This window comes from Equus asinus, chromosome 20 (assembly GCF_041296235.1).
Source record: "Equus asinus isolate D_3611 breed Donkey chromosome 20, EquAss-T2T_v2, whole genome shotgun sequence".
NCBI classification, from domain to species: Eukaryota; Metazoa; Chordata; class Mammalia; order Perissodactyla; family Equidae; genus Equus; species Equus asinus.
This window is the reverse complement of record NC_091809.1, coordinates 32,952,055-33,024,143: the sequence shown is the minus strand read 5'-3', so window position 1 is coordinate 33,024,143 and position 72,089 is coordinate 32,952,055. Positions and strand designations below refer to the sequence as shown.

The following is a 72,089-nucleotide window of genomic DNA, read 5'->3' as shown; positions in this document are numbered from 1 at the left end:
AAGGAGAAAGAGTCAAACTAAAGACCAAGGTTTCTAACTCTTCAACAAGCAAACCATGAGCAGGGAGAATGTTGTCAACAGAGCTTCCCTTTTTAGACCAACAGTTTTTATAACAATTTTCCCAGGATCCCGGTGCCTTCTTGACTCCGCAACACTGTGGTGCCCTCACGAAGCTTCCGTTTTCCAGGAAACAGCAGGTATTCCCATTTTCCTATTCCTTATTTATTCAGTAAAGATTTGGGGAGAGAGTAGATAAAAGTTATGAGTTCTAGCATCAAATACACTTCGGTTCCACTCCTGGCTCTGTCACTTACTAGCTGTGTAATCTTGGGAAAATTGTTTAATAACTAACTCAGAGCCTCTTCTTTATCTGTAAAATAATGACAACATAGACTACCTCAAAAGAGTACTACACAGAAACTGGGGGCTTGGGGGGTCCTCTGTTCATCACAGCCACTCAGGAACCAGGCGGAGGGAGCAGCTACCACCTCCAAGGTTGCCAGTTGGCTGAGACAAAAGGAAAAGAGAGCTCTGAAGGGTCTCTCATTAGCACTTTAAATGGGCAACAGGCCCACTTACATCTGACTGGCTAGAACTGGTCACATAGTGCCACCCACAACAAAGGGTCTGGGAAGTATAATTCCCATGGATGACAGGAAGGCAGGGAGCTGGAAATATCTGGCAATTAGTGCAATGGATAAAGCACCAAGCACTAGGTACCTAGCATGTCCTAAGTGCTGCATCCATGTTACTTGGATTTTGGATCTGTTATATATAAAATATTGTACATGTATTGTTTTAGTATATTCAGAAGTGTTAATGGCTGATAGTTAATTAATGTATTATGTTTTCCTTTTTGGAAGTAACTACAGTTTAATAGAAGATTCTCGGAGACATGATGTTAAATCTCAAGGAAGGAATCTTGCCAGTAACTCATGGTAGAAAGATTCCGAAGGTTTCCCGGAGGAGGCAGGCTCTGGCCTGGCTCTGGACATTGGGGAGGATCTCAGTAACATGCAGGCACGGTGATGGCTTTCGGCACATGGCAGAGAGCACTGCGCTCTTTCCTTCGGGCCTGGGAATTTATTTACCATTTGCTCATTTATTGATTTATTCATTTACTTATTCGTCAAACGTTTACTGAATGCTTATATGTGCCAGGTAATGGCGAGGTGTCATTGAAGAAAGCAAAGACGCTGCCTTCGTGGACTTGGCATTTTAGTAGAGCAGACACTAAACCACCACAACCAGAATGAGCACATGTATAGCAAGGAGACGGTGGCAACTGTCATCTGTGCATGAAGCAGAGGGAGGGGCTGCCGAGCGGGGAGGGTGTTGCTACTTTATTTGGGTGTCAGAAAAGGAACTGAGGGGACAGGCTCTGTGGACATCTAGGAGAAAACATTCCAGACAGAGGGGCCAGCAAGGGCCCAGGCTCTGAGGGGAGAACCTTCCGGGCCTCCGTGAGGAAAGAGCAAGATGGTGGGGGGAATGGGCGCTAGGAACTGGGTATTGGGGCTTCAGTTCTGGTTCTGGCACTGATTTGTGCTGACTCTTGGAGCTGGCAAGACAGCAACATGGTTGTGAGGATGGGTTGGAGCTAGACTGCCTGGGTTTGAGCCCTAGCTCTACCCCTTACTAACTAGATGAGCTGGGAAAACTACTTGACCTCTTGAAGAGTCCATGCCCCTCTCTGAAAATCCCTCTTTGGGAGATTAAATAAGTTTGGAGCACCAAAGTCAGGCCCTGACACGCTGTGAGCCCAATTTGATGTTAGCTATTTCTATTAAAGCAAGTTGTTTCCCTCTGTGGGGTTCAGTACCATCATCCACAGATTGTGAACTTCGGAGAGATGGTCTCTAGGCTCTCAACTCAAAGATTCTTTGGAAATCTGATGCTAATTTACATGTTATTCTGCGGACCATTTGCATGTCCTTGGTTCCATTCTCAGGAACTGCTAATTTTTTTTAATAGCCTGCCTCCATCACAGTCCTCTTGCTGCATTTAGCTTCTTTCCAGAGATGTCAAGTATGAGGTCCTTCATTTGTCTTTGCTAGACTTCCACTTCTCCCCGCTCCACTAGTGGCTTTATTCTTTCTGGGAACTTTGTGCAGCACTTCAGGACACTTAGTTGATTAAAAACATTCTCTCCATAAGCTTCAGTACTCTGGCGAGGGATCTCTGCAGCAGGAACTTTAAAAAATGAAACTTCAGGCTTTTTTCTGTTTGGAGACCAAGTCTCTGGGAAGGATGCCATTTTAACTAAGGGTACACCAAGTCACAGACACTCACAGATGGCCCTCCCTGCAACATCACCCCGGATGCCAACAAAGCATCGTATGGCCCACCGAATTACTGCCCTGGCCATGCTGCCCCGTACAGTAGGACATGTGAAAACCTCTCTGATTTCTCTAGAACTCATGGCGCACTGTATGCTCCATCAATGTCAATGCTGGTGACCAACTGGTACTCATATTGGAAGGTCAGGGGGTTTTAGAACAGAAATTGAAACCAGCAATTGGGTGTCTCTCTTTCTGTCGATGACCGCCTTCTGTGTGAGACATTCACCCCTATCTTTAGGCCTTCTGGGTCACCGAGTGGGTGAACGCACTGAGTACCAACGATGCTGGACTTGCCTTCCAAGCCCGGCGGCCAGGCCCGTAAGGACCCAGAGTGAAGTCACCTGGTGAGGAGGAGAGATCAGAAAGCCCAGACGGGAGTGCCAGTGTCACTGCTTATGAACCGTGTGACCTGTCTCATGTTTCTCACCTATAAAATGTGATGTTTTGATGAATAAATGACAATACATACTTTTATAAATCCATTATTAGTTATTTTACATAAATAATGTGCATAAATATCTCTCTAAATATATGGTTGTTCTTCAATTTTAGATCTTAACAAGTCCATATCCTAATGAGTTTATTGTATTTCTTGCTCAGGGAGGAAAAGAGAGAACAACAGTGCCTGGGGACCACTCCTTGTCAAGGCGAAGCCCAGCCTAGGGTGGATATCGTTCCAGCATCTCCCCAGTTCTTCTTCGCCCTCACGGACTACTTTATTTAGCTCCAAGTGAGTGCAGATTTATGTACCTATAAATAAATACACACGTTAAGGACACCAGTGTTTTTGTAATGCTCCCTTTTTTAGAGCATGTTGACTACAAAGCCTGGAGAGGGACATCTGGACAAGGTCTGCAAACCCCACCCACTGGGCCCCTGTGTCTTCATCCAGGTCTGTTCTTACCACTGCACCCTCACAGGAGAGCCTCACTCACCCACCACGCTGTGTCTTACCTCGCTGCGCTTCTGCCTAGACTGCCCTTTCCCAACCTTCTTTACCAACGTGACTCCTCCTCAGTTCTGAGACTCTGCCTAGACTCACCAAAAACCCCCATCAGACTGGGGGAAATCTCCTCGCCTGTGCATCTGAATGTGCCTGTCTCTACATATCCCTCTTCACTGTGACTTTCTGATCATGCGTCTGTCCCTCCCTATCCTGCAGACAATGAGTTTGTCCAGGACTGAAGTTTTGTCTTTTTTATTCCTGAGTCCTAAGCCCACCTAGCACTACAAAATATGTTCTTAATTTATGTCGGTTGAGCACATGGAAGGTCAAAGGAGCTGTGGGGTAGAAAGAATAGGTGATTTCCTTGCAAAGTAGCAGTCCCAGAAAGAGAACTCAGGAATTCTGGTTCCTCGCCTAGAGTTTTTCCATAGAAGAAGGCTAGCTGGAGCTTGATTTTGCTTCTCGGGGTGGGGAAGCGATGTTTGGCTGGGACAGCGAAGCATCCTCTCCAGCGATCACCCTCTGCACGCAGCGGCGCTATCTGCCGCCCAGCGGGATGGTCACAGCCCACCCTAAGCCGGAGCCACTCCCTTCTTGATGGTTAAGGCAACAGCGCCACCTCCTGGCCTCGATGCCACCTGTTGTAGCTTGACTTGGGAGGTCTTCGGCGCCCTCTTGTGGACTTTCAAAAGACCCAGCGCAAAAGCGACTTGGTTATAGCAATGTCACAGCCAACAATGATGCCCCCAGGGACATTTCCACCTTTGATGTTTGAGTCATATTGTGGACCTGTGCACTGGAACCAAATCTAGGCTTTATAACAACTTAGGATGCAGATGATCAGAGGCATATGATGTAATAAGTTGCCAGGCATAGGTGACATGGCATGCTCCCTGGTGACAAAAATGTCCAGAGAGCCCCTCTAAGTGGCACATACAGCAGTGAAAACGGTGGTAGGTGGTGAAGAAAGAATTGTGGAGAACGATGGAAAGGAATTGGGTAGCGAAAAGAAGTGGAAGGAAAGGAGGGGGATGCTCTTCTGACCCACACGCCCCTCCTCCAGAACTGAAGTCAACAACAAGGCCATTTAGGAACAGCAGGCAGGAGTGTAAAAAGCCCTTCCCCCAAAGGAGTCCTATGGCATTTCCAGTTACCCCTGTTTGAACTGTTCAGCGACATACCAGGCTCCTGACTCTTCCCTTGGCTCTGTCGTGTTATCGACAGTCATTGACAGCCCTCCAGGGCGCTCGCCCTCGGCTCCTGTGTCAGTCGTACAAGAATCTCAGTGTCTTGGGAATGCGAGAGCCCAACTTGAAATACACTTCCCTGAAAGGCTTATTTTGTTTGGGAAAAGTCTCATGCCAATCTGTCCTGCCAAGAAATTATTGCTGTTGAACTATTGGTTTTCATGGCTGTCAAACACAATCTTACAAAGAGAGCAAAGGGGCAGTCACTCTCAAGGGCCAACTCATAGAGAAGACTGTGACTGGGTGGGGTGGGACTTTCTTAGAACTCTCTGGAGAATTTTTTTTAAAAAGAGGATCATCTAGAATGGCTGTTTGATGAACACTGACATCCACAGTGCAGCTGACCCATTCGCAGCAGCACGGAGTGGGGTCCACCCCATTTTCAATGACCCACAGTCAGTATTTCACAGGTACCCAGGGAGAAGGCCAAATGAAGACCTGGAGCCCTGGCTACAGCTTAGTTTTGGGCATATGTTTGGATTTCCTCTTTATTCCAAATGCAGACAGTCCTGCTGGGTCCTGCCTAACACACAAAGGTTGGGAAGAATGAAGAAACAATGTCCCAATATTTGTACACGTCTAGGCTACTGAAGGGATACTGGACAAAAGCAGAAAAGGCTTCCTCTTCAGTAATGATGCTCAAAACACATGAGGCACAAAGAATTGAAATTTTATGCTACTGGCCTTTTCTCTTGTTTGTTTTGCTTTTGATTTTAATAAAAATTATTCTAATGCAAAACCAGTAGAAAATTGATAGCTCAGAGTCTGTTCAGATTAATTGTCACATCAGACCTTCTAGGAAGATTAGATCTTCTAGGAAGAAACTATTAGAAGTCGGAGATACTGATTTTCCAAGTGTTCATTCCATTCATTTTCTCTCTCTGGGACTCCGTTTCCTTCTCTGTACAATTGGGGGTCAACCTACTTTCGAGGACCTTCATGGTTCTACTGCTCTTCAGTTCTTTGGAAGGAAGCCTAGTATCATCCCATAGTTGACTGCATGTCACATTACCGCCCATCATGGTCCTTACTTTACAGAGGAATGTTCATTTGCTCATTCATTTTCCCATGCCTTCATTCAACCAGTGGTGAGCACCCCCAATACTCCTGACACTGCTGGAGACACCAGGACAAGCTGGGAATAAAGCAAGGTCTTTGTCCTCATGGAGCTTGCATTCTTATAGGGTTCACACAGAATAAAAAGTATAAATACATAGTGTAATGTGATCTAGTATAATATCAGTTAGTAATAACTGCTAGGATGAAAAATAAAGCAGGATATGGATTATAGGATAAGGAATGCTATTTTTTAGATAGGACAGTCACCTGAGAAGGTGGCATTTGGGCAGAGACAATGGAGTGAGAGAGTGAGCCACTGGATATTCAGGAAAGGACCATGCCAGGCAGAGGAAAGAGCAAGAGCAAAGGCCTGATGCACCATGCTCAGTGTGTTGGAAGGAGACTAGGAGACCGGGGACTTAGGGAATGAGGCTGTACCACTGGATTCCATCCTAAGTTTTGATGCTAAGTGTGATGGGAAGCCATTGCAGAGTCAGTATGTTGTTAACAGTCAGTGTTGTGAGCACGCTGCTAGGCACTGGGCGTACCCAGAGATAAAGTACAGCCTCTGCACTGAAGGACCCTTTAACCGAACGTGTGCTAATCCACATGTGTGATGGTGATGGTGGAAGGAGTCGTGTGCCAAGGATCAAGCGCCCGGTGCAGACTTGTCCTGGAGGAGCTCCAGAGACTGGAGGCTGGGGCCTCAGACACCTCGCCCAGCAGGAGGATTCAAATCTGGACCTTGAAGAAAGGGCAAACTGAGCAGAGGAAGACTCCGCAGTCAAGGAAGGAGTGAGCAGAGGGGAAGATAGCAGTGGTCAGGACCTATTTGGAAAATGGCTTGGTTGTAACAAGTGTCTTATAGCAGAGCCCTAGGAAACACGTGGTAGAAACAGGCTAACCAAGGAGGCAAGGATGAGGCATGACCTCTCTTTCTAAGGCCGGATGAGAAAGTGCTTCTCTTCGTCCCCAAGATATTGCGTGAGCAGAATGTTTAGGACTCTGATGCTCTCTATTCCTCTATGAAATGGCTAATGGTTTCTCCTTGGGACCTCATCCTCTCCAAGTGCCGAAAGGGATGGTTACCTCACAGGCCACCAGGCCCTCACCTGTGCTGTTGGTAAAGCCATCCTGCCCACAGGGGCCCAGCAAAGGAAGGATGGCAGCCTAGCACTACATTGAGCATGTCTTTTGTGGTGTGAATGGCTGCTCTGCATTCTGACCGAGCCCTCTAGATGCTCAAAGGCCTGTCCACCAGGGATCACCTGTCTGCAAACCAACATGACTTGTCCAAAAATGAGCCTGTCTCCATCTCAGCCTGTGTTTTCCTGTGTCTACTCCTGGGCAGGAAGATTTGCAAGACCTTAATTTACTAGGGCAGTGATTGGAGTCTGGGGCCTCAGACCGTCTGTCCACTGAGAAGTGTGGATGTGGAATACTCTCAGGGCCGGATTTTGAGCTGTGCCTGCCAGCAACACACTGGTGCCCGCCTGCTGCCACTGTCTATGAGATAATGTCTCTCCATTTTGGGATTGTGACATAGTTACAACAGACCTCAACGGCCAGTGCTCACATTCCAGGCCTGAGACCAGTGTGACAGCAGAGAAACCTGAGCTCGGAGGGGACATTCTCAGGCTCAAAAATCACAAACCCGACAGGGAAAGGCATTTGATCAGAAAACGACACCATTTGGGTTATTTTAATGTCCTGGATTTGAGCTGCCCTTTAAGTGGAGCCCCTTCTGTTGCAGGACTTTGGTGCCAAGTGACCCTGGCAGATGCCTTTCACTTGTTTTTTACTGTAGAACAAGGTCATGTCTGGTTTGAGGGCACTACAAAGGGTACAGACGGTGGGCAAGCGGGCAAGCCCCAGCTCAGGACTGTGTTTTCCATGCACACGATGTGAGGTCAGACAGTGGCACAGACCAGGTTCGGAGGCTTTGTGGCAGACGGCCTGGTGGGGGTGCAGGATGAACTTTCTCCCTCCCCAGTCCCTGTTCCTCCCCGCACAGATAGCTCCTGAAACTTCTACCCTTCTTCAGGCACTATGGTGTTGAACGCCATCCAGGCAAGTTCTTTGATCATCCTGAACTTGCACCTAAGAAGTAGGGACAATGTCAACCACTTGGAGAGCCCACTATATCAGCCCATTAAACAATCAATCAATTCATGAATCAAGAACCATTTATGAACCTACCATTTACTGAGCATTTTGCTATGTGCAATGGAGAATACAAACCTACACACAACAAAGTCTGTCCTCTGAAGGAGTGCGTAATGAAGGTGCAAAAAACAAGGCTTATACTCAGGGACCCATAAACAAATGGCCAGATATTGAGTGGTTTGGCACTGATGATAATTGCAATAGGAAGGAAAAGAAGAGAGACTATTCCAGCAGACAAATAGCATGAGAAAATGCCTCAAAGTAGTAAGAAGCATGCATCATCCTCAGCATTTTTCCCTCTGAAAACTGAAGGTAGAAGACCCTTTCCCCAGAAGAGTGGGAGAATCTGCCTTTAGGCTGTCTGTCATATTGGATGAGAGTGCTTGGTTTATAAATTTTAAAACTTAAAATGGATCAACTTAAGGTTGATACCCTGCTCAGAGCAATGGCAGCATGGTTTAATGGTGAAAGGACTACGCAGAGTTCCGGGACACCTTAGTTCTAGGCCTAATGAACAGAAAGACTTTGGATGAGTTTTTCACTTAAACGTTGAAGGTTAACACTGAAGACTCAGGTTCTAGTCTTGACTTGACTTTGTGAATGATAATGACCAACATTTATTATGCATTTTGTGCTACAGCTTGTTCTAAGGATCCTAAAGATATTAACTCATTTAGCCCCTTCTCCCACACAATCTCTATGAGGAGAGTACCATTATCATTCCCATTTAATGGATGAGGAAACTAAGGCACAGAGATTTGAAATCACTTACCCAAGGACAAGGAACTGACCAATGGCAGAGCTGGGATTCTAACCTGGTTGGCGCAGAGCCAATTTCTTTTTTCTTTTTTTTGAGGAAGATTAGCCCTGAGCTAACATCTGCTGCCAATTCTGCTCTTTTTGCTGAGGAAGACTGGCCCTGAGCTAACATCCATGCCCATGTTCCTCTACTTATATGTGGGACGCCTACCACAGCATGACTTGACAAGCGGTGCCATGTCTGCACCCGGGATCCTAACCAGCAAACCCAGGGCCACCAACGCGGAATGTGTGAACTTGACCGCTGCACCACTGGGCCAGCCCCCAGAGCCAATTTCTTAATCCTGTGCTGTTGCCCCTTGAAAAAGTGGGCAAGTGATCTTGGGCAAGACGCACACTCTCTGCATTTCAGTTTCCTCTTCAGTAAAATGAGGATACTAATAACGTCCCAAATTACCTTAAAAAGTGATTGTCAAGATCTAAATAAGATATTGGATATGAAATACTTTGTAACTTAGAAAGTCCTATGCTTTTGTAAAGTATTACATTCCTCAAGGGAATGATGGAAAGATAAAATGAGATGGTTGATGGAAAATACTCTGGAAAATAAAAAATAAAAGTATATACTTTGATTATCAATACTACTATCATCCTGAGAAAGGCTAATTGGAGGTGAAAAGGTCTTTGAACTCCATGAAAATTTGGAGATGTGGCTTATTCTTCAAATCTGTATGGCACGCTTAATCAATTTGATTTTGGCAGGCTTAAAGAAGGAAAATGTAGGATAGGAACTTTTTGTCCTAGGCACTCAGAGAAAGTCAAGACACTCTCTCAGCAAGAGTATCTCAAAGCTTCTTTCCTTCCTCATTTTCATAGGCTTCCTTCCTTCCTCAAATTCAGATCCAAATGAGGTAGAAGAAAATTTGTACTGAGATAAAAGTCAAGATGAAATATAATCATTTTCATGGCAAACATTCAGAGAGCATCATCACAGGTCTGGAAACTGGCCAAGAACTGGAAGGCACAGCTTTTGCTCTCTGATGTTATGGAGCTGACCAGGTCTCATCTGTTATCCAGTGCAGCCTCTCTGTACGGAAGGAAAGAAACCAAGTTCAGGGAGGTGAGGAGATTTGTCCAAGATCACTGTGACCCATGACTGGAAGCTGGCTCTTCTGATGCCCAGGCAAATGTGTGCTCCTCCCCATTTCAGTGCTCCCCTTCTGGCTGAGTTCGGGGTGAGTGGAAAGTTGTTAAAGATCCATATCACGCCCCTGTGACAATTACAAAGAATGTCAGGTGATTTTTTTAAAGCTCATCTTTGAAATGGTCTTTCTCTGCCTTTATGTGCCTAAAGAGTTAAATAGGTACACTCTATATGGGTCTCATGGATACTATTAATCATCTGCTTTCCTGTGGCAAGGCCTACCTTCCTTTAAGACTGAAATTAGCACCCATGTATGGTGCTGTGTGTCCCTGTGAGCTGAAACAATCAATTACAGCCACCAACTCCTAACAAGCCCCCACGAAGCTGACTTCCTGCTCCCCTCCCTCCCTGCCTTCCCGGTTCACATACTGGTGGCAGAGATCCTCCCCTCCTGACAGGAAGATAATCCAAATTCTTCAGTGTCCTTGCTCCCTTTCACTTTAGCTTATCATTATAAACAACACAAAATGTAATAAAAAGGGGAAAAAACACCTCTCACCAGGGTTTGGGTTGGGGATTGGAGAGTATGTCTGCTGAGGAGAAAAATCAGCACCATTTTTTGAACCCAGAATTCATCAGATTTCCCCTGTGGTGTTAAAGAGGCCCTTTCACCCCAGCAACCAAGAGGTTCCAGCTGGATATGTGCTTACGACATGGGTCATAGTTAAGAGCTGCCAGCCTGGGGTGTGCTTCTGGGGACATTTCCACCTCAGATTAGACAGTCTCAAAAGGCATTAGAGTCAGGAGCTAGCTGGTTACTGTGGCAACAGGTCCATCAGAGCTTCACCATTTCAGATGAAGGCTGCTGTAGCGAGGAAACTCGCTCAAGATACAAATTGAGAAGTTGGTCTATTTTCACAGCACAGGTATGGTCTGGGGAAGAAAAAAGCCTAAAGATTCACCTTTGCTCACATGGAACTTGGTGGTGTTGCTGTCATCTGGTTTAGGCTAGGGGATTATGAGGGGTGTGGGCTCTGTTGTGCGTGTGTGAAGATGGAAAGAAAATTGCCAGATGGCAATGAGGATTCCAAGCTCACCAGGAGGAAAGAAAAACGTTACTCACTGACACAAGGCAGCTGCCAACTTCATTTATGGATCAAGCAACTGTGTACAGGCAAAGTCCGTCATGAGCCTATGTGGAGAGGACAGAGGAACCAGCCAAGGCTTCCAAGAATTTGTGAGATGATAGAATATATAAGGCGAAAATAGTGAGGTGCCACGGTGTGGTACTTAATGCTGGAGAAACTATCATAAACAAGACAATCTGCCTTCAAGAGGCTTACAGCCCAGCAGGGCAGACAGACAGGCATTCTGTGAGGGGCAAGTTAGGACAGACTCTTGACCACTGGAGGCGCTTCTCAGGGAAGACAGCTGGGTATGTTTCAAGCAACTTGTGCTAAGTCCAGCCAATTTAAGATAAACTTGTTTAATTATGTTTTATTTTTTAAAAAGGAACTTATTACATATTGTTTACCAGTGCAAACAGGCAAAAGGCATAGATCTGTGAATGGATGCAGTTAGCAACAGTTTTTTGCTTTTACACATCATCTTTCTCATTTGAGCATTCATTATTCAGCATTTTCTAGCCAGTTTTCAGTAAGTTTCTCTAGGAGGCGGAACTTGGAGAGGTGATTTGAGGGAGAGGAAAGCTTTAGCAATATCTCCAGAAGCTATCTTACATTTTTTAGTCTGAACTGCTTTTACAACAGTTTTTCCATGGAAAGCTTACCAAGTTACTAAACTCTCTGAGTCTCAGAACCTGGACTTAAAATCAGGGGAAGAGATTTACATGGGTAAACTCTCTAGTTGGATGCTTTAGTCAGCTTGGGCCGCCATAACAAAATACCATAGATCAGGAGGCTTAGATGACAGAAATTTATTTCTCACAGTTCTGGAGGCTGAGAAGTCCAATACCAAGGTGCTGGCAAGGCAGGCTTCATCCTAAGGCCTCTTCTCTGGGTTTGTAGGTGGCCGCCTTCTCACCATGTGCTCACGTGAGCTCTTCTTCATGCACGCGAGGAAAGCAGCTGCTCTGGTGCGCCTCCCTTTGCACACAAGGGCACTAATCCCCTCAGGAGGCACCACCCCTGGGACCTCATCTAAACCGAATTACCTCCCAAAGGCTCACCTCCTCATGCCATCACATTTGCGGCTAGGGCTTCAACATACGAATTTTCGTGGGGGGGGGGGGGGGCGGGGTGGCTACAAACATTTAGTCCATAACATTGTGTGAATAGTTTGGGACATGTAAAGAATTTATCAAAATGTTTAATCTTAGGGTTGGTGCTTATTCCGATTTCACACAAAGCAATACTAGAGCAATCTTCCTCATAGAATACTGAATGTGGAGTCAAGCACAAGAAATATTTAACCTTTCCATGTAATCTTAAGTTGATGTCCATATTAATTTATCAAAAAGACAGACGATTGCAGCAGTCAGGTCAACCCTCAAATATTGGTAAGCTGATATAGGAGAAAAATTTAGGGATAAAGAGAAAGCAATTTTGGAGCTGAAAAAGAAAAAGGAGAAATGACAGACATATGAAGTTTAAAAAAAATTGTTTTTTCTGTTCTTGTTTATTTAGTTTTGTTTTTAAGAAAAGGGTTTCAGAAATAAACACAGAGAGGGAATTGGGTGAGGCAAACTATTGGTCCAAGGCTGCCTGCTATGAAAGAGACTAGATGAGAAAGAGGCTAGATGAGGAAAATTTCTATCACTTGGGAAAAATCCACAGAAACTCTAATCTTATAAAGAACTCAGGTCACTCCACCCGAAGAGTGGGCATTCTTCCACACCCAAACCTCAGTGTGCAGAGCTTGCTGAAACATACATTTTTGCCTCAGTCTTCTCCAGATGGCTAAAAGGAGGTGCACAGCCCTGCTCTTTGAGCATTAAGGTCACAGATATTACCGCTGTCCACACATGCACACATCTCTCCCCTCTTATCTGTGCAGACAAGCTCTTGTCTTGTAAAGGCCATATGCCACTCACAAACCCACATCTGTACACGGTACACACCTGTACATGGGGAGGACTTCTGTTTCAAACATTAGAGCAACAGCTTTCTCTATCTCCTCGAAACGGATCACCGAAAAGGAAACTTTTTGGGTCCTCACCATAGGCAGGATGTACAAAGCTGTCTGGAACAGATCTGGTCTTAATTATTCAGTGCTCTACACTGGAATAAGTGGTTAATCCCAAGGAGGTTTACACTGGAGACTGACCAACCTGCCCTAGGGTGGATACACAGCCACTCTTGGCTCTGGAGACTATTCCCCATCACGTGTTGTGCAAATGTGCACTGGCACAAGAAATGGGCTCCAGCCCACAGCAGCCGGGGTCCTTCTTATGCAGGCCTGCTCTAAGACAATATATGACTCAAGCACTAAACTGTCTAGAGTTTCCTTCTTTTCATGAAATGCAGCAATTGTTTCAATTCTCAGACTAAACTTCTTCCTCCTTTGCTCCTTTATCTGCTCTTGCCCTCTTTCAAATCACGGCCTGAAGGCTCGTTCTGGGACCCAGAAACAGCAGGTGATTTTATCCCCACAGGGCCAACACGCTGACCTGCAGCTAACCCAGATATCTTAGATTCATTAGTTTTCATTCTTATAGCAGCTGCCTAGTTTTGATCTGTTGTTTGGGCAAATAGTTGCAGCAGCAAATGTGGTGGAGAAGATTGCAAACACCTGTAAGAGCGAGGAGACATTTATGCTATCCTTTCTCTCCTTCAAGGTTATTACTTTGTCTTTGAAGTGTTTTCCTTGTAGTATCTTAGACATTGCTTAGATAAGCTGTTAGAGAAAGTGTGAAATGAAGAATTTTAAATCTGACACCAAAGGATTTCCAAGATAACTTTAAAGGAGTCAGGCAGCAAAACGGAAGAGAAAGTTGTCTTTCCCTTCACGGTAATTGCATTCCTTACAAATTTCTGTCTGGGGCAGGAAGTAGTTGAGAATATTTCCTGCAGGCAGATTATTTTTGTTTTCTGACTGCAGTGAGAGAAAGAGTAGGTGAAGGTGGGGACCAGGGAGCAGACAGGGTATGCTGGGTAATTTTGTGCCTGGATGATTTTAAAAACCATTTTCAAATCAAGACCAATTTTCTTTAAAAAGCATACAGTTTTAAAACCTTAGGCCCACATACTTAGACTGCAAACAGTACTGTTATAAAACCATGTGGATTTTGGCATAGGAAATACAAAAACAAACTTCTTCACTCGTTATTTGCTGCTGAATAAAGATATAGAGTCCTAAAAATGAAAATTTGCCTCCCCCTCATCCCTCTCGCCATCTTTTGTCTCCAGCAAATTCTTCTTTCATTGAATTTATTCACATATTTTACCTCCTAAAAGTCAATAAGAATAATCTTCTTTAATTAAATGAGCTTCAGTATTTATTTTGTACCTACTATGCACTAGGTATATACATGGGAAGGTTGAGGAGGCGTAGGTATAGAAGGAGACTAAAACAGATAGAAGATATGCTCCTTGCCCTTGAAGAATTCTATTAGTGAAGTCCCCGTATATATGCACATTGATCTGACAGGCAGTGTAAATAATTCAGAGGAAGGAGAGAGAGTTTTGGCTGGCACAATCAGATAAAGCTTCATGGCGAAAGTGGAACTTGAATTGGCCCTGACAGATAGAGGGTGCCCACCTGTGTCCAGCTGGAGAAAAGAAGGCAATCTACGTGGTGGAAGAAGAGCACGGGCCAAAGGACAGAAGCAGGAGAGCAGGATGCAAGCCCCAAGATTTCTGTGAAAACTTCTCATCCAACCTCCTGCCTAAACCATCTCCATAATACATTCTTCCCTATGTAAGAGTCCTACTGCCAACCAAGCCCACGTGATTCTCCTACAGACATACGAAGCCTTAATGAAGGGTGCCCTCACTATTCTTGAAAGAGTTATTTGTAGTCATAGATAATAGAAGGTAAACTTCTGATACAACCACATGAAGTTGGAAAGGAACTGGCCTGCCATCACTGTTGAATTTGGACTCCATCTGAGTATTTGTAAACTCCAAAAGGGTTTTTGTTTTTTTTCTTAATAAGGCCCATCCTCCCTAATGGCAAGATATGAAAGGCAGACATCTTGCTAAATCATGGTTAACCTTTTAGCTAACTACGGGGACAGGACGATTCTTCAAGGGGCACGAGCAAAAGTGCTGCTTACCGGGCCTTACAGATCACTGAATCCAATTCAACCAGCACAGATAAGTCAAAGCTTCTGAAGACACGTTAGCGCCTTTATCTGCAACTGCAGACTTTCATGTTTATCTAGCCTGGCCTTTACCCTCATTGATTAATCCAAGCGTCTGGAAGTAATTACAGCCAACTCTCCGTTGCTTGTAATAACAGCGTGCAACAACTGCATGGAACATAAAGGGAAGGAAAAAACGCCAGCGTGGATTATTTACACATAAGCCACAGACTTACCTGCTTAATCATTATAATACTGTAATATTAAAATTAGCTTGCATTTCCTAAACACACTGGTGACAAAAAAGTCTATTTTGGGTTAAAACAAATAGATAATGTCACTTCAAGATATGTTTTTTTAAGTTTGGTTCTTGATACTGTTTACTTTTTTCTTTCATCTTTCCCTCCCAACTTTCCAGATCCCAGAAACAGTGCACTAGGGACTTAGACAGATGCACTGTAGGTAAGGTTTGAAGAATCAAGATATGTGGAGAAACCAGATTCTGTCATGTTGGTAAAGAGACATCAAAGCCAGGAGTAGTTCTCTGCATTCCCTCACATGCTTATTTTCAGTTCCAAGAAAGCAGAGTTCAAATGTCCTTTCAGACCAGAGACAAGTGAGAAGGGACAGGGAGGATGGCAAGGAGGCTCAGCAAGTCTGAGAATAGCACAGTATATCTGCCAAGGTGACCTGGTGCCCAAATTTCCTCCACCACTTCAGAGCTGCCTCAGTTTCAAACTCTGTTGTTATCAGGTCACAGCAGGAAAAAGGTTCTGATGAGTTCACTTGTTTCTTGCTTGACACATTCTTCTGGGTTTGCCTTTTTTTTTTTTTTAAAAAAAAAGCCAGCCAGTGCTGTTTTCATGTAATAAGAAATATCAGACAAGTCTTAGGATGTGGAAGCAATGACTGGGTTAGTCTCCCGTCACTGGCTCTCTCCTGAGAAATACTCTTTTGTGTAGCAGCATCTCCCATCCTTTATACCACAAAAGAATGGTGGAGGTTCGCTAGCTGGAATTCACCCTTCTATGCTTTCATTCTCTTGTCCATAAAGGCAGTGCGAGCAACTACTGCCCTAGGATTTCTGGCACTCCCAGTGGAAAGGAAACAGAAGAGCCAAGTTATGGCAGACCTTGCCCAGTTGGGCCTTCAACTACAAGAGCATCATGGTTTCCCTTCCTCCCCAGTTACCACTCCCTCCCTGGTTCCCATTCCCATTTGTATCCAGCAGGGTTAGCTAACCTTCATGTCCTCAACCCAGAAAAACACATCTTTCTCCAGCACAAAGGAAGACTAGGATAAACAGCAGGTTCGGAAGGGGCTGTGGAACCTGAGGCTTGCCAGAGGACAGCTTGGCTGGATGTGTTCCTGAAGTAATGCAACTCCAATGGTCCCTCACACAGCAGAGGAATGGGGGAATAATGTCACCAACATTCTCATAGCACAGCACTCGTACTTCATAAAGCTTCTTCTTTATGATCTTGTTCAGTTCTCAAAATGGTTGTAATGTATTTGTCCCTTTTTCTAAGAGAAATTTAAGTCTCAAGGAAGCTAAGTCACCTGACCACATCCTCACAGCTGATTAAGTGGCAGAGCTAGGATTTCTTTATCGCCTTTAGGTTATTATACTCTATAGACCCCTGAAGCTATCTCGTATACACAAAATGGCGGGTACAGATTTGAAGAAATTAAAGAGGTCAGAAAGTGACTGAGACAGGAGTCCAATCCACAGGAGTAGGACTAAGAAGCGCTGTTTACGTGCCTTATCAAACCCCTTTGTATGCCATGAGCAGGAACTGTCAACCTTGATGAAAAATACTCCTCAGAAAGATTCTTCAGTGAGTCCCCATGGTGGAGAAGGCAAACAATCTCCTTAGCACACCGAGCCAGGCAGGCCCTCGCCCTTACAACTCCGCGCAGCTTTCAAGCCTCATCTCACCACTCCCTTCCTGCATGCTGTGCTCCTACTAAGCTGCGCCACTTGCAGCTCTCCATGTTTTATGTTTTCGTTTAATTTTTTGTTTGATTGTAGTAAAGTACACTTAAAATTTACCATCTTAACCACTTTTAAATGTATAGTTCAGATCTTCAAAACTTTTTCATTTTGCAAAATTGAAACTCTGTACCCATTACACAACTCCTCATCCCCTCAAGCGCCTATGACCACCAAACTACTCTGAGCTTGACTCCTGTAGGTACCTCAGAGAAGTGGAACCACACAGTTATCTTTTTGTGACTACTCTGTCTTTACACACATTGTTCATTGTTCCCTCCATCTGGGCACCCTCCCCATGCTTTCACTGGCTAATTCTTATTAATCCTTCCAGAGTCAGTTCAGATACACCCCAGGCTTTCCATGGTCCCTCATTCTCAATTAAGTGGCCTTCCTATATATTTAGTAGTGTATTGATCACACCCAATTGGAGTTGTCCGTGTTCTAACCCCTTGATACTCAAAGTGTGCTTGAAGATGTGCATTCTCATTGGCATACACATCTGGCAGCTTGTTAAAATGCAGCATACTAGGCCTTTAACAAAATCCCAGGTTAATCACAATCACACTAAAGTTTGATAAGCACTGTTCTAACTCACTAGGTAGAAAAGGGGTCTGCAAAGTACTCTTGAGCCAAATCTGGCCAGCTGCCTTGTTTTGTAAATAAAGTTGATTGGAGCGCAGCCACAGTCATTTGTATATGTATTGTCTATGGCTGCTTTCATGCTACAATGGAAGAGCTGAGTAGGTGCAACAGAGACCACCATATGGCCACAAGGCCTAAAACATTTATTCTATGACCCTTTACCAAAAAAGTCTGCTGACTCTTCTACTGGACTATAGGCTCCTTAAAAGTGAGAACTTGGTCTCATTTGGTTTTGTAAGAAGGAAGGCAGAGATAATATGCATGTAGGCTTGAGAGCAGACTGAGAAGATTTGTATCTAGGCTGTGCCATTTCCTCACAAGTGACTGTGGCAAGTCATGACCTCTCTGTGCCTCATGTTCCTTATCTATAAAATGGGGATATATAATAGAACCTACCTTACAGGGTTGATGTGCGGGTTAAAGAAGAATGCATGTGAAGTGCTTTAAGTGGCGCCTTCAGCAAATGTTGCCTCTTAGCTAGTACCACAACCCATATAACAGACATTGCCTATCAACACCCATTCTCTGCTTCTTCCTTGCTAACATCTAATGATTTTTTCTTAGGTACTTAACCTTCCTGAAGGGTGACTCCTCGCTGAGGGGGTAAATACCATTGCAGGCCAATCCTACTAACGCTGTTCTCAAGGTCAGTGGATTGGCTTGGGGGAGACAGTTCTGACCAATGAGTCACAAGAAGAGGATTCTTGAAGGGCTTCTGGGAAACAGTTTCTTTAAAAGAAAACATGGAAGAGATGCCTGTTCTTTCCCAGATATTGTTATGTATGAATATGATGCCCCAAACTGCAGCAACCATGAAGGGAGGTAGTCTGAGAACAGAGCTAACATGTTTAGAATGGCAGAGCAGAAAGATGGGAAGAATCTGGGCCCTTTATGAGGTCAGAAGTGCTGAATCCATCAATGCCTGGGGCTTACCTACTCAGGTACTGATTTAATGGAAGAAAATCAATTTTCCTAGTGTTTAACTTCAGTCAAAAGCATCCTACTCATATAGTCAGGGACCATGTTTACACATACCTTTACTTCACCCAGGACCTAACGACTGCTGTTAGGTGTTATGAGCAAAGAAAGAGTGGTAGTTGGAAATGAATGGGCTGGGTAGAGCAAAAGAATCAAGAATGTTCTGGGTTAGTGCGAGTCTAATTCTTCACCGTCTGTAATCACTCTCTCAGCTGGGAGTATCTCTTCCTGATACCTGTGGCTTTCTCCCAAATGCTTATCTTCCTTGTTGCCCGAACCTGCTACCCAAACTTGCCAGGTCATTTCAAAGCCAAATGGGTTTTGATTATTTCTTTAGCGATATCCATTATTTCCCTTCTGGGCAGAAGGAAAGTCTGAGGACAGCTTATCTTTGGGGGCAGAGGGAGTAGAGGTGGGGTCTCTTACAAAGCATACAAAGAAGTTTTCTTTGGGTTGGAAGCATCAAAAGATTCTTTAGAATTTATAAGCACAGGGATTTTATGGTGTGTCAGCTTACGTACTGGTTTTATGTCACATCTGAGCCAGAACTAGCAGCAGAGATGCACAGTGATATAGGTGGCTAAGTACATATGAGAGTAAAGTACGGGGGGAGAAGGGCACAGCAAACAAGCTGGCCACCTCCACCTATCCTGAAGAGTATCTTGGCCCCAGCTGAAGGAGGTGAAAGATCAGCTCCAGTAAGTCAGGCTGGACTGATTGCCCGCGATTCCACACCCCTGCAAACACTCACCAAAGGCAGACACGCTGAGCTGCTTCTGCCTGTGAGCGTCTAGGGTGGGAGATGCTTTGAGAACCTTGGAGCCATGAAGTCACTGAAACAATCAACATTTAAGGCTAGAGGGTGACATGAGACATTATCTCATTTCACCTCCTTGCCTTTAGGCACTAATAGCATACCTAAAGCCTCCCAATTACAGCAGAGCACATTTTAGGGTTAAAAGCCTGTAGAGGGGGAAAAAAGAAGTAAAAAGATTTCACAACTTTCTTCCATCAACCACTTTAATTGTATCCACACCACCTACTTCAGGGTTGAAGAGAACTTTGACGCTTGTTCCAGACCCACTCTGTTCTTGTCAATCTAACTCCAAGGGCCTCCTCCGAACAGGAGGATCCATAACTCAGTGAAAGCAGGGCGCTCACAGGCAAGTGTGGAGCTCAAGGTATGAGGGGTGAGCAAAGGTCTCCCAGTGATAGTCCTTAAACCTCTGTTGTCAGCTAGTCACAAGTATTTAACATGTAGCACTTTCCTCACAACTTCCTGTCTCCTTTCCTACCAACAATTTCCGCTGATGGCTCCATTTTTCTAACAGACTCTGCAGCCTGACAGAGCTCCTTTGCCTTCATCACTGGTGTTCTTAAAGACTAACTAGATCCTTAAGGAACAGGAAGCAAAGAGCTTTTTGTGGGTAATCAACTCCCTGTAAGTTTGCTCATCTTATTGGTGCAGATTAAGTTCCCTGCCAGACTTGTGAAGAGAGAACCCCTCAGTCCCTGGGGTTTCCTTCTCTTTGGGCTTTCTCACCCACGTAGCAAGTGTCTCTCTTCCCTTCAGAAGCACTAGGCTGAATATGCAACTTGCCATGCAATTTTGTTGAAGGAAGACAGAGAGAAGGTCACAAAGGAAAGAACTCAATTGTTCTTGAGGGTGTTAGGAGTAAAGCTAATAAATAAAATCTGTAGTGCAACTCTCTTTCAGGAAAGGGTGTGGAGGATGGGGTGGATCTACCAAAAGCTCTGGCAGTCTGCTTTGAAGTCTTCTGGACAGGAAAAGTGTAGCCACCCAGGGCAGCAGCCTTCAACGGCATCCTCCATAGGGCTGATGTGTAGGAAAACAGCCAACGAGCAAGGAGTCCCTTGAGAAACGTTTTCCCTCCCTCTTTTGGAATTGTTGGGAAACTAGGTAAGACCCAGGGGTCTGGCTTTCAAGAATGGTCCTGAAGGAATGTGGAGTTTCCTGGTGGGAACAGAGAGCTCAGAAGATTGTCTTCTCCTTCAAGGAAGAGTGGCCGTTGTTTTTTCTTGGTCTATCTAGAGCCTGTGTGTTGGTGGATTAGGCACACGGATGCACAAGACCAGGCTATCAGCAAACAATCTTAAGGAGGAGGGGAAAAGCAGGGGCAAAAGGGGCTCATTTCTCTACCTCACAGATTCCTTTTCCAAAGGAAACAACATCTACCCACTAGCAACAATCCAAACACCACAAAAAAGGTATGGAAATTGATATGCATGCAGTTGGTACAGATATCCCCCTGCCACCTGCTACAAATGGAGAAGAACTGGGGGAAGAACTGTGCCACTGAGACCCCCACGCCTTCCGAGCAACAGCCAGTTCCAGAGGACACAGGCTTCCTGACTGGTCTCTCGGCGGCAGAGTAACGCCCCTTTCCCAACCTTCGAAGACTGGGTGAATAACCTATGGCTAAGGGGAGACACCCATTCTCTTGAGGTTGCCTGGGGTATTGGAGGCAGAGACGGTTACAGTAGACTCCTCAAGGGAGGCACTGAGATCCAAGAATTCCAGGATGATGTCCCAAAGGCAGTAAATCAAATGCCTGAAATAAATGAACAAAACAACTTAGAGGAGGGTCTGGCTCAGTCAAAACACATCAGATCCTCTGTATGACATTTATTTTCCCTTCCCTCCTCATCCATTACTGATACCCTTAGTGGACTCTGAACTTCAATAGCTTGATGAAGATTCTGCCATGAAATAAAATTCCATTGAACTAATAAAGGCTGTGATCCCAATATTCTGAAGAACTATCAGAGAGGAAAAATCCCTGTGATATCAACTTATTAAGAATTTTCAGAGCGTCTGATTACTGTTGTTTCTCATAATTAATCATTATAGATTTACAGCTTACCTTATAGGTAATGAGGCAAAAGCCAGGTTCCTTGAGGACTGGGAGTTAATAGATGCAGTCTGCTTTGGGACAGACTCTGAGAGAGGTGGAGAAGTGCTCCATACTTTTCAGAAGCATTCTATCCCAAGGTCCCAAGGTACCAGCCAGGGAAATACCTACATCTTCCAGATTGTTCTAGGAGTGTTCACTCAGCATTTCATTTCTGGTCCCTTTAAGGGAATCCAACCTCATTATCTTGTTTATCTTGTCTACCTTACATTAAGCAAAAACAATTCCTGATCCCAATACTAATCATAGCTTTGCTATGAGGTCATGAACCTATGGCTGGAAATCACTAGACATCCTGTAATGCACAGGCCAGGGGATGTTCTCACAGTGTTTACAGGGCCTGGTAGATATTAGCAAGAACCATTAAGCACACTGAGAAGCCTGGAGGCTGACAGGGCATTTTCTGTGGTTCATGCCGGGGCCTGCATCGAGTTTTTCTAAACGCAAACAGTGGGGGGCCCCAACACTAGCTTACAACCAGATGACAACCTGCTCAGAAGCTGGCAGGGAGGATTTTACTTAGTGTGCACGGACCTGGACATCGCAGTCTGCAGTCAGAGCCCAGGGCAAGGAAAGACTGCAGTCCCACTCTTCTCACTGTGGGTGGTTCACTTAGAAACCTTGGACATGGGGCCGGCCCGGTGGCGCAGCGGTTAAGTACACACGTTCCGCTTCAGCGGCCCAGGGTTCGCCGGTTCGGATCTAGGGTGCAGACATGGCACTACTTGGCACGCCATGCTGTGGTAGGTGTCCCACATATAAAGTAGAGGAAGATGGGCATGGATGTTAGCTCAGGGCCAGTCTTCCTCAGCAAAAAGAGGAGGATTGGTTGCAGTTAGCTCAGGGCTAATCTTCCTCAAAAAAAAAAGAAAGAAACCTCGGACGCCTGAGATCAGAGACAGCTTCAGCTGTGCTGATGTTGGGTACACATTTTCAGCCTACCTGTTGATGACGGGTTGCTGTACTGACTCCAAGACTAGACTCCAGCTCAGCCGGCATTTGTTCACCCCAAGGATTTCTACTACAATATCTGAAGAGAGAAAAACAGATGCCGTTTTAGCGTTACCACTGAAACGTTAGATTCTACGAAGATGATCTCCTCATGGTATCTGCTACCTCTTTTCAAATTGGGTATTTCAGGCGTACCTCTGAACTACGTAGCCAAACTAAACTCCTCAGAAAACAGGGAAAAGCTATGAAATGCTTCTTAAGTTAGGTATCTAAATAAGAATGGGCCTCAAGAAATAATTTTTGTAATGTGCTACGAAAGTTCAGGTACTTCTGATGTAACAGTTTAGGTTGGCGAACAGAGGTTAGTAAGAGTAAATAACATTGTCCAGAGCTAAGACTTCACCGCTGTTCCCTGCTTCCCACAGCACGGCCACAGAAAACAAACTGCCTTTCCTGCCCTCTAAAAACTAGACGGAGCAAAGGGAAAAAACCCTCTTCAGACTATTTTTAGCTATTGCTAAAGACCATGTACCTTACTCAATAGCTCTAATTTATCAAGGCTGAGCTCCTGTGGGATCTATTTTCTTCCCTGGTCCAAAATGCCATGAGCTCTCAGAGAACCTGAAGTCCTCGCCTGGTGGGAATGGCTCTGAGACCTGCTCCTGTGGTGTACGAAGAGCTTCCCCGGGCTGGCCCCCAAGTTAGTACCCCAAATATCTGCAGGATTCTCACCCACTACTTACAGCGTGGTCATAGTAATCCCTTCCATTCTCTCAACATCACTTGGGTGAGGCGTAAAAGAATTAGCCTGAGAAATGGTGGGTCAACAGGTTTCTGAGTCTAGCCACATTCAAGGTCCTTTTACAAATGGGGAAGAGTGTGGGGTAATGGTGGCAAAACAGGACGGAGAGGGAATGGTTCTCAGTATAATCAATCTCATTGTCCAATTACCTGGCAGGATTCCCATCAGGCTCTGCAAAGCCTGTTTCTCAGTAGCCACCTTCTGCTCCTGGGTTCTTACAGGCCGTGGATACTTAGGCAAAACTCCACCGGGCCAGATGGCTTCCTGAAGAAGCCGGAGGCACTGCACCCAGCGCTGTGGACATGTGAGATTAGCTACTTGCACCTCTAGCCACCTGTGGTGGGAGAGAGAAGAAAGGTCAGACAGACCCAAAGGAAAGTGCGTAGTAAGGTGTGAATCATGTGAGCAGTCAGACCAGGGCAAAGCAAAGTTAGCACCAGCTCTCACAGATGAAACCAAGCCAGTTCAACAACTTGGGGTCAAGAATTTGAAGATGAGTAATAACAACAATAATAATGTTATTTACTGAGTGTCCACTCTGAGCCACATATTGCAGCAGGAGTTTTATAGAACAGAACACCACAGGGCCTCTGTCTCTTGGGCGAGGATGCACCTTTCAACTCTTTTCCAGTGGGAAGCATTGTAACTTCCCAGTAACATGTGCACATAGCCTTTATGGTTAAGGGTTTGGTGATTTTACACAAATCCAGTTGGTCTTCAAGTCCCCATGACCTGTCTTGAGGATTTCCTACATGTGCCCTTTGCTCATAACAGTCCTCTCAGCGACAAGGCCCTCTCCTCTCCAGCAGCAGAAATCTGCCCTTCTGGCAAGCCCTGTTTAAAGCCCCTTTCCTCACGAAGCCTTCTTGACCATTCCACCTAGAAGTGCTCTCTCTTCCCTTGGACTTCCTTTGGCACTTAGTTTTACAGCACAGCTTTGGAACTGGTGTTTACTTTGAAATATGAATTATTTTCTCATGTGTTTATAGCTTTACTTTTCCAACTAAATTATAAGCGACACAAGAGTTCTATGTCTTATACTTTAAAAAAAATTCCCACAGTGCTTGGTGCTCAAGAAATGTTTGTTGATTGACTGACAATTGTTCTTATTACAACAAAAAATTTCCCATTTGTCTTACTTTCAAAAATGAGTCAATAACTCTGAGGGGGCAGATACAGTGAATCTGCAGTTCTTGCAAGGCATTTCAACCTTATTCTTTATTTGTCCCTGCATGTTTTCAGTGATATGGTTACTGGCTGAGGTTCAGGACTGCTGAGGCCTCCTTAGTATGTACCCCAGTTGACACTGGCATGGCTGTGACTATAAAGGACAGACGTCAACCACTTCTGCACATGCATGGAAGACTCTGTTTGGTCCTACACCACATGGAAGCTCATGCCATTGCTCCTATAACGGAGTTACTTGTCGCCCATCCAAGAGCAGAGGGAGCTGCCAAGGCAAACTTTATTTAACCTCCACTCTGCCAGACAGTCTGCATTCCACTCAAGCTAAGCATTCCAGCCTTGGGGGCTGCAATCCCCCAAGCCCAGGGCTCACAAATGATTCTAAGAATAGGAAGTCTGAAAGGTAATGGCAGGGCAAGAATGGCAGACATCGATGGAGATCAAGAGCGGCACAAAGCTGCTCTTGCCCAAAATAGCCATCACGATCGTATTTGTTATTATTAGCGCTGCATCTCCTTTTTATAGGGCTTTTCATTCAGCGAGCCTGAGACGCCTGATGAAAGGGATCCAGTAGCAAGAATTCCTGTTCCTGTTTATAGAAGAGGGTCACCAAAGGAGGTGGATGCAATGACCTGATCAAGTTCTCTGCAGGGAATCAAGTGACCTCACTCTCTTAACCCAAGTTTTCTCTTCTACACCTCAAGTCACATATGCTTGTGTGACTTCTGCTAAGGTGAATGATGCATGCCTGGGTCTCATCTAAGTGATCTGAGGGAGAGGGGCAAGGTCTTGAAAACCAAAATCTTTAAGTCCCCCAAGGAGCCAGGAGACTCCTAAACAAGAATGCCAGCTAGAATTAGTTCTAGCTCACTTTCTCATTTACATACGCATATAATAAGCCAGTATGCCCTTACTTTTGTCCTCTGGAGCCAATTAATGCCTGCGACTCAACTTTTCAAAGGTATTTCAGTGTCCTCTCAACCATTCCTAGTCTAAGCATAAGATAGAACAGCAAATCTGGGTACCCTGGTCATCTTCTGGGCATGTCTTATGATAAAAGAGTCTAAGTGTTTTGAATTAATGTTAATTCACTCCAAGAGAACAAGATCTAACACTGCATTATGGTAAGGACATCTTCTTTGTTCTCTCCATGGTGACTTAGTGACACAAGCACACAAGCTGGGTCCAAAACAAATTTTAGCATGTGGCAAAATATGAATTTATAAATTTATACAAATCCACAGGATTACAACTTATCAAGCACTAAATGGGAAAGTTGGGAAGAAAAATCAAAGTTTAAAAATATAAAAATAAGCCCTTGACGATGATGATGTGAGAGTGAGTCCAATCAAGTTGTGGGAGCTAAGCAGAACTAATTGACAAAGAGGACTGAAATCTCCGAGTAAAATATCAGCTGCTGATAAAACAAAGACACTGTCAAGCACTGTAAACCTTGAGGCACAGAAGTGATCACCAGAAGAACCTAGAAATAAGAAACAGGACTTGTGGAAACTGGCAGAAATAAAACAAATTTCACGTCTAAAGAGAAGAAATAGTTCAGAAAGGGGCTTCTGCTTGCTAGGTACTGCAGTTTCACTCTCTTTGGTCTGTTTCATACCCCAAGGTAAAAGATGCCACACACACTTGTTCCACGCCGATTTAAACAGTCACTCTCTTCGGGATTCTCCTCCTGCCCAAAAAGCCTGTGCCTAAGAAAACACAGGCTTTCTCCTGGACATTTGGGATTAGCCTGCTTTCATTTCCCAGCCCCTGGCAGCCTGTGGAGAAGACTAAGGGCAGCAAATCTTTGTGGTTCACAGAACTTTTGGGGTATGGTATCTCGTCATGAGTGATGAACATCCTAATCTGGAAGGAAAAGATGATAGAGCCCAAACCAAGAAAACCACCACCACTACCTCTATGGCCCAAACTGCCCTGCCCTTCATATAACATAACAAAACTCTAAAGCATGCTTTACTATTACACACAATGCCTTTTTTAAGCAGCAAATGGCCAGATTTGGGGATTTTGTATAATTTGCCTTGCCTATCACCTAGCATAGAACCAATGACTGGTAACAATGAAGAGAGTGGGGATGTCTTCATCCAATGATCTCTTCTCTCCTTTCCATCTCCATTTTCTCTTCCTTTTATTCTATCATCCTCTAGAGTGAAGCTTCATACACACTACCAGCACTTTATCTAACATTATTAACTCTCTTAGTACTGCTCGATTTATTCTGAAACTGAGCTAGAGCAGAGAAAGCAAAGAGATTAGGCACTGGACTGTTAAAAGAGAGACTGATGCTTTGACTTCTCCTTATTAGTTCCCTTCATCTCTCTATCCCACATGTTGTCTTTCTATTCTTAACCCAGGAGTGGGAAGGTTAAAAAGAAATCTGCATCCCTATAGCTCTCTTGAAGCAAAAGGAATGGAATTTATGTATCTCAAGTCCAATGTATCACAGGAAGTTTTCCAGCATCAGTTTCTGGAATCTGTTGGTACCACTACTTTTAAGCTAATAGAACTCTAAAGTTTCAAGGTGGATACACACACATATCCCTCTATTTATTATAAATTATTTATAAGAAATTATTTACTAAATACAAACGCTAATGTTTATGTAATACAAGACACATGAGGTAAATATGCTAAAATAAATGTGGTAGAGAACAGCCTCAAATAGCATTGGCTTTATTTTCTACTACTATTCTAGTTCTGATATTTGATTTAGAGATATCGCCGTCTACCATCCTACCTTTTTCCCAAAGAAAAGAAGAAGAAGAAAAAAAGCCAAACCAGGTCTGTTCTGTCAGGCTGTCCCTGAATGACTCAGAGGACATGGGAGCTTTTCCAGGGGGCTCAGAAACAGCCAATAAAATGAGAAAAGAGCAACAGCAGATTGACACTGAGACATTCAAGAGCTTCTCTGATGCCAGACACGGAAGGAGGGAGGATACGGAGATTAGAGCTTTCCACTACAGAGGGAGTACATGTCTAGTCCATGTTCAAAGGAACCTGGTCTGAAATAGCTACAGATAGAGGAATGAAGCAGTGGCTAAAAAGGAGACAGTTTAATACTAGGGCTTAAGACGGCACTTCAAGGTTAGTAGAAGGTCATTTCCCATCCAAACAGCAGAATGAAATCTCACGAGTAAGGGGAGAAAGGTTTAGGGACCATGTCAAATCTAGTTAGCCCAATTCCCTTCGTTGTCTTCTAAGAAAGCTGCTACGGCTGAGGAGGAAGAGTCCTGAATGGCTTAATGGGGAGGATCAGGGAGGAGGATAGTGAAATCATAATACAGAAAATATTCATAAGAGCAATAAAGAATATTATAAAAAAAATGTCTGGTGCAGTCTAAATGGAAGAAAAGAACAGACTCATTTCTTATACCCTTCTTAACCACTGGGCTGTACCTCTGCAGACCACTCAAGGGTGATTATGCTCCAACCTCATCTTACCACACAAATACAGTTCAAAGGAAAAGAGAGAGAAAAGGAAGACCAGGTTCAAGCTTCTATCATTCTAAATAGATTTACAGTAGACCGGAAGTGTCAACACATTTTATTAACCTTAGAGCAGGGTTTTCCAATCTTGGCACTACTGACGTTTTGCACTAATTTTTTGTTGTGGAGGGCTGTCCTGTGCATTGTAAAATGTTTAGCAGCATTCCTTATCCCCCTAGATACCAGCTGTGACTATCAAAAATGTCTCCAGACATTGCCACACGTCCTCTGAGGGACAAAATTGCTCCCAGTTGAGAATCACTACCTTAGACTTAGGGTCTTTTGGATACAATGTGTCAGGCCACTTTCACTATCATTTTAAAACTGGTAGACGCAGCACAGTATTTTTCAAATTGTGGGCTGAACAGCATCAGAGGCCATGTAATCAGCTTTGTGGCTTGCGACAATATTTAAAAACATCTAAACAGAAAACAGATTAGAATAGAAAATATAAAAATGCACCTTATGGTTTGGGACCCTTCTGTCTCATATGTGTATGTATATATGGATATATCAGAAGTGTATTTGGGCACGTGTGTATGTGTGCCTGTGTGTGTTCATAGTGGGTCATGATATAAAATGTATTTCTTACTGTGGATTAAAGTTTTTCAGAAGTTTGAAAAATGGTAATATAGTATAAAGAATTAGGAGTTCTAAGAGAAGCGGGGAAAAGCCAAAGCCACATTTTTAGCCGCCTGGAAACATCCCTACCTCCACCCACCCCCAAGCACCCAGTAAAATGTTTATAATGGCATAAACCATGAACACTGTGTTCTGTACCTACAGTCCTAGCACATTACTATGAGCATTTGTTCGTTCAATCAGTCGTCCCAATCTACAGGCTGAAGAGAAAGGAGATCTCAACAGTGATGGTGGATCCAGGGCATTTCCCATTAAACAAGAGCTTTTGCCAATTTCACACCTGATAAATGTAATACTTCTCTTCCCTCTGATTCCTTTCCCAGGCCTCCGCCTTCCTGCCATGGCCCCTTCATGTGTTTACAGACAGTTCCTCCCTGTCAGCTCTCAGCTCTAGGCTTCTCAGTCCTAAAACTAGCTAGACCCAGGATAGTCAGCGGTGTCTGAGAAAGTTCAGCATTGTTGCCCTCTGACTGTGTATCTGGGTCACCATCCTTTCCTGTCCCGTGTTGGGAAAAGAATGTGGAGGAAATGAACCTCAAGGGCAAGAAACTCCTGTCTCTTTCTCCCAATGACTATTGTGAAATCTAAAACGGCTTACAGAGTCTACACAATTTCTTCTTTGATTTTTGCTTTCATATTTTAAATCATGGATCCACATCTTTAAAACATGTGCTTCAAGGGAAAACTAAACACTATACACCACAACTTAAGAATCTGAGTTCCATATTTTTATATCAGCCACAAACAGTTCTTGTTTTTCATTAGGGGTGGACAAGTTACAGAGATAAAATTAATATGCATTAAGAGTTGAAGCATTCTTACTCAAGGAAAGGAGTTAAAGAAATCATCTGTTGAACCTTAGAGGTTATCTATTCCAATCTCAGCAATTCACACATGGGAACACTGGGAACCAGAAAGGGGCACTTCATAGTGAGAGGCTTATAGGAACACACAACTTCAGAGTTGGAAGGAAAGCTGGTACGCCTGTCTAACCTCCTCCCAATCCTTGGGTAATGTCATGGCATAGCCAAGGGTTCTGGCCTGTGAATCCAGAAAGTGGGGCTTTTATCTTAGGTCTGCCACCAATTAGGAATGTGACATTGGGAAAGTTGCTTAATTCCTGAAAAGGCTAATTTCAATTCATTAGACATGCTTCTTAAATATTGGCACTGAAAATCTGTCTCCTTGTACTTCTAATCATTGCTCCTACTTCTTCCTCTGGAGTTAACAGAAGGTATTAAAGTTACTAAGTCAAATCTCTCTCCCCAAAGACAACACTTTGCATTTTTAAATTCAACTACTACGTCTCCCCTAAGTCTCTTCTACAAGCTCTACATCCTTGATTCTACCAACCTCAAAGTGGAGCCCACAGAATACACTCAATAAATGCCTGATGAATGGAGAGAAATGAACCATTCCTCATCCTGGTTCCATCTTCTACTTGTGTGCTGCTTTGTTATTCTCTCTCAAAATGGAGTGCTCAGAACCAAACACAACCTCCAGATGTGCCCTGATCAGCAAAGAATGCAGAGGATTAGTACCTTCCTTGATCCAGACACTATACTTCTATTAATGTAGTTGAAGACTGTGTTGGCTTTTTGGGTACGCACATCAAAGCACTGACTCATATTGAATTTGCAGTCAACTAGAACCCTAAGTCCACATATGGACTTCAACAAAAAATCACACGCCCCTCTGTTAAGTCCAGTATTACCCTTCTATACCTGTGCAATATTTTAAAAATCTGAATTCTGAGGCTAGCCTGGTGGTGCAGCAGTTAAGTTCACACATTCCACTTTGGTGGCCTGGGGATTGCCAGTTTGGATCCCAGGTGCGGACCTATATACCACTTGCCAAGCCATGCTGTGGCAGGCGTCCCACATATAAGGTAGAGGAAGACGGGCACGGATGTTAGCTCAGGGCCAGTCTTCCTCAGCAAAAAGAGGAGGACTGGTGGTGGATGTTAGCTCAGGGTTAATTTTCCTCAAAAAAAAAAAATCTAAATTATGAGTTATAATATTTGTTTCTATTAATTTTCATCTTGTTGGTTTTAGACTATCAGTTTAATCTTTCTAAATCTTTTTGAATCTTGATTTTTGTCTTCCAAAGTATTAATTATACCTCTGAGATTAGAGTTAGTTACAAATTTACTGATGAAACATTGAACAGAATAAGAACAAGAGCAACATTCTATCATAGAAACTTTCCTCCAGGTTGACATCCATGTATTAGACACTCTTGGTATAAGTGAACATAAGTGAGGCCATCTGGTCACACCAAATGACCCTTTCCTAGTTAAAACCCTTCTAGCAAGAAATTATTAAAAATTATTATATGCTTTCATGATTTTACAGCCCTGATCCTGTGCACATACCCCTGCTGAGGTACTCTGATAGCTTTGCCCTTAACAATGTCAACAAATTTTTCCAAGGAACAAGAAGGCCTCCAGGAATAAGGAACACCTGTAGGATGTTCCTCATCACTGACAGAAGAAAAGAACAATGAAGGACCCCGGAGTCCATCATGCTTGAAGGCTGACATTTCTACACCCCCTCCTTACTGCCCATTTTCCCTATATAACTCTCTCGAGATTCTGTGATTCTTTAGGATGGTTTTTTGAGACATTAGTCTGCCATCTTCAGATTACACTGGCTAATTGAATAAAAGCTTCCTTTCTCGATCTCTAACTCTTTGTGGTTAACTGCCTCAGATTGTGGCAAGCAAAGCAAGCCCACTGCTCGGTAACATTGGGTTAACAATACTCAACTAGCCATGAATCACTTAAAAGTACTACAGTCTAGGCCATGTACATCCATTTTTGTCCATATGGATACTATGAAAATATGGCAAAAGCTTGTTGAAATCCACATACAATGTAATGACTGCTGCATTCCTTTTATTTAATGGTCTAATAATCCTGCTAAAGAAAGAAACCATACTAATCAGACAGTGCACGTTCCCACTGAACAGATACTGGTTTCTAGGGCTCATTGTTTCCCTGCCCAGTGTTCGCAAAACATCTATTTAATAATGTGCTTCAGAAATTTCCAGAGATGAATGTAATGATCAATAATCTGTATCCTTTTATTTTTGGTGAGAAAAACTGGCCCTGAACTAAAATCTGTTGCCAATCTTCCTCTTTTTGCTTGAGGAAGATTGTTACTGAGCTAACATCTATGCCAATCTTCCTCTATTTTTTTGGGATGCTGCCACAGCTTGGTTGGACGAGCAACGCTAGGTCTGTGCCCAGGACGTGAACCTGTGAACCCTGGGCTACTGAAGTGGAGTGCACACACTTCACCACACCACAGGCCCGGCCCTGTATCCATTTTTTAAAAGGCAAGAATTTGTCCATTTCCAAGCCAACACATCTCCATATGGCAATATTCTTAATGATCTTAGATTGTCAGCAAAAAATATAAATTATTTCAGTTCCATGGAATATAATTCATCGGGGTGGGGTACATGGGCTTTAAAAGAGGTTATATGTTCTCTTGTTACTATTTTCATTCCCATCCTAGTCTTCAATTCTAATTTAATCATGCTTGCTCAATTCTTCTTGTTAGACCATTTTCCTTGATGGAGAAAATAGAAATTAAATGGCCTAGCAAACACCAGACCAATTCTTGTTGAATAAATACTTTCTCAACATAACCAGTTATACTATAGCATCATGGTTCAGATTCGGCACTCTCACTGCTGCAGTACAGGTTAGTTTCCTGATCAGGGAATCACGTCACTATCTGTTGGCTGTCATACTGTGGTGGCTGCATGTTGCCCAGATGCTGAAAGCTATGCCACCAGTATTCAAATACCAACAGGGTACCCATGGTGGACAGGTTTTAGCAGAGCTTCCAGACTAGACAGACTAGGAAAAAGGACCTGGCCACCCACTTCCGAAATAATTGGCCATGAAAGCCCTATGAATAGCACTGGAGCATTGTCTGATACAGCACTGGAAGGAGAGAGGATGGCGAGAAAAGACCAGACAGGGTTCCGCTCTGCTGGACACACAGGGTCACTAGGAGTCAGAATCTACTTGATGGTACTAACAACAAAAACAACGCTAGTTGATCCCACCACCTCAATATCTCATGAGTTCATCACTCTTTTGCCATCTCTACAGCAATGATCTTAGTGTAGCTCCTCATTACCTTTCATTTCTATCAGTTCAACTCTTTCCTAATTTGTCTCCCTGGTTCTAACTTTAGCGCTTTCAATTAATCCTCCACAGCACTACTTAAGTGATTTTTATAAATTACAAAGTTGATCATGTCACCATCTGTTTAAATTTTGTAAATGGTTTCCCCTGAAATGGGGGACAAACTATGTTCTCTGAATGACTCACAAGGGGTCTATATAAGTTGGCACCTGTTAAACTTGTCACTGTAATCTTTGGCCACTCTTGTTGCTCATCATGTATTCCTAATCATACCTGACTTCTTTGAGTACCACAAACATGCCATATTGTTTTACTGCTCTGCCTTCAACGCTCTGTTTTCCAGCGTCTGTTCTCAACTTCCCTTCATCCTTTAAATCCTCTCAGATGTCAACTCCTCTGTAAGCCTTCCCTGACCTCTGATTACTTAGCCCCTTCTCTGAATCACACATAGAGTTCTTTTAAAAGTCCTAACTATATGTTCTAACTCCTTATTTATAAGACTGCACCTCCAACTGCAGATTAAACTTCCTAGGGTACGAATTTGGGGAGTTTTCTGTATTTTGATTACTTAACATAGTGTCTGACACAGAGTGGGTAACCAATAAACATTAGTTACTGAACGAATTAATGCCGTTATGTGGGACAAACACTCGTCTTAAAAGCATGGCACACAGCTCAAAATAAGCTCTGCGGAAAGCAAACACCCCAATACTTAAAGCAGCAGAAGAGTAGAGAGAGCTTAAACATTCACACGTATAGAGGAGGACAATAAGAGATTAAAAAAAGAGTGTACAATCTAGAAATCCTTTGTATTTGCATTTTATATGTATTTATATAAACATTTGGCAGATTTATTTTCCTAATAATCTTTTATTTAAGCTAATATTAAAATTAAACTGTGCCAATACACCAGCCGCAGGGTGGATGTTGTAAGACGTATACTGGGTAATAAGTCAGCTGAGCTGGAATTAAGAATTCATCATGAATAATCCAGGCAATTCACTCCTGGTTATGCGTTCCCCTGGAAGGGAAGAGGAGTGGAAGGCAAGGGAGGGGGTCAGCTATGCCTCATATCTGGCACACTCTATAAACCCTAGAGGAGAGAGACAGCTGCCAGCAGCCTACGTCTTCGTCAGTTTTCCTGGCAAATAGGCCCAGAGGATAGAAGGGACTGAAAGTCAAACAAAAGCAAAGGAGTTATGAGGACTGAGAGCCACGCTTGTATTCTGGGAAGTGCCCCTGATGGATGGAGCAGCTTCTGTTCCAACCCATTACAAGAAACTAGTAAGAAGAAAAGAAGGTAGCAGAATGTTTGGGCAAAAAAATGACCAAAAGCAAAGGCCAGGTTACCATTCTAACAAATACAGAATGAGGAGGAGACACCTGAGGGTTCTATGTTCATGGGATCAATGAGACTGATTGCAAAGGGAGATCTCCAGAAATTTGTCCTAGATTTGAGTATTGTGACACCCGTAGGATTCCAATTTGAAAGCTTATTACATAAATCTAGTGTACCTCTGAAGACCTTCAGATCGACTTTTCTCAGCCCCATAGTATGTTGCTATCAAGGCACTGCAATATAGCTCTGAAAAGTCAAGGCTGACAGGCTTTCAAGCTAGGCAAAATCAAAGTCATGCTTTTTGGGTGACTGCCTGCTGTTCGTCTGACCCATGTAAAAGCAGCAGCAGGACATCTTTCTCACAACCAGCAACTCCTTCAGAGTCTCTGGAACAGGAAATGTCTCTGCTCCAAGCCAGAGAGATTCCACTGTCAGGAAGAAGCCATCACAATTTCACCCCAATGTTGGGCATAAAACTAGTTCACATCCTGGGGAAAAGATAAACCCAGTAGTCAGAAGAGTCACAAAGGCCTCACACAGTATGATGTAATGAGTGAAAATAACACTGAAAAGCCACAAACAGGTTTCAGCCTGGCCTGACCACTTAAAAGTTGAATAAACACTGAGTTCTGGCTTCCTTCTTAATAAAATGGACTAATTCTTGCCTTTCTTTCTTCACAAAGTTATCAAGATCAAATGAGAAAAATGAAAGCATTTTTGAAAGTGCTTGTGCGTTTGTCCATGTGTCAGAGAGACACTCCTCTGGATCCTCTTAAAAAAGTCTACCAGGTCCAAGGAACTAAATGATGGCAAAATCCTTTGTATTTCATGCATTGGTTTTCCCTTTTCTAAAAATTTCTTTCCTCCTAGAAGGCTCAGGGATATAAATATTAGAGCAGTGAACCATTTTTGTACTGTGTTTAAAAAGACTGGGGAGAGACCCCATGAGGTTATGGGTAATTTGATGACTATAGTTCAAAATCCTTCTTAAAACTAGACCTCCATATATTAAATAATGAAACTTTCATTGCAGAGACTGCAGAAGCCAGAATGCCTCTCTTTCCTTGGTCCAGAGCCTGGCTCATTCTCAGTCACCAGGTAGTTACCCTGACCCTCTCCCTTCTCAGTGCCTAGGGCAGGGAGGCGAGTGAAGAAGAGGAAGGCTGATTAAAATGGCTACCCACTCAGAAGAATGTTGGTAGGGGGCAGAGCACGGAGAGAAACACTTAGAGCTGGAGCACTGGGAAGAAAAGCAAGACACAAAGGAGGGCAGAAGGCAGGAATTTAGTGGCTGTCTTGATAACCAGACCCCCTGTTTCTCCCAGTGCCTTTATCCCACAGGGAGATCTCCAGGCTCTGCTCTGGGCAAAAATCACCACTAGAGGAGAGGAGGAAGGAGGGAGGACTAGAGAAGGGAGAAGTGATAAGTACGTGCTCTACGTGATGGGGCTGACTCCCAACTTCTACAAATACTAGAGACCACAGAATCAGAGTAGGCTCAGCTGTGATTTGGAAGAATTAGGGATTGTAGCTAAGTAAGCAGACATGGCAGGGTTCAAAATTATGCTGTGAAAATGGCTAGAGTAAGTTGGATAAAACTAGCCTTGAAGAGAACAAAGGATAAACATTAGAAGCAGACGTCGAAGTTAAGAAAGCAAGAAAAACACTGGGAGGAGTATGGGAAGAAGGAGAAGTGACTATAACAAACAGAATCACCTTGGGGTAGAAGAGCTGTCCAAAGGTATTTGTTTGCAGTTTCCTGTCTACAGGTGGAATTTTAAATCCTTTCCAAATAGAAGGCTGTCTATTATGATACTAAGGATATAGGACAAAGCAGTGGCAACTCCAGAATCTTCACATTAGCAGTGACTTTAGGGGTACCACTCGTGGTTAGAAAACAAGAGGGAGAGAAGAGTGGGTGGCTGAGGAACTAATTTTGAAGCTGTATTTACACAGCTAGCATACCATGTTTACATAGATTATATGTTTATGGAGGGGGGGCTAAGGTCCCCTCAAGACCACCTTTGGTGCCATAATTACATCGGCACTAGATTAAGGTATATTTCCTGCCAATTCACCCCTACTCCCTCCCTGCTCCAGTACCAAACAGGCCTGTTCCTCCAGAGGGCACTCGGTGAAGTCTATGTCTAATGTCCACGTCTAAAGACAGAAATCAAAACTGAAGCATTAACATGTGGCTATGTCTCCAAAACCAAGTTCATAAGGAAAGAGCCAAATGATCTCCATCCATGGCTGAAAGCAAGAGAAAATGCCCTTGATTACTTAACAGGTTGATAAGATTCCCAATATCAGTGCAATCTGGCGGTGACAATCTCTACTGCAGTGAGGTGTGTATCTAATACTCTGGTATCCAAAAAGGCTTTGAATATAGGACCAATTAGCTTATAGAAAGAACTGACAAAATTTTTCAACTTCAGATGTCTCGCTGGTTTCACCAACGTAGACTTTCTGGTTCCCTTTGGGTTCCTGGGTCAAAAGTGTTCGCAATGAATCAGCTCCAGCCCTGAGTCCTTGAGGAGTGGAATGCACTCAAAGGGGCAACTTCTGGCGGCATATACTGGTCAGAGAAGCAAGTGTATGCTGAAGACCAATCAGAACAGAGGAAAGAAGGGTGAAAGATGAAAGAAACTGGGCTCGTCTAAAAGTCAGTGGCACGAAGGAAAGGGTAGATAAGCAGCCTCTGAATCATGGAGCAAGACAGTGAATGGTTTCGATTACTATCACCATCACGGCAAAGACCTATACATAACTGCAAAATAAACACGGCCCCTTCAAAGGTGAAGGGGTATTGTTTAACCTGCAGCGCCACCTGGTGCCCAGAGGGAGAATCCCTGTCCTAACTCCCCCAAGCAGCAAAAGCCTGGTGGCTTTCCATAATGTATTCAAATAAAACAAAAGGATCTCTCTCTCTGTCTTGTGGGCGCGCACACACACTCATTAAGGGGCTGGTTGAAAATATTCAAAGTATGTTTAAAGTTTACGTTTTATTTAAAAGTAGAAATAATGCACCTTTCCCTCTTTAAGAATGTTTCAGTGCCTGAAATATTCTTTCCCCTAAACCAGTGTAAAGGATACCTATCTTACAAGGTCTAGCTTTAAACACTTATTTTCTTCTATAAAGCCTACCTAACACTTACTCCCAAGAATCCTTCTGATTTTTTTTACTGTATTTATGATCTATACCTCATATTGTTCAATATTTCTAACTGATTCATATGAGTTTTGTCTTAGGCTGAAAGGGCGTTAAATTAGAAACAATGCCACACTAGGTCGGGAGAATTAATAAGTACACACAGGCATCAAATCTTACACAGACTTTTCAAAAATTATGTGTAAAGAGGTCACCATAACAAGAACTAAATAAAATTAGTTTCCTAGAAAGCAAAGGAAGAGGGTTGGGAATACTGGGTTAAGGGGTAGTTCCCTGGTTCTAAAGAAACCGCAAGTTTCTGCTCTGGATATGACTGGGGGAGATTTTAAGTAAGTACGTGAGTAAGATACGATGGAGTGCAGAGATAGATAACATAATATGAAGGAAGAGACCTTGATTTGAAGGATGCAGAAACGACTTTCTGTTTCTTAGAGTCTTTTCTTTTAACAGATCACAAAGCAAGCTCACTATAAAGACCTCTACAAAAAACAATTAAAATGTAAATATATTATCTACTCTACATCAGATGTGTTACCACCCTAGCAAATAAGAGTTCCCAAGGAAAAGGAATATGGAGCTTGTAAAGACGGATGAGAATTCACATTTATTGAGTGCTACCATGAGCCAGGCATGCAACAAGAGACTTTCGTTTATTATCTCTTATCCTCCAACCAACTTCATGAGCTAGGCAACGTTATTACCTAACTGAGGCAAAGGGAAGTTAAGTGACTTATTTTAAGTCACACAAATAGTAAGCTTCAAAGCAGAATCTGAATTCGGATCTGTTTGAATTCAAAGCCCAAATTCTTACTTCACCATGTGGAAGGACAGAGGTTGAGAAGGCACATCTGTGATGAGACGCTTCCAGAGAGGGCAAGCTTAGACCGGGACTCACAGTGTGTGGCCCACGACGGCAGGTGGCACTGTGTTCTTTTGGAAACGAGAGTGCCACCAGAATGGGAGATGGCCTAAAGGGCTCAAGGGAAAAATCTCTTTGCTCAGGCCCAACCACAGCTCTGGAAATTGGAGTTGTCCTTTAAAGAGCTTGGGGAGGGATGTGAGAGAGACAGCTTACATCTGTCTTTCTTGTCCCCCAGCACTGCTGAGGAACTCCTCAGGTTCTCACTAGTGATAAGCAGAGGGACAGATTAAATTGGAATGGCATGTGAGGTCCATTCATTTGACACAAATTTAAGTGCCTTCCATGCATAGAGCTAGGTGCTTACAATAGAATGGTGAATAAGATAAGATGCTTACAGTCTGAAACAGCCCTCAAAAACTGTCTTGGATTCCTATTTGCAGTTACAGATGGGCAAGAGATGCCAATAATTTGATCTGAAAAAAAGGTTCTAAGGTTTAAATACCTCACAATATTCTGTTTGTTTCTTAACTGTTACAACGATCAATTCTGTATCTCTGTTAGAGTGTATGAGAATTTAAGAACGTGCATCACACACAGAAGTGCAAGAACACCTGTGCGCAGGCACATAACCAGTAAGCTACCACCTACCTGTTATAACCATAAGATGTATTCAAGCAGAAACTAACAGTACATGACAGGGAAGGCATGATGTCTTTATCCTAAGATGGGTGTAGAATAAGTGACACCTAAGAAATATGACAGGGAGGCCACTCATATATTAGGAGAGACTGTTGGGGCCCATTCGGGCCCAGTCTATAGAAGTCAAGAGCTTCCTTTTGTCAAGGTCTTGTGGAAGAAGCGTGGGACAAGCAGCTTTCCTTTTCCCCAAGGAAGCACAACACAACCTGAACAAAGCACATCACTACAAAAAATTAATTTCAGCATCTCTAAAAACAGCCTGAGTCGATAATCAGAGGGCCAGTAAATAATCTGACAGGAAAATACGAAAACTTAGTTTGAGATGATTTTCTGAGAAGTTTAGGGGCAAAGAAAGAAACTGTAAATTGTGTTTCCTGAGAAACTCTAAATCTTAACTCTGATAATCTTTTTCTGACTGGTAATAGGATGTAGAATAGAGATACCTAAAGGAGATTATACAGTCTTTGATCTAAGAGTGCTTTAAGAATAAAATCAGAATATGCAGATTGAAATGAATTTATATGCTACCATTATATACATGTGTCCCTGAGGCCAATTGGACGGAAAGCAAGAGAGATTAGATGGGACTAAGGCACAGGGACTTTCAAGTGAGGCCAATTCTAGTGACCAGTGCTTTGCGAGAAAGCTTGCACAGTGGGGAGGCAGCATGGAGTAGCAGAAAGTGCCTGGGCTTTGAGGCCAGGATGACTTAAGTGAAATCTTGAGTGTGGTACTTACTAGCTCTATGATTCTGAGAAGGTTATTCAATCTGAATATCTGTCTATCTCAGAACTGCACTGCACATTAGTGTACAGAGTACATAGCTGCTTAGCTGGAATAGTTAGTATTTAATGTCAGTTCCTTTCCTGCTGCAATTGCGTGTGCCCTTTTGGTGGCAGGCCTGGAGTTTCCCTTAAGATGTAACCAATGTCAGAAAGACCCTTTAGCCATCTGCTACTTAGATATGCCCACCGAGAAAGAGGTCCTTGAATGGACTCTACCCAGAGAACACCTAACATTCTGGAGTGACCTAAGAGAATAGTGGCAGCAAAAAAGTTTGTAGTCATCCATTCACAATTGTCTTTAAGGAAGATGAATGGTTCCACCTCATAGTGCAGCACTCTCCAACGGCACCACACTCTGTCCACAAACCTTCCTCCAACCTTTCCTGGGAGACAGTTTGTAGAGAAACCTCTTTTCTAAGAAAATAATTCCCTGGCCTGGCATAAGGTTGCCATTTAATTTTCTCCTGGGTCCACTCCTTGTTGGACTCCTTAAACTTGACACATTCTTTCTTTTCCTCTTCCTCTCTATATACTATATCCTGACTTCACATACTTTTCTACTCTCCTTTGCCCACAGATCACAGAACCTTCTTCTTTTTTCCCTACTCTTCTTGCCATGCTATTCCATTCCCACATGCCCTAAACACACACACATACACACTCACTCTTTAAGAAATCCTGACGCAGATGCCAGGAATGTGTCTGCTGCCCTTTTGACACAGAGTCTGATGCCATCTTCGGGGCCACGGGGAGGGCAGAGCCACGGGACGTGGCATTCGTGTACTCTACTGCTAGCCTGGCTCATATTTTTATTGTGGCATTGCTCTGGGCATCCAGGCATGGAACTGATCCAGCTTCTTCTCATTCCTTCACTCTACATCAGGACTCCATAATCATCTCACCCCTTACCTTGGCTGGGTCTTCCTGCCCAAAAGCTTCTACCATCAATGGAGCACAGTACATCTCTCTTCTTTCCCTCCAACCCCATCTACACCTGCGTACTTGTCCAGTTTCCTAAACCTGATTCTGATGCATGCAGGGATACTGTCAAGTTTCTTCTGTTTTCGGACATGAACAGTTTAGAGAGGCTGGATTCACTCCTTGGCTTAGACTGCTATAACCCCACGCCTCTTCCCCTCCCTTTGTCTCTAATTCCAAATAAGGAGTACTCCTTTTTACATAATTGGATGTTCCCAGCACAGAAGCTGACATACGAGGTCAGGCGCGCATGCGTGCAAGACTTCCCTTTGACTTAACAATGCCTTTTTTGGGCATCTAACTTCTCTTCATCTCCCCTCCCCCACTCGCTCCACACCATCAACAATCAAGGGAGATTTATGAAGCCTGGCTCTTCCAACCTTGGCTTAGAAGGAGGGGTCATGAGGTTGAATTTACTCTCTCTTTTTTTTGTTGCAGGCTAGAGAGAGAGAAAGAGCACGCAAGAGCAAGAGAGTGCACGCTTGTGATTTGGCAGAAGTCCCAGGCGTCCAAGATAGTTTGTATATAAGTCTTTTAAGGTAGCAAGTAGAGTAAACAAAGCTGAAAGCAGACGAAATTAAATGATCTTCTTGGAGATGATAATGCTGGAGTTTGGAAAATGACATTTAAGAAGGAGATGCATCTAAATCTAGGTGGCTGTATCATTCCCGATGCCCAAATTGCAGTGTGTTCAAGATAACTACAGCAGCAGCAGTAGCTACCTGTGGCATCAGTATCAACTATTCTTCTCTTTAAAGTGCAGAACTTAAAGAAACAGAGCCCAAGTACTCGGCAAAAGGATACAGCTTAGATACTTGTGGTTTCAGAGAGAGAACAAGCATGCTGCCTCCTGGGCAGCAGTGGAGACAGTCTCAGAGAGGTCAACACTGAACTGGGCTGGGACAATGCCACACCTCTTTAGGGGGGTAGCAGAGGAAGGTGGAGTGAGGAGGTGCTGCAGCTTTGGGGAGATATCAAATTCCAGCGTATTTGTTTACCAAAGCAAATAAAGCCAAAGAATGTAGCACGGCATGAACTTCTTTTTAAAAATAAAAAATTCAAGCTGCCCAGGGGACAAGTAACATGGCTGACTTCAGGATGTTGCAGTGCCCTTTGTGTTACATGTGAGTTTGCGTACATGGAAGTGAGGCTTGGATTTTACAAACTAAACGATCATCTCCTCTTGGGGAATGTATACTTTTCGGAGTCAAAGATTTTGGGGATGGCTTTTATCCCTCCAAATCACAGGGCAAAAGTCTTATCCTGAGGGTTAGAGTTATTACAGCTGAAAATCAGACAAACCTGGGTTCAGATTCTGCCTGTGGTACTTATTAGCACCGTGATCTTGATTAAATAATCAGTTCTCTGTAAGCCTTAGCTTCCCTCCTCTTTGAAACTGCGTTCATAACACCTCTTTTACAGGGCTTTTGAGGGGACTAATGATACAATATGCTTGGAGTTAGTGTTCAGCACAGTGTCTGCACAAAGTCAACTATCAATGTTTGCTGCACGGTAAATATCCTGAAGCTGATAAGATAATCAATGCCTACACTCTAAAACCTAAAATAAGCCCCATCTTTTCCATGTGTACCGTTCACACGGGAACTTGCTGGTAAGAGACCTTGGGCCACAGGCATCAGATCCTTTGAGTCTCTGGAGGGCGAATTGGGATTTTTCTCCAGATACCCATGACTTATTGATTCCTATCTTAAAAAAACTTTAAGAACACTGTGAACCCAGCACAAGATATTTGAGAAGAGGGCCAAGATTATCATTAAAAAGATGGAAATAATGACTTACAGGGAAAGATGAAAGGCCTTGAACAGGGAAAGATAAGACTCCATTTAATTCTACTCTGTGGAGGGTTAGGGTGAGGAGGTGTCAACCACCTGTGTTCCTATTTCCATAGCAGCTAATACAAAACAAAATGGACTTAAGGATAAAGTTTCATTAGATATAAGTAAGAACTTTTTGACAGGAAGGGATATGAGACAACTGAACAAGTACAAAATATCATCACCTGGAAATATCTAGGATGAACAAAGGTAAAAGACCACAATTACACAGTGTTCCAAAAGTAACTAGCCACAAAATTCTGTTCTTACACGACATTCATATTGGTTTCATTCAAATGCATTAAATATATTAAAAATTTCCCCGCTTTAACAAATAGAGATGCCACCCCATTAAAAAAAAGTGAAAAGGAAAGAAAGTCAAGGGAAATTCAGCTGTAAGCTTTCTCCCTGATTTTGTTTATGGCATGATCTACATGTGGGTTTTGCTCGTTTCCATTCACCAGACAGCTATCCACCCAGCCAACCAGAGGTGTGGTTCTAGTGGAAATGTCAGGGAAGGGGGATGGAAATGTGAGGAACTTAGCCTGACCCAAAGCTCTTCTCATGAGGAAAGGCACTACTTCATTCCAGTAGCTCTCCCCACCCATGTAACCAGGAGCACCATTAAACCTGGAAAATACGACTGAACTCTGTACTTAACCTATGCTTGTCTGTGCTGGAAAGAGACCCAGGTGGTCTGCTTCCTGATGTAAGACATGTGGATGCTCTGGTTGTGGCTTTAACAAATGAGCCCTACGGTACACAGTCACCTTGAAAGGACTCACAAAGCCTTTACTGTTTAGAAACTCTATTCTGTGTAACTCAGAGAGACAGGCACAATAGGATTGTGGTAGCTGCAGGAGACTGGTATAGGGTAGGGCATCCTCAAGGCATAAAAAATGGAGAGAATTTGGGGCCACCAGCTGGAGGAACTAGAAACAGAACATACTTTTTATCCTACTCTTTTTCTGAAGAGCAAATATTAAGACTTAACATTTACTGGACACGTTCTACACACCTAGATACCTAGAGATAGATGTCATTGTTATTCCTATTTTGCAGATCAGGAAACCAAAGCCCAGAGAGATTAAATACAGCATAGTGGTAGTATATTGTAGCAGATGAGAACTTGGGCTGTGGAACACCTGGGTTTGACTTCTGGCTCCACCAAACATTAGCTTTGTGATCACAGATAAGGCCCTCAGTTCTCAACCCCACTAAATTATAAAAGATGTCAGCGTAGAGACTGTTGTCTGTTTTGTTCACTACGTATCAGCCCTTAATATTTTTTCAATGAGTACAGGAATAACACCAAAACAATTCCCCAGTTGGATAGAGAGAAGACTTTTTTAAGTTGATGTGGCATGACTGCTACAAAATAGCCTGGACACATTTCTACCAGTCAAGCTAAGAAACAGCTTAAACTAGAGTGCATAATATATTTACTTCTTTACACCCCATTCACTCCATTTTATTCTTATCTCTTCTCTATTACTAGAGAATTTATCTCATCAAACAGGTTGGAATTCTCACAGCCTGCAATTCCTTTGTATTTAATTTTCCTGTTTTAGATCTCCAAGAACCCTAGCTATGTAAAATACTACTTCAATGATCTTCCTGTAATTCCAAAAATATACTTCTCTCTCCTTTATGTGGTACTAGCCCAAGCCCTTTAATATTCTGAGTTAGTCAAACTTTAGGAAAACAACTTCTGACCTCTTTTATATATGAATCTCAATCTTTTTTGAATTTCTCCTGACTCATCTATACTTCTCCATTCCTACTGAATAATTTCCTATTTTCTGAAACAAATTCATCAAGTAAATAACTTAGAGGAGAAAGAAGTAATCAATTATTACACACTAGTTAGTTTTAGAATCTTCCCATTTTTTTTGAAAACACTTAGAAGATCAGCAAAAAGAAGCCTAACAGAGGGTGAAGAGAAATGAAGGTTCAATTAGCAACATTCACAAGTGACTGAATAAAACATAAGAGTATACTTTCAAGTATGAAGGCATTGAGAAGGGAAATGTTTATTCTTTCATCCAATATTTAATGAGCATCTTCTATGGCCCTGTCTAAGTTGCTGGGTTTATAAAGCTGGCTCTGGCCCTTAAAGAACTGATACTGCAGGGCAAGGTTTCTCACCCTCTGCACTACTGACATTTTGGGCAGGATAATTCATTGTTGTTTGGGATGAGGAGGGTGCTGTCCTATGTAGTATAGGATGTTTAGCAGCATCCCTGGCCTCTACCCACTAGATGAAATAGCTTCCTGCCTACCTTCCCAGTTGTGACAACCAAGAATGTCTCCAGATATTGCCAAATACACCTAGGAGAAAACTGCCCCTCAGTTGAGAACCACTAGTTTAGGGAAAGTAGATCATCTCTCTAATTTACTGCGATAAGAATTATCAAAACTTTGAGAGTAGAGGGCTCCTCAGTTCTGGGGGAAAGTGGGAAAGGATGCCATAGAAAGTTTCACAAAATAAATGACATGTAATGCTAACTTTTTGAAAACATTTAGCAATAGGCCAAGCAGACAAGAAGAGGGAAGTCCGAGACACACAGAGCAGGAGATCAATGAGTAGAGCAAGACACTTCAGGCAGAGACAAGGGAAAGAGCAAAGGCCTGAAGGAAGAGAGTCTGCAGAATGTTTAGGCCACAACGGTTGGTTTGCATGGGGAAGAACTGGAAATAAGGCTGGGACCAGATCATGCCACATAAGAAAGGAGTTGGAATTTTAATATAGTAAATAAGCATATATTTTAAACACAGTGGAGCCCTTTTTCAAACAAAACCTTACCTAGATCCCCAGTCTATTAAACTGATCAAAGTGGAACTGGTTTGATTGGATCATGGACCACTTAGTTTTCCCCTTAGCTTCTAAGCTGGCTTCTGAAGCACCTCTGTGGAATCCTAGAACTCTGGGTAACCTACTGGAAAAATCACTTCTGTAGGCAAGAGGATATCATTGAAAGATATTAAGTACAGAATACATGTTCATATTTGCTTTTCAGAAAAAAGCACTCTAGTAGCAGAGGTGAGTATGGAGGAGGGACAAGGGGGAAAACCTAAGGCATACAGAATGGTCAGCATTTTCTGTGTGGGTTTCTCTTGGAGACCAGTCTTCAGGCTATAAAATGTAGGAAAAAGCACATTGGCTTTGGAACCGTATACATTCAGCTTAAATTCCAGGTGTATCATTAATGTGACCTTGGGCATGTTAGTTGACCTTGCCAAGCTCTATTTTCTTACTGCATAAAATGGGTCACCAACCTCACCTGGTGGCTGTAAGAAAATATACATAAACAGGCTAGGTGCTGGCATATGATAAGCACTCAACAAATATAAAGATACATCCTCTTCTTGCACTTTGTCTGTTTATGATTAAAGCTTATTAAGCTTCCCTGACGCTATGTAACTCTGAGTGTGGGAAGGGAGATTTAATTGCTTGCTGTTAATGGACTTTCTACTTGTAGAATAGATACATAATTCTTTTTTAAAAGAAGTTTTTATTTTTGAAGTGACCTGTTAGCACGAACCACATGCTAACAGAAGAGGTCAGCGTTTGGCTGCTTCTTACTTTGGGATCTGCCAGGATGTCTTATGAGAGATCAAAACAAGAGTGGCCAAAGCTCAAGTACTATGTGTGTCTGTCTGGTTCAGAGAGAGTATCTCTGGCCTTCCTCAGTTTAGCAAAGCTTGTATCAGTTTCACGGTTAGGAAGTCAGCAGCTAAAAACTCCATCTATGTACAACTCTTTCAGGAGATGCAAGTAGCGTTGGGATCACAAAGCCGAATTATAAAATCCAAGTTTCAAATCCAAGTATCCTTCCATTTCTTACCAGCCTGTGTCAGTCAGTACTTCTTCAGTTGTGAATATCTACACCCCTTTCAGAGAAAACAATCTATATTTTGGGAGCATTGATCTGTTTTTCTCCTTGTCTTTCTCAATGTGTATCATCAGAGTGACCATATAGTGTTAGTTACGAAAACATGTCTGCTGTAATAAGGTGAAAGGTATACGGCTTAGAGGTATAACTGGTAGAGAACTGATTCCAGAGTAGGAAGAGTTTAGGTGAAGCATTTTAGGATCACAGCAGTGTCTGTAACTCAGTGGATTCTGCCAGAAGTCTGACAGAAGCAGACCCATTCAAACTTTACACAACAAGGCAATTAATAAAAGCTTTCCGATACTTTCCAGGCAGTCTTCATCCCTGTACCCCTATAACGACACTCCATCTTTCCTTAAGGCCACAGGTTGCCTGGATTCTACACTGTCCCTTTCTAGCGGAGAATGCAGCATCACATCCAAGTCCTGTCCAATTTGAGAGTCTAACGTGAAGGAGAACTTAGTGGTCTTTACCTCTGAATCAGGGTCCCAAAGATAAGACGGAGAACTTTCTGCATGTTTTCCGTACAGAGCCATTTCCACTGTTCCATTAGTAGCAAGAGGAGCAGATCCAGGGCTGTGTCAGCTAATTCTGTCTCTGTTCCTGTGGAATGAAAAGGCATCAAAAGTAACTCAGAAAAGATACATACTTGAGGAATATATTACAGTGCACTGGGTCTTTTCTACCTTTTCATCAATCATCTTGTATTTTTGTACTCAAATCAACAGATGTTTACATAATATCTAAAAAGTTCAGTGATAGGCTCTGTATTTCTTTATAATTTTTTTATGTTCCTTAGTCACTTAATAAATATTTTTTATCTTCTAAAAGATTTTGCATACCTAGCTTTTGTTTCTTTTGTAATTTCCCCAAGGAGTTGAACATATTTTGTTCCAAGTAAGTGCTCACAACTGGTGACTAACTGGAACTGGCAAGGCCCAGTCTCTTCCATCCTTACATTCCACTTGCCTCCACAAGCCATCATGGAAATGTTGTGGGCAGCAGATCTGGAGGAAGATTTGGGATTCATTTTCCCAAAAGAGTTGCTTTGAAAGCATCTCCATTACACAGAGATGTTGGTTTGTGATCCAGGAGGCTTCAGTTTGATTTTGAGATAACGTGGTTCTAGAAGAGCACTACGCCTCTGGTAAAATGTCATGACAATTACTGATTTCTTTCCTATTTTGAAGACTGGAAAGGCCACAAATGAGCTTATATCCATGCTAAACTGAAGTCTTCTGAACAGATGTATTTTATGGATGGAAGCATCTGTTCTCTAACCCTGCTCAGGGGGTCCCAGGTCACCTCTGATTTGCTTCTTAGGAGACCTCCCAAGGAATACACAATGTTCCAGATGGAATCTCAGCTATCTGGTGCTACTACTGTGATTAAAATTATAAGTAATCATCAACAATAATTTTATTAGTCTAGGACCACTGGGTATTCTCTGGGCCAGCTTGCCCAAGCAGTCTTCCCTTAAGGGTTCCTCTGGAAAATGAATGACTTCAGATTTGGATGAATCTGCTAGAAATGAATCCTACTTTCATCTTAATCTCATCTAATATAGATTTTCTTTTTCCTGCACTGTATTTCAAGGTGACATGGGAGCTGATATGTTTGCTTTCTAGTCATTTGCTCAAAGATGGGATATTCAGTTCCTTGGGAAACAGCATCATCCTGAGCCTTAGTCACCCTCCTCAATTCAATAACTCAGGTTCAGCATTTACCTAGAGCTGCCACCATGTGGTGACAATTAGTCATAGCAGTAAAAAATAAGAAGGCAAACAAGGCACCAAGTCCTTTTGAAGAAAATGGTAAATTTCCTATCATATGATGAACATTTTGAGTCTCTCAGGGTTAGAAGAAGGGCTTTAGAGATATGATGTTCAAAATTTACAGGCTTGATTTTTGGCTAGAAGTATACTGCTTTACCCATCCCATCTTATTTATAATTTCTTATAGTTCTCTGACATTTTGCTGTCATAATACTTCACTTAGCCAGTGAGAGAAGTGTGAAGAGATGGGGTTGTAAACTCCCTTTTTCACACAGTTAAGGTGAGGTCTATAGAGCAGAGGTCAGGTGACTGTTCATGCGCACCTGAGAGAGAATGGTGAAATCAGCCCTTTTTTTCTTTCTGAACCCAAGATTTTGTGATCTTTTATTTTCAGCGGGAACCTTTGTCTTGATGGAATTGAAAAGCTTTTTTCTGATAAGTCCTAGCTCAGCAAACATACCAATATCCAGGGTTCCTAATTTTTCCTCTGTTTAAAACACCTGCACTTCTGGGAAGCAAACCCACCCTGCCTCAAATGCTTACAAGGAGAAAGCAGTGTCCTCTCTTCTTCTCCCTCCTTGCTCTACCTTGGGTAACTAGGTGGTGTCATTTGCCATGGCAGTAAATAAAACAGAGGGAACATATCCATGGAAAAAGATGAATTCCATTTTGCACATGTTGTACTTCAGCTGCCCTGTGGTATATCTAAGTGGAGATTTCCGAAAGGCAATTGGAAATACAACATCCAATTTAGGCATCATCAGCACATGTGTTAGAGTTGAAGCCAATAGTACAGATGAGATCACACAGGGCGAGTGTGCAAAGAACAGACAGCCAAAAATAGAGCTCCGGAAGGCCAATAAGGGAGCCAACAAAGGGAAGTGAGAAGAGACCACAAGAGAGGCAGAAAGAAAACCAAGAAAGTGGTACCACAGACACTAAGGGAAGAAAGTTTCTAGATAAAGGGAGTAATCCAAAGATATGCCAAATCATGCCAAAAAATATCTTAAATAAGCAAATGGTATTATAAGCATGGATCTTATCTTGCTGGATTGGAACTCCCTGTTTTCACGCCCTGCTCCTCTGCATGACTCAGTTCTGGGGACTATGTGTATCTTTGGTATCCCAGCACTCAGCACAGGACTTCAGACACTGGTGTTTAACACATGGCTTGATTAGCTGAACAGAAGAGAAATTAAAGCTATGAATCCCAACTATGATAAGTCTCAAATGGATGCTACCCTGGCTCCCTTCTCTGTGGGAGCAAGGATGTTGTCACTTACCTGGATCTCCGTGGCTGAGGTCTTGGGCTGGCACAGCTGCATCTGACAAGTAACCACCCACACATCCTTGGGGTATTTGTTCAGGATCCTTCTCTGGGGTTTCCGCTGGCTGCATTTCTAGTAGCTTTGTCTGTTTTTCAATAAAAGATTCCATCCCAGCCATGGATAGGGTCTCTGACTCCTGAAGAAAGAGCCAGTGGCACATAACATAAAGATGCAGAAAGCAGGAGAGCAATCGCAGCACTTTACGTCTTCCCCGTTCCTTCCCTGTGAAAGTATCGTGAGGAACTCAACTGACCCTGTGACCACCTTTGGAAAGTTTTTACCTTTTACCCAGGTTGTAAATAAAACAGTGCCTTTGTAGTCTCACCTGCCACAAACAGTTTTGGGTCATGTGTTCTCTTCCAGGAAGTGGCTTTCTTTCTCATTCTGTCATCCATTATCCCAAACCCACGACCCCTTAGAAGCCAATTTGCCAACCCAGAACTAGTAGAAATTCCAAACCACTCAAAGAAAATACTTTCAGAATAAAAATTGGAGATCCAGGGGCTGGCCTGGTGGCACAGTGGTTAAGTTCGTGCACTCCACTTCAGCAGCCCAGGGTTCGCCAGTTCAGATCCCGGGCACAGACCTAGCACTGCTTATCAAGCCACGCTGTGGCAAGCATCACACATATAAAATAGAGGAAGATGGCATGGACTTTAGCTCAGGGCCAATCTTCCTTAGCAAAAAGAGCAAGATTGGCGGTGGATGTTAGCTCAGGGCTAATCTTCCTCAAAAAAAAACAAAACAAAACAGGTACCACTCCAGACGTTGGCTAAGTCCTTTACTAAGTCCTAACTCCTTTCTGAATTTGGAGAAAGTTTCAACTGCCTATAATTGCAGGATCAATACCCCAGCTGTTAATTTTAGCAGTTCTCTAGGAACTTCTTACCACATTGCCTTCCTGGAGACAATAGAGAATCTTCTCATGAGCTTCAGTCGTATTCAGCGCTGGAGCAATTTTACTGGATGAGAACCTCAGTCTGGACCTGGTACAGAAACAAAGAGCACAAACAGAATGTGATTCATGGTCTTGATAACCATACAAAGGGCTGACAAGTATAAACACCTCAAAACAAGAACACCCATACTTATCCTTGGGAGCTTTCTGTGGTTCGAGTTACCAGGAGAGACCTGGCCCTGAAATCCCCCAAACAATCTATGTCCTGGCAATCCTTAATATATAGTGCAATTCTTACACTAAGCTACGTCTACAATGCATTTGTGAAAGGGCTGTTGCTAATGTAAAATAGGGACCACTGTGCCACAGCTGTAATCCCCATAGGCTAGAAGAGGGGCTAGCACATACTCTACGTGGCAAAGACCAAGGTTTTTGCTATTGTTGTTGGTACCCTTTCTGCACATCCATTTATTCCCCTTGTGTTCCAAATAAAACCAGAGAAGGTTTGCAAGTGCTAACCTCAATGTTTCAAGGAATAGAGTTCTCATAAGCAGAGGCATCATGGTCATCCTTCAGAATATGGGCCTGGTAAAAAAAGGCTAAGAACTGGGAGTCTGCTGTTGCTGGCCCATGAAACATGAACCCAGAGACAAAGATAGACAGTCAGACAGACACACATACGTATATACACTCTCCACCTCCACCCTCACCACCCCCAACACACACATTCTCTCGTAACAATGGCCCAGATACAGCTAAGAAGTTTTCAGCAAGGGTAAACATGGTGCCCTTCCCTTGCACATGTTTCTTGGCTTTGAGTGCTGCCAGGGAACTTCTGGGACCTCAGTGCAAGAGAGAGTAGCAGCAGTAACCAGTTACTAAAATAGGCCCTGCAGGTGTCCACGATAGCCGTTTCCTGTTTATTGCTAGCACATAGAACTTCTGAGCCAAGATTTCCAGAAATGATGGCAAACAGAGATTAGTTATAAGCCTTAATCCTTAATAGGAAGAAACATTTCAATTTTCCAGGAAAACAGAAAAGGAGATTATCCACATTCTAGAGTTTTCCTTCTAGTTGAAAATCCCTGGCGAGTTTGGGCTCTGGGTTCCTTTAACAAGACAAACATTCAGCAGGGCTGCCCATGCAGGATCTTAGGTTCCCCTGGGTAGAGCACTGAGGAGTCTGGGGCGTGGCTTCGCATAAAGACTGGTATGTATGACGTATGACACACCTCCTCTCTTCTAGGGCTTGAGTGGGGATGGGCTTTGGCTAAGGATTGGGGATCAACCTGAGAAGTGGGAAAGGGTTCCTGGATGACTGAAGGGCTTCTCACTTGCTGGCCTTCTTGCCTTCTGTCTGGGGCTTGCTTTCTGTCTCGGCCTCACTCAGCTCCTCCGTGGGGCTCTGGGGTTCAGAGCGAGGAAACGCTGTCTTCAAGGTGTCCACAATAGCACTCACCACCATCTGCAAGGGTCAGAGGTGCAGGGTCAGATAGAAACCACCAAAAGAGCAGTTGTCTCTCAGTGCTTTCTGCAATCAGGGTGACTAGATAGCCAGGCTATCTAGCAGAGCCTTATCCAACAACACAGTCAGGTACTAGCTAATGGCTTAGGGTCAACTATCCTTCCTTTTTTCTACAGCCATAAAAATCTTCTTCGTCACACAGTGAAGACAAACAATGCCATGGGCAAAGAAGCCAAAACAAACAATGGGATAAATAAAAGCCTGGGAACTTAGCAGGCTGGTGAAATACTTTTCATTCAAAGTTTCTTACTTTGTATATAAAAGAATGATTTTTAGTTTCCAAGTTGACAATACTTTCACCAAGATGTGAATAAGTGGAAGTTATATGGGTAGGAATATACAGAGAAAAGAAAGAGTGAAGATTATCAAAATAAGAAACAGTCCAGAGGGCCGGCCTGGTGGCGCAGAGGTTAAGCTTGTGCTCCACTTCAGCGGCCCGTGGTTCACCGGTTCAGATCCAGGGCATGGACCTACACACTGCTCATCAAGCCACACTGTGGCGGCATCCCACATGCAAAATAGAGGAAGACTGGCAGAGATGTTAGCACAGGGCCAATCCTCCTCACCAAAAAACCCCCAAACAAACCAGAAATACAGTCTAGAGGCATATATAACATACACATGCTCAGCATAATTCACACAGAGTAAACAACTGTTTCTCCAGTTAATTCAAACAATTTTTCTTCTTTAAGACAGAAAGAATAACAAAAATCACTCAGGTCAAAACTAAGGAATCTGGAGTTGATATAAACTTCTCTACTCACAAAGACTAAATAAAACAACCCTCACTGAAAAGTAAGAACGATCTCTTTCTCAGAATGGGAAAATGACGTATTTGCTGAAAAGGACAATGCACAATCAAATGAAACCCTAAAATATCAAAAAAAAGAAAAAAACATTTACTTTCCCTTTGGTGCCTCTTGCTAATTAACACTGCTAGCTGAGAGCAGCACCACGCCTTCTTTAACTCAATCTTGTGTTGACCCTCCACAAGGAGCAGAACAACTAGCACAGGGAAGACAAGGCTGAAATGGTTGAGATGGACTGCAACAAAGACTGAGGGATAACAAAGCATGGAAAGAACACAGAGAATAGCATAAATGTAGATAACGTAGCTTGGGAAATATAACTTGCTCTCTAGGCTTACAAAATTGTAGTGTGAGGGGAGGGTCCTTATCGGTCTTGTTCACTGTTCTATCATGAGCAACCAGTACTGTACACGGCTTTAAACAGGTGAGCAGTAAGTAGATGCTGAGAGAATGACTGAATGAACACAACTGCATGGAGGAACACATCTGCAGGGAATTCTGGGGATTTTACCTCATTCATCCCTTTCTAGTTTGCAGTTTTTTCCTCACAGAAGGGAATGTCTCCTAACTCCTACCACATGAAATTCTACTTCATCATTTTATCCCCTGAAGTCTAGATGAGAAGGAGGTCCCTCTTCTACCAATGAGTCAGTTTTCTAACCTTTTAAAACACATGCCATCTTTTGATAAACATAAACCTCATACTTCTGCCCTGGAGACTCGAAAATCAGTTGGTAATAACTGCTTACAGGCTCTAATGTGTTACACAAATGTCCTTCTCCTATCATCTCCAAGAGTTCTGAGATATCATCTTGAAGAAGGTACAATTTTCTCCACACTCTGTTCTCTAGCAGAGAATCACTCTGCTGTTAGTGACATCGAGTCGATTTCAACTCCTAGAGACCCTGTGGATAGCAGAGTGGAACCCTGCCCAATCTTTTTGCACCATCCTCTCACCTTCTGGCACTCTATCAAACAATGCTCTGCTGCTATTCATAGGGTTTTTACGGCCAATTCTTCCAAAAGTGGAGACCCAGGTCCTTCTTCCTAGTCTGTGTTAGTCTGGAAGCTCCGCTGAAACCTGTCCACCATAGGTGACCCTGCTAGTATTTGAAATACTGGTGGCATAATTTTCAGCATCACAGCTGCATGCAGCTGCCACAGTGTGACAAGCAACAGACAGACAGGCGGTGTGGTTCTCTGACCAGGAAAGTAACCTAGGCCATGGTGGTGAGAGTTCCAAATCTTAATCCCTAGACCACCAGAGCAAGCTGTAGAGAATCCCCCAATGAACTTAAACCCAGCTTAGTGTCCTGTCTTAGGGCTCTCTTTCCTGACACTGGGAATGACCTTCACCTCCAGAAGAGACCTTCCTGCCCCTACTTATCTATGGAGATACAGATCTATCCTAACATCTCTCTACTAGAATAACAATGTCTTGATATCCCCAGGAGATATGTGTACACTTACAGTGTCAGGAGTATTGTATCCTCACAGTTGCTCACTGTAATTCAGCAAGTTGATGATCCAACCAATATTTGGCAACAGGTCTTGAAAATTCTAGTCCATATTCTATTGACTCCCCTGTGCTGCCTTTCCCCACCTCCCACCTCCCTTATTTTTCAAGCATTGCCTCCACTCTGACGAGAAACTAAGACTGAGCACGGTGGCCCTGCTAGTACCTTGTCTATTCTGGAGACCATGAATGGTTTCTTGACAAAGGCAATACGAGCATCTGTGTTCAGAGCAAGGAACTCCTGCATCTCCTCACTGTTAGCGATCTCAGGAATGGCACAGAGTTGCTGCAAAAGACACAAGAAGGACTTCAAAGAGAAATTCTGGTTCCCACATCTCTCCACCATGGCTTGAGTGTCTTGTGGTTAGAATGAGAACACAGCCCTAACAGAAGGATGCTGACCTTTAGGAATGATTCCAGGAGGCTCTTACGGGCTTCTACCCTGTCACTATCCATGTTTCCAAATGGAAGATCTGGAAAGAGTTTTTTAGGACCCTTCACATCTTAAAAAAGAAAAAAAAAGAAAAAAAAAGGGTTCATTCACTTAACATTCACTGAGAGCTATTTCCACATAAAACACATCATATATGTAAAGAAAACAGAACTGTTGAATATATTTCCCTGGGATTTTATTTCAGGAGTTCGAAATATAAAAATAATAACAATAAATTAAATAAATACAAACAATAACTCCAAATAGAAAAATAAGGACATAATATATACAACCTTCTCTCATTATTAATGTAAATATTAAGATATAAGAAGCCACACATTACAGTGGTTACAAAGAGGGCTTTGAAGTCCAACTGCCCAAGTTTAAATTTTGGCTCCAATGTGTACTATAATGACCTTACACAAGTTGCTTAATCTTTGTTTCTATTCCGTAAAATGGGGATAATCATTCTATCTCATAAGTTATTATGAGAATTACATGAACTAGTATGTGTAAAGTGCTTAGAAGAGACTCCGGCATCTATTTTCAAGTATGGCTCAGTATTAGCTAATGTTATTAAGCTATGTTACTAAGCTTTGTTATTAAGCTAATGTTATTAAGAAAGAAAATGCATAATTGAAATCCATAATTTATGCCTAAACTTATTAAAATGTTTGAGTGGTCATCAGCATTTTTAAAAAAAAAACAAAGTAGCTGCTTACTAGCTTATTTTTTAGAGTTAAATTTTATTACATTTTCTTATTGTCCCTGTGCCTTATGGGTGTCAAACAGCACACAAAAAAAAGCCTGGTTGTTAAAGAAAAGGTGGTAAGGATTTCTGGATAATATTTTAATATTTAAGAGTAATCTATGAATCTGGAAAAGTTAATTTGACTCCTCATGCTACCTCATAGCCACAGGTGGCAATGTGAAAGTTTCTTTCTCAAGTTTAAACTAGATGGGGCCCTAGAACAAAGCATTCAGTGGCAAAGGAGTAACTCAGAAACAATGTGATCAGTGCTGTCCAGCACTAAACCCTGAAACATCTGAAAGCAACCTGGGGAGCACGGCAGGACCTTTGATGCTGCATTCTCCTCCACCCCACCCCACAAACCAACAGGCCTCCAGCCTCTCAGATTAGGGTGGCTGGATGCGAAAAGCAAGCAGGCAGGCCAGGGCTGGGGAAACTCCTGACTTTTGATGAACTTTCGTAGATCCGATTTCTCCTCCAGACGGGTCTGCAAATTCAGGAATTCACGGTAGCGGCGATTCACAGTGTGGTAGGCCAACTGCTGCAGGCCACTGCTGTTCTCATTGTCAAGAGCTGTCTCATACTGTGGAATGAACAAACCTGTTTACTGCATCAGCCCCATGGCCACAAAGTAAGAGTAGAGTAGGGGTCAAGGGAGGCAGACGTTCCTATTCTGCTCCTGAACCAACGAGATCTGTTGCTGTTCTAGGTGGTAATGAATAACTCGAGTTCCAAGGATGAAATAATAAATGAGACGCATTTCCCAATATACATGGCCCCAAGTGAGAAATGAATTTTACTGCTCTTCACTCCTTCCATCTCAAACCTCCTTCCCACAACACTTTCCTTACTTATAAAAATGGCTACATAACTGTTTTTCAAATCCCAAAGACAGCATATAAAACAGAAGGTACAACACCAATAAAAATGACACCCCCTCCTTCACCCCTAAATTGTGGCGTTGGAGATTATAAGGGGATAATCATTTTGCCATTATACTCAACCAGTGTTTATCTATGTTAGTTGGGGGAAGAACAAATAATCCAAAACAGCTGATGAACAAAAATCATTTGTTTGCATGAAATGCATTAAAGGGACATGCATTTTGTTTTGCTTTGGGCAGATTATTATTCTTGCAGCTAAACTGAATTTTTTTTCCCTAAGTACATCATCTGCATGAATAGAAGTCATGTGAAGACTGGAGATGTTGTAAGGAGTCAAAGGTGGTCTCCATAGGCTTGGAAGGCCGGAACGTGGGAAAAGACAACTTGAGATGTATGTTCCCCCATATATATGAGTTTGTTCTCATTAGGAGTAGGTTATCGTAATTGTTTGGTTGAAGTATACTATACTGTGGGCAAGTGATGGAAGAAACGATCTCCTTTGTGGTGGGACTCGAGGCTGGTGTTTAGAACTTTTTAGAGTCAGAGAGAGAGAGCTGACATGAGCAAAGTAGTCCCTTGGACCAGTACTGAGAAGAAAAGGCCTAGGTAAGAGACACAGGCGGAGTTCAGGGTGGGGCTTTTACAATGGGGGCACTTGGAGCTGTGATGTTTTCTGTGGAATATTCTGCTCCTTGAGGGGCACTATTCAACACTGATACATTCCAAAACCTGCCTGCCCCTCAAAATTACCTGGGCTGCTTTTTAAATATACAGATTTTGATGGGCTCTCATGGATTCTGAATGAGAATTCCCAAGAATAGGTTCCAGGATTCCATACTCTTTAAAAATACAACTCTCCAGGTGACTTGGAAGCAGCCTACCTTAAAGACAGTTTTAGGGAACTGCTGTTCTAATCAAACTAGCCATCTGATACATGAACCCCCTTCATATCATCTCTGCCAAGCAGTTCCTACTTCTGTGGTTAAACATCACTAGGAATAAGGAACTTGCGGCCTTTTAAGGTGTCTAGAGGGAAACAACCTTCCTTCCCAAAACAAAGTACAAAAGGCACTAGTCTTAAAAAAACAAAAAAAAAAAAAAGGAAAGAATTTAGCAGGGAAGAAGTTTGGGAAGAGAATTTCTGGACAAGACTCTATACATTGGGAACCCCTGAAAAACATGACCCTCAGTATCCTAACAATGCTGAGATTCTAGGATTGTTTGTGTAGGTATTGCATAGAAGCCTACTCTGCTTTGCAAATGAGCTTCAGACTGTTCACATATAGATAGTTGTTGAATCAGACCCAGCAAACTAGGTTAGGGGTGGCCTCTCTCCCTGAGAAAACTAGCTTCACTGACTCTGCTTTCCAACCCCAATCCCAGCCCAGAGTGGACGACCACACTTCTAATCCTGTTACCTTCACTGTGTAGAGTGTGTATGGGTGGGATCCGGTGCCACTGTGCTCTCGAGCAGTAATGGTGCCAGTGATACGAAGGTTCTGGATGACAACTGGGCCATCTGGACTGCTCAGGGGCTCAAAGCTGAAGGTGGCTGAGCTGAGAGGACCAGTTGGAGAGGAGGAAAGCAGAACTTGTGGCAGACTAGGATCTGAGGAGCTCACATCATTGGTGAGATCCTTCTCTAAGCAAGAGGGTCGCGGGGGGCAGGTCCTTTCTGGACTTGCCAGCAAAGCTGTAAGGGAGGTGACATCTCCTTGATCTACCTCCTTGTCTGCTGTGTCAATCTGGATCTCTGGGCAGGAATTCAGCATGGAGACCAGGAGGCCTGTGTCTGGACCCTCCTCGGTCTCTGCTCCTTCTATTCCTTCAGCTCCTTCACCGTCCTTAGGCTCTAGAGACTGGGAACCGCCTAAGGCACAGAGGGCATCCTGGATCCTCTCAGAGAGGAAGTTGCCTGGGGTCATGAGCATGATGGTTTCTTTGCCCAGTTCAGACAACGGAGACTCCAGCTCAGCGTCTTCACATAAGAAGAGGGGGCCTCGAATATCTGGCTGTAGGAAATGAGATGAGTTGTTTCCTACTTTTCTCTCTTCTGGCACTCCACCCAAATCTGCCTCTACAGCTTCATGGCCTTCTTCAACCTCGGGGGAGGGGCGTGAAGGCGCCTCTGGCTCCCTACAGTTCAGGAGCACCGGGGCTCCTGCTGGAGAAGGGGCTGTCACTTCTGGTAGATTCTGTACCTCTACAGTCAGCGGCAGAGATGTGGGCACTGAGGGCTGTTCCAGGGCACTGGCTGTGCAGGGTGGTTTCACCACTCCTGCTGCATTATTTCTGGTCTTGGAAAAGATGCCCACGAGCAGAAGGTGGATCCAGTCAGGGTCTGACAGCTTGCTGACCAGTGGTAAGAACACATTGCAGGTAATGAGCTCCACCACCACGTGGCGCCCAGTCCGGGTCTCTAAGTGGGGCTTTGGCACTAGTCCTTGCAGCAACGAATTCACAAGGCCGCGAGCATGGGCGACCTCGGTACCAGGGCTCTGCACAGCAGGGTGCGGGGCAGTGGCCCGGCAGTAGGCCTCCCAGAGCTGGGAGGGCTCCACTGTGCCGCTCTGCTTCCCTGCGGTGGCCTCCTTCGCCTGAATGTAGCTCTGCAGATGACAGCCGCAGAGCGTGAGCACGCTCCGGGCGAGCGCTCGGCCGTCCACTGTGCCCATCCTCCTCCGCAGCTCCCGGACCAGCCCTCTCATGGCCGCCTCCATTTCCTCCTCGAAGGCTGGCTCCTGGCTCACTGAGCGATACCAGGAGGACACAAAGTCCCGTAGAATCATCCGGATGGTGCGGTTGATCTCCTGCTCCAACTGCTTCTCCGCCTCGGGGCTGGGAGCGCAGCTGGCCACCGGAATGAGGCGTTCCAGGCGCAGTCGCCCTGAGGCCCCCGCCACGGCGTCCGAGCCCAGCCAGGCCCCCAGCACCGCCAGCAGTGCCGACAGGAGGCACAGGAGCCACAAGCGGACCAGAAGGTGGACGGCCAGGAGCCAGCAGAGCACGACCCCCGCGGCCAGCAGCTTCCGGCTGCTCAGCAAGTGACTGAGGCCGCTGAGGGACGTGGCTGCGGTCGCCTGGAGCGGGGCCCCAGCCTCCGCCTGCATGGCTGAGGGGACCAGGCGCTGCTCGACGACCGCCCTCCGGGTTTCAGACCGGAGCCGGGAGCGGGGCGTCCACCGGGCCGCTCCCCGGGAAGACCCGGCAGACTTCAGGATGCCCCGCCCGCCGCAGAGCCGCTAGGCCCTCAGCAAACACGTACGGACGCCGCGGGCCGCGGCCGCACACCGCGGGGCGCGCCCAAACCCAGCCCGGACGTGCACCGGTCGCAACGGTGACCTCCCCGCCGGTCTTCGTGAGGCCTCCGCCGGCCGGACGGGCAAGCCCCGCGCCCCGCAGCCCGGCGCCGCTCAGGGCTGCCGGCCGGCGGTCGCCGGCGACAGCTTCCGGGTCGACGTCGCGGAGCGAGGCATGCTGGGAGACCGTCCGCGCGCCCCGAGGCGCGGCGCTGCCGGGCGGCCCCTGGTGGTGAGGAGCTGCCGTGACAGCACCAGCGCCGCCTGGTCCCTGAACCGAGTGCAGGCAGGGAGAGTGCGCGCCTAAGGTGGGCGGAAATTCCCCCAGAAATTTGTTCCGACCGAGGGTGGCCTCGCAGGAAGTTGATGTGGATTAAGGCTGCCCCAGCTAGAGAAGCCCAAGGTGACCTGGCCTACGTGCCAAACTATATGACCCAGTGGACTTTTTTTATGGTATGAATTAGGACTACCCCAGGGAGAGAAGCCCGGGGCGTCCTCACCTGCATGCCGATCTATATGGCCAGATTCGTATCTAAAGTTATATGACCGCACAATAACCAGACCCCATCTGCACTGAAATCATTTAATGACTTTTTACATCATCTTTTCTTTTTTCCAGTAAGAATAAGTCACGTACCCATGACTTATAAAATTAGCCGTAACCCTCAACTCAGAGCAGCAGGAGCTCTGACTGCCCATGGGTCCTGTCCCCATGGTATTCCACACTATTCTCTAAATAAAAGAGCACTACTGCCAGATCTTAAGAGTCTAAGAAATCTTTCTTTCGACTCTTCGGCTCACCGACCCCACATCAGAAGTGACCCTGAAAGACTCAGAGTTTCAGCTCTAATTACTAAGTGAAGTCTGCAAACACCTTTTACCTCTTAGGCAGACTGTCAATGATCCGGTTTATTTTAATCCCATGTGGGCATTATTTCCTTGGCCTGATACAGTTTAACATTCACTCTGCTTCCCCCAGCGCCCTCCTCTAATTCCCCAAACACAGCCCGCCGAACTTATTTTCAGGAATTGCAGAATACAAGGTGTAAAACATTAATACAGAGATAGATTGATTCCTTAAATTTCATATACTGTATAACAAAATCATATCTGTGATTTAGGATTATTTGCTGATGGCATTATCCAGGCAATCAAATATTTTGAGCCTCTGCTGTGTTCAGTCACTGTGTTGGTAGTGTGGAGCAGTAGAAGCAGTCCTTGTCCTCAAGGACCTTGCAGCGAATTGGGGAGAGAGTTCTTGGATCATGAATGGATATCTAATAATGCAAGTCAGTATGGGAGAGAGCAAGATGAAAAATGTTATAGGTGTTCAGGGGAAGGAAAGATCACTGTGGGTTGCAGTGGTTAAGGGGGACCTCATGGACAAGGTAGGCTTTGTGCTGAATCTTCAAGAGTGTGAGTTTCTTTCTATCCCTTTCCATCTCTTCTTCCCCTTTCCTCCCCAAATATATAGGAAAAGAAGGCAGAAGCTGAGATGTACTTTCAGACAATCTTCAAATATATTTGCTTTGGAATGTGCCCTATGTTTGTTTTTGGTTTTAGTAAATTTGCCTTCAGTTGTCTACAAAGACAGAACCTATAGAAAGATTAAATATCTGACAGTAACGCTGACACATGTGTGAGAGTGTTTTTTGCCAGTTTCATGTAAAGCCAGCTTCTTTCCCCGTCTTAGTCCCTAGGAACTCTGCTGCAATGTTGCTCTCCTTTTTATTTTGGCACAAGATGTACATCCTTTGTATAGAGCTGCTCATGAGTGCTCATCTTCAGCATTCTCTATGCTATTAGCATCCTTTCATCACTATAGCGTTAGTCCCCAGATGTTTAGAGGAATTTTCAGGCAAACTCTCACCAAAAATGTGCCAAAAAGAAGCAATATTACATTTTCGTCTCTCATCTGCATGACTACTGTTGGGGGAAAGATTTCTTTTGAATGCAAAAGGGACCATCATTTAGATGCGGGGCCTAGTTCATGACTATTGCTTCTAAAGCTAAAAGTTTGGTTTAGGCTCAAAGCATCCACGAAGCAGAGTGTGGTCATCCCTGAGATCCCAAATGCTGGTCAGTATTTCCAGCATTTCTGAGCTCTCAGAATTCTGGCCACTTCACTGCTGCTTTCCTTTACTACTTCTCTCTGTAGAAAAAGAACATAAGAAGTGGGTGCTGCCCGTCTTTGTCCTCCCAGACCATCCCATTGTCCTCAGGGGCAGTTAGAAGATCACGATGATGCTCAGGAGAAATGTTCCTGCTGCCTAACTGAGAACTAAAATGGATAAGTGGGTGAGGGAGAGACTAATGATGATTCTGAAACTTTCCTGTGACAGCTCAGAGAGGAAGTTTACTCTGCAGCATAATCTGGAATGTTCAGGGCAGTAAGAAACTGACCTTGTAAGTGGGACCTGTGCCACCTGACCAGATGGTCTGGAGCACCGAGGTATCCAAGAGTGCCTTCCTGATTCTGAAGTGGATTTGATGAAGCAGCACTTTCAGATGAATATGCCAGTGCACTTGTTATTTTTGACTGGTGTGAGCTTCTGCCTAGGGGTCTGGGGCAAGCCTCAGTCTCCAAACAGATTAATCACCGGGAGGAGATGAGAGGCAGGACTGATGTTTGGTGGTGGTGGTGATGGTGTCTGTATGTGGTGGGGGAAGGCTGGCTGTTTGCCACATCACTCACTATCTTGCTAGGTCTGTCTTTCTTAACCATTTCTCAAAATATTATAGGCATAGTGCTGGAGTGCTGGGGATAACAAGACAAGTAAGATACTGTAATTCACCTCACTTTCACTTTCAGCACACTTAAAGGAGAGAGATACATAAATAAATAAATGTAGTTAAACATTTTTATTTGTGGTATGATAGTTGCAATAGAAGTATGTTCATAAAATGGGAACATAAAGGAGGAGTGGTCCATAGACCTTTAGACATTTGGCCCATAAGACATTTAATCCATGCCAAAAGGTCCTTGACATTTGGTCCTGTTCAAAATGTCCATGAGCATATTTGGTTCATGCCAAATGGTTTGAACAGGACCAAATATCAAGGACCTTTTGGCATGGACCAAATGTCTTATAGACATTTTGAACAGGATCAAATGTCTGCTAATTGGAGAGAAAGCAAGGGGAGGACGGAGGGAAGGCGTTTTAGGCAGAAGCAGCAGTGAGAAACAAGCAGGGACAATGAGAGCAGGGGGTCTGCAGCAAGAAGACATGCTGGAGGCAGACCATACCACACCTCAATTTGCTGTCAAAAATAGAAGTCAAGGGGCTGGCCTGGTTGTGTAGTGGTTAAGTTCGTGTGCTCTGCTTCAGCACCCCGGGGTTCACACGTTTGGATCCCAGGCATGGACCTAGCACTGCTAATAAAGCCACGCTGAGGTGGCATCCCACATAAAACAGAGGAAGACAGGCACAGATGTTAGCTCAGAGGCAATCTTCCTCAAGCAAAAAGAGGAAGATTGGCAACAGATGTTAGCTCAGGGCCAATCTTCCTCACACACGAAAAAATAGAAGTCAAGGTAACTTACTAAAGAGAGGGGTAATGATGAGGCAGGTGACTTGAGAAGAGTTGATGGTTTGGAATTGTTGTTATGAGAAATAGAAGGAACTCTTGACAGTCGTGTAAAAGAATAAAGAGGGACTGAGGACCTTGTTGAGGCTAAATATCACGAGTTTGTAGTGGCACCAATACATGTGATTGAGTTATTTCCTCCTGAGGTATTTAGTACCCTCAGTACAGGAGAGAAGAAAGCAGGAAGTCGGTTTGTTGCAACATTTGAGCTATCAGAGTAGGTGAAGTGTAAGGATAAGTGTTTATTTAGTGCCTTGACATCCTGAGAACAGAGGTGTTAAACTTTAAAATCATGGTATGTAGGTATCTAGGAAAGGAAATGAGGCCAGGAGAGAGAGAATTAATTGTGAGAATACGGTTAGGTATACTGGAAGAGAGTGAGTGAGCCACAAGAACAAAAGTTTACCGTTATAGATTGGTCTGTTGGAGCCTGTGTTGGTTTCCCATTGCTCCTCTACCATATCACCACCAACTGAGTGGCTTACAGCATCATAAATTTCTTCTCTTACAGTTCTGGAGGTCAGAAGTCTAAAATGGGTCGGCAGGGCTGTGTTCCTTGTGGAGTCTGTTTTCTTGCCCTTTCCAGCTGCCTGCATTTCCTTTACTCATGGCTCCGTATTACTTCTGCTTCTGTTGTCACTTCTTTTACTCAGACTCTCCTGCCTTTTTCTTATAAGGACCCTTGTGATTACAATGAGTCCTCCCAGATAACCCACAATAATACTCCCATCTCAAGGTTCTTAACTTAATTGCATCTACAAAGTCTCTTTTGCCATATAAGGTAACACAGCCACAGGCTCTGGGGATCAGGATGTGAACATATTTGGGGGCCATTATTTGGCTTACTACAGAGCCAAAGGATTTAGAGATGAAAATATTTTTGTGATTATGAAGTCTAGGTGTGGCCAAGTAATGAGTTCCTGAAGTAGGGTATGGAAAACATGTTAGGGCTGAGGAAGGAGTTTCAAATCTGTTTTTGAGGAGGAGGATCTATCCGGTTTGGAAGTCACCAATGTCAAGGTAGAGAGCACTGTGGTCTTGGTACAAAAGTTCTCAGTAAATGAGAATGATGACAGGGAGGTTGATAGATAATGTAATGAGAAGAGTAGAGTATGGTAATGCCATAATAGGAGGAGGAAATTTTGCTTAAATGGGAAAGCTAGTTATCTGAAAGAGGTCCTGAAGAGCTGGTATGTTACCAGGAGCATCGCCACACTTTTCCTTATATGTGGCGTTGGACAAGAAGTAGCCACCAGAGGGCAGCAGAGAGTATGGTATCTTAAGGAGAAATTGCATCTCATTTATTTATTCATTTATCCATTCATATATCTATCCATCCATTCATCCAACAAGCATTAAGCTAGGTATTAGGAATTCAAAGATGGATTTTTTTATGGTTGCTCTTCTTAAAGGATTCACAAATTAGTACAAGAAACAGGCACTGATACAATGTAAAAGTTCTATAAAAGAAATATGTCAAAATATGGGAATGCAGAGAATTAGGGAAAGTTCCACAGAAGAGGTGACATTTGAGCTGGCTTTGAAGGATGGGTTAAATTTCCCATGAAGACAATAGGAACAGGTGATTCTAGGAATGGAAAACTTGAGGAATACTGAGTAAGCTCCTGTATTAGTGTGCTAGGACGGTTATAATAAAATACCACAGACAGGGGGGCTTAAACAGCAGAAATTAATTTCCTCACAGTTCTGGAGGTTGGAAGATTAAGGTGTTGGCAGGGTTAGTTTCTCCTAAGGCCTCTCTCATTGTCTTGCAGATGGCCATCTTCTTGCTGTGTCCTTACAGGGCTTTCCCTTTGTGCGTGTGCATCCCTGGGGCATCTCCCTCTTCTTTTAAGGGCACTAGTCCTGTAGGAGTAGGGCCCACCCATATAACCTCATTTAACTTCAACCACCCTTTTAAAGGCCTATATTAATCAGGGTTTTCCAGAGAAACAGAACCAGTAGGACACACACACACACACACACGTAGATGTGGCTTTATTATGCAGAATTGGCTCGTGCCAGTAAGGCTGAGCAGTCCATGATCTGCCATGGGTAAGCTGGACACCCAGGAAAGCTGGTGGTATAATTTAGTCTGAGTCTGAAGGCGTGAGAACCAAGGGAGTCAATGTGTAAATCGCAGTCCAAAAGCCAGAAGAGATGAGCTGAGATGTCCCCGCTCAATCAGTGAGGCAGAAAAGAAGGGGTGAATTCTTCTTTCCCGCCTCTGCCTCTTGTTCTATTCAGGCTCTCAATGGATCACATGATGCCCCCCCACATTTGAGAGGGCAGTCCACTTTACTGAGTCCACTGATTCGCATGTTAATCTCTTTCAAAAACAGCCTCACAGACACACCCAGAATATATATGTTTAATCTGGACACCTTGTGGTCAGTCAAGTCGATAAAGTAACAACATTAAATTAACTGTCATAAGGCCCTATTTCTAAAGACAGTCACATTCTGGGGTGTATTGGAGGTTCAGACTTCAACATATGAATTTTGAGGGGGCACAATTCAGTTTGTAATAGGTCCTGTCTATGAGTTATCTGAACGGTCACATTTTGATGAGGAGGATACTAAAAAGAGGATGATGATTTTGTTGACACAAAATAATTAATACTTTTTCCATAGATAAGAGAGATAGGTGAGTTTTACTTGAGCCAAAGTGAGGATTCTGACCTGGGAAGGCCTTTTCCAGGAGGGAAGAAAGCATTTCCTGAGAAGCATGGGTTTCAGTACAGTCTTATAACTTTTTAGAATGAAGAATATACATTAAACACGCCCAGGATACATATTCATCAAAGTTTCAAAGAGGTATTCAGTTGCAATTTAGCAGGTCAGCATGACCCTGATTTAGTAAAGGGAACTTATTTTAGGAGTACTAATATGGGCTTTCCTGATAGGACATTATAGAGGCGTTCCTGGCTTTCTGGCAGGGGAAGTATGCCTTCTTATTTTAATGTTAAAGCAGATGTACAATGTATGTTTGGTAGGCCATAAAACAGGCTGTTTTTGGTTCAAGCTGAATCAGTTTTGAATCAGAATAGTTACCCCATTTACTCCAATATGTGAAAATCTCTTGTCAGTTTTTTTTATTTCCCAAGATTTGTTTTCATGGCTATAAAAATGGAAATAACCCTGAACTACAAGTTAAACAGATCTAGACTTAAATTCCACATCTGGCTATACAGAATACTGCGTGCTCTGATAGACCCTCCCACTGCAGAACAACTAGATGCTGAATAGAAAACTCTTTTTGATGAATTAATGGGCTCATAAGAAAACAAGAAGTAGGTGATGAATTTAAGGTACACTATCCTGTCCCATTCCGAAAACAAAACAGAACAGAAAACAAATTGAGCTGAGGTGAAAGTGAGAATAGTGGGCAGTGGGCGCATGAAAGGGGCAGGGTGGCCCTAAGTCCTCAGCAGGCTGCCGTCCAGGTCCTGAGCCTTGTTCGAGCAGAAGGAGGTGGAACTGAGCTTCTAACTCCCCCCTTAGCCCAAAATCCTTCAGGGGGTTTGAAGAGGGTCCAGGTTGGCGAATTTCCCTAGCTCCTGAAAGACATAGATGCAACTCCTTTCTAGAAGAAACTATTGTTATTTTAAGCCCCACAAATTGCCACAAATTTAATGGAGAGCAAATGTGAACTCTAAAGCCAAAGCCATCAGTATATGTCAGATATATACCATATATTTCCGCCTCTCATCTTGCCGTAATTTGCCTCCTCACCCAGAAGCCCAAAGCCCCATCCTTTCCTTAGCTCAGGATTGTATATAAGTCTCAATCATCTGGCTGCCTCCTTGAGTCTCACGGTTTTGTGGAACTCTTGTGTGTACATATGTAATTAAAATGTTTTTTTCTCCTGTTAATCCCTTTTATGTCAATTTAATTCTTAAACTAGCCACAGGACCTATGAAGGTAGAAGAAAAGTTATTCCTCCCTTACACTACTGAAATAAAAATCTTAATAGATGCCTTTAGTAGTTGATTATATATAGCTGGGGAGAAAATTAATGACCTGGAAAATATGTTTAAAGAAATTACTTAGACTGCAGCACAGAGAGCAAGGGGATAGAATATATGAAATGGAAATTTCATATGTTGAAATTATGAATAGGGAAATATAAGACAGGCAATTTAAGAGATGGAGGATAGAATAAAAATTTTAGTATTTATATAATCAGAGTCTCAGGGAAGATAATAGAATGAAGAAGATGAAACATTTAGAGTTATTGGCATAGAATTTTCTAAAACTGGAATGAAAATGTAAATCCACAGATTCAGGAAGAATTAATAATATAAAAGTAGATCAAAAATGCCAAAAGTTGATTGTTTAAAAAGACTAATAAGAAAAAAATAAAGTGAAATTGATTGAGAATAAAAAAGAGAGAAACATAAAATTAAGTCAGAGAAAGGAGACGTGATTACAGATATAGGAGAGATTAAAGAAAAATTTTATGACAGAGATTCTAAACTCTAAGACAAAATGGGAAAAATTTTAGAAAAAATACATTACAAAATAATCTCAAGAAGAAATAGAATGTCTGAATAGAGCTACATCTATTAAGAAAGTGAAGAATATTTTTAAAGTTTACCATAAAGAAAACACTGGATAGTTTTACCAACCAATTCTCCCAAACATATTCCAAATAGAATATGGTCATTACAAATTTATCTAATCTTATGTAAACTCCTTAAGAGGATGAGAAAGTGCATACTTTGCAACTCATGAGTATCGTATAGATTTGAAATCAAAATTGGACAAGACAGAAGAAAGAAAGAAAATTTATAGGCTAGCGTCTCCCATTGACTTAGATGCAAAAATATCTTAAAGTATTAGCTAACTAACTCCAGCAGTACATAGATACAAAAAAGATAATGTGAGGGTGGTTAATATTAAAAATTACATAGTTTTCAGCTACTACATTAACAGTTAATGGAGAAAATCCACATTATCTCAGCAAATGCAGAAAAAGCATTTGATAATATTCAATAACCATTCATGATCTCAAAATAAAAACAAAACAAACAAACCTCATAATGAACTATTAAAGGAGAGCGTTTTCTTAAGTTACAGTATCATTCTGAATGGAAACATAGAAGCATTTTCCCCATGCAATTATTTTCTTATATTTAAATTTTTTTTTCTGCTTTATCTCCCCAAATCCCCCCAGTATATAGCTGTATATCTTAGTTGCAGGTCCTTCTAGTTGTGGCATGTGGGACGCCGCCTCAACCTCGCCTGATGAGCAGTGCCACGTCTGCATCCAGGATTCAAACTGGCGAAACCCTGGGCCGCCACAGCGGAGCACGCAAACTTAACCACTTGGCCACGGGGCCAGCCCCTATATTTAAATATTTTTAACAGCTCTGTTGAGGTATAACTGACATAAAATAAATTGCACATACTTAAAGTGCACAAGCTGATAAGTTTTGACATCTGTAACCCATGAAACTACCACCACAATAATGATAACTAACATACCCATCATCTTCAAAAGTTTCCTCCTGCCCTCTCGGTGGTGTTGTGCCCCCCCTCCTCCCGGCAACCACTGATTTGCTTTCTTTCGCTTTAGATTCGTTTGCATTTTCCAGAATTTTATATAAATGAAACCATACACAGTGTCCTTTTTTTGTGGCCAGCTTCTCTTACTCAGCATAATTATCATGAGTTTCCTCCATATTGTTGCATGGATCAATAGTTTATTCCTTTTTATAGCAGAGTAGCATTCCATTGTGTGGATATATGATAATGCATCTATTCATTCACCTGTTGATGGGCATTGGATTGTCTTATGTCTATGACTATTACAAATAAAGCTGGTGTGAACTTTGGTGCGCAAGTCTTTGTATGGAGATATCCTTTCATTTCTCTTGGAAAATACCTACAGGGTCCAGCCAAAGGCTCCAAACAGCATTTCTATCTGCCACTGATACTTCAGGCACCAAGTATCACTGTTCCGATGGATCAAATAGCCTAAGTGGCAGAGCAGCTTGCATGTCAGCCTGGACCTGTTGTAGAACCTTCTCATGTTCTGAGCCCCACTCAAAACTAGCAGCTTTTCAGGTCACCTGGTAAATGGGCCAGAGTAACACACCAAAATAAGGAATACGTTGCCTCGAAAATCCAAAGAAAGCCACTAGGCATTGTGCCTACGATATATAGGAATATCTAGACATGTGCCACACCACTGGACTTCTAGAAATTTCACTGAGGTAGAAGGCATCTGAATTTTTGTTGTATTTATTTGCCACCCTCTGACATGCAATTATCTTACCAACAAGTCTAGAAGAATTGCCAACTCTAGCTCAGTAGATGACCCATGTCATCAAGGTATTGGAACAGTAATGTCTTGTGGAAGGAAAAGGCAATAAAGTTCCTGAACACTAAATTATGACATAAGGCCGGAGCATTCGTATACTCCTAAATTAGGACAGTGAAGGTGTATTGCCAGCTGAAAGTAAAATGCTTCTGGTGGTCTTTATTAACTGGTATCAAGAAAAAAGCATTTTCCAGATCAATAGCTGCATACTAGGTGTCAGGCATGTGTTAATTTTTTCAAACAAAGAAATCGCATCTGAAACAGCAGATGTAATTGGAGTGACCACCTGATTAAGTCTACAGTAGTCCGCTGTCAGTCTCCAAGATCCATCAGTCTTCTGCACAGGCCACATAGGGGAACTGAATGGGGATGTGGTGGGAATCACCACCCCTGCATCCTTCATGTCCTTAATGGTGGCACCAATCTCTGAGATCCATCAAGGAATTTGGTATTGCTTTTGGTTTACTATTTTCCTAGGTAGAGGCAGTTTTAGTGGCTTCCATTTGGCCTTTCCTACCATAAAAGCCCTCACTCTACAGGTTAGGGAAGTAGTGTGGAATTCTTCCAGGTGCGCAGTATGTCTATTCCAATTATGTGTTCTGGAACTGTGGAAACAGCCACAGGATGGGTTTGATGACCCCTGTGTCCACTGTGAGATGAATTTGAACTAAAACTCGATTGATCATATGACCTTCATAAGCCCCTATTCTGACTGATGGGCCACAGTGACATTTTGGGTCTCGTGGAATTAGTGACAGTTCAGAGCCAATGTTTCATAATCCGCTAAGATCTAATTATTTTCCTTTTCCCTAATGTACAGTCATCTTGGTAAAACTTGCTCAAGTCTGAGAATTGATTGAAGGGGCATGACTTTCTGTTTTGGCGATTCAAGTTAGACTTCTGTTTACTTGACCTAAAACTCTTTCACTTACTTTAGTAGATTGCCCATCTATTTCTCTTCCAGGGACAATGATCAACTAGCCAATGCCATAGGTCTCTGTGAGTCAGATTATTCTGATTACTGCTTTGACTCTGCTGTCCATTATGATAACCACACCTACCCTGTCTTTGATGATTAAGTGTTACCACTTCACCCCCTGCTATATTGGAATCCAATTATCTCCATTGTATTTAAGCATCCTGGTTTAGAGGCAGCAGATCCAACTGTAATTTCTGGCCTACAGAGAAGAGTGGCCACAGACAAGGATGCTGCGTCTCCCCTCACAATTTATTGCCCATAGTTGTAGTAAGAAGCATGTCACCTGGACCCTCCCACCGAGGTTAAGCATGCCTTATGTGATAAATTCATTATAACATTCTAATTTCCTTTGGATACTTTTCTCTATGGTATACCAAAGCCGTCTGGCATTTCAATTCCATTTAGTGTTGGCCAAAGTTTGGTCCATATTCCAGCCAACCAACCAAACAAACTGTTAGAACCCTTTCTAACCCCTGGAGCCATAACACTGAATCTAGAATCTCTGCTCAGTGGGCCCATATCAATAAATTTGACCTGATCCAATTTTATGTTCCTTCTGCCATTGTCCCACACTCTTAATATCTATTTCCACATGTATTCCCCAGATTTCCATCTGTATAAATTAGGAAAGTCATATAGTTCTTTTAGAGTGTAATCACTCCTTCTAATGGGCCACACTTTGTATCTCACCCTTGAGGGCCTACTGGGACTTGAATCTTGCTATAGATCTGGAAGCAAAGAGGGGTCACGTAGGGTAAACCTTGAGGAGAATCAGCAGTGCCCTGCAAGGCAACTACCTCAGGAAAGGCCGTTACAATTTCCTCAGGCAATGCAAGGTTAACTTCTTCAGACAGGGGTGGAAGGGCTGCTTCTACTGGCAAAGAAGACTCGGAAGAATTTAAGGGTTCAGTATCTGCAGCTTCATTAGGATCTGCCCGTATGTCACTATTCCAATTTTTAGGATCCTGTTCCTTTCCAGACAAAGCCCTTAGTTTAACAGAATATACCCAAGGAGGCTGAGAATTCAATTTGCTTTGTAATTCAGCTACTTGTAGAATGAGACTGAGTTTGATTTTCAGAAATCTCAGCTCTGCAGCTATAGGAGTTATGGTTTTCTTTCAGAGATGACACAGACACTTTCTGTTAATTTATGCTGAGCTTGAGCTGGGAACTTGAAGCCGAGTATATTCTTTTCTTTTCCTACTTTCTCCAGTGCACTTAGGAACAACCAGCCAATCTCATTACACTTATTAGTTTAGCTAAACTAGCTATCAAAAACATGGTCACCCAAAACCTTGCCTTTTATAAGTATTTGATTTAGGAGTATCCAATAAGGATATTTTGTATATCTCTATTGCCACATCATGCCACAGACTATCAGTGCCTTCTCTACCACTGGAAATAGAGTCATTAATGCCTTGAAATATGGTCAGATTAAGGAATCAACTTCAGAAACTCCCAAACGATTTCAGAAAACTTATCCTTAAGATTCTATTCCTCTCTCTATATATATATTCTACATATATATAGAATTTAAATAATAAGTACATTATAAATAATATATATTTATGAATATGTTAACCAAACAGTAAATATATATTTCTATGTATAAATTATCTATCTATCTATGTATCAAGAGAAGTACTTTAAGGAATTGCCTCATTCAGTTGTGGGGGCTGGCATGTCT

General features: G+C 43.2%; 1 protein-coding gene across 4 annotated transcripts; it reads right to left on the bottom strand.

Moving 5' to 3' along the window:
• Positions 1-19,544: 19,544 nt before the first annotated feature.
• Positions 19,545-59,774, bottom strand: SNX19 (sorting nexin 19). Of its 4 annotated transcripts, XM_014858525.3 has the most exons (11): positions 57,628-59,774; positions 55,770-55,908; positions 54,544-54,644; positions 54,308-54,427; positions 51,626-51,756; positions 50,283-50,379; positions 49,349-49,529; positions 46,764-46,893; positions 23,378-23,562; positions 22,418-22,505; positions 19,545-21,115 (listed from the first exon to the last, which is right to left on the bottom strand). In XM_014858525.3, the coding sequence occupies exons 1-11, from the start codon at positions 59,317-59,319 to the stop codon at positions 20,983-20,985; spliced, it is 2,997 nt and encodes a 998-aa protein (XP_014714011.2). In that variant the 5' UTR covers positions 59,320-59,774; the 3' UTR covers positions 19,545-20,982. The 4 variants fall into 4 exon arrangements, with proteins under 4 accessions (XP_014714011.2, XP_014714012.2, XP_070346012.1 ...); XM_014858526.3 differs by lacking the exon at positions 23,378-23,562 and having other exon boundaries at positions 57,628-59,665; XM_070489911.1 differs by lacking the exons at positions 51,626-51,756; positions 54,308-54,427; positions 54,544-54,644; positions 55,770-55,908; positions 57,628-59,774 and adding an exon at positions 51,581-51,607.
• Between the last annotated feature and the right edge of the window lie 12,315 nt (positions 59,775-72,089).

Bases quoted from the DNA above. Each gene is read 5' to 3' on its own strand.
- SNX19 (XM_014858525.3), bottom strand. From the start codon at position 59,319: ATGCAGGCGGAGGCTGGGGCCCCGCTCCAGGCGACCGCAGCCACGTCC. The intron at 55,909-57,627 runs GTAACAGGATTA...TTCATTCCACAG, and splicing joins ACACACTCTACACAGTGAAG to TATGAGACAGCTCTTGACAA. The intron at 23,563-46,763 runs GTAAAGACCACT...CTCCCACCACAG, and splicing joins TTTGGGACCCTGATTCAGAG to GTGGCTAGAGGTGCAAGTAG.